Here is a 72,089-nt window from a genome sequence, read left to right as displayed (position 1 = left end):
ATCCCCCTTGTAGTGACAACAATACAATACCGGGAGTGGAGGGCCAAAGGGAGATGTTTAAAGACCAGCTCAGACTAAATCCCCAATCTACGTATACAAAACAAACAAGAATTTTATGCCTCCTGTTAGTTTTAGTTCACATCAGCACATTTTTGCTTTAGTTTGCACTGCACTCATCACTCACATTTAATAACAATAGCTCTTCACTCTGGGTTTTAGGAACCCTTAGCTAGGAATATTACACTTGTAAACATCCCTATGCTCCTCCCTCATAGTGAGGGGGTTGTAGCACTCGACTGTACTAGGATTTACAGCCGGGACGAGGTCCCAGATGATGAAGCATGTCACCTCGGTGAGTGATGGTATTCTGTCCCTTAAGGTAGGACTTCCTGTGTGGAGCTAGTTCTTTTGGTGTACTCATAGGCACGTTAGTCATCATAGTTTTAGGTGGCTTTCTTAGATCCCCCTTGTAGTGTCCAAACTCATAGCACTATTAGGACTTGATGGGCTTGGGTTGCTGACCTTTGTCAGGGTAAGTTTTCTTCTGGTGGCCAGATTGGGAATCTGAACCAGATCCTTTCCCCTGTGAGTTGCTTTGGGGACCTTTAGAGAACTCAGTCTTTTAATCTCCCCCCTCCTCCTTCTTCTGGGAACACTGACCAAACTTTTGGGTGTACCTCCAGATACATTTCTGGAAACTCTGGTGCTAACTTAGAGGTACGCCTCCTCAGCAAGTTTCCTAGAGACAGTAAGCTTGCTATCAACCAGATGTTAGCACAGCTCATGAAAACAAGTATCAACAATGTGTGCTTTAAAAACAAGTTGTACAACCCTTCATAATCATTAGCTTTGCTTCCCTCTTAACCAGCCCTTCAGTGCCTTACCAGCATAGTCTAAGAAATCCATCCATGCTTGTGTAGAGAGTTTGTGACTGGCTGTGAACCGTTGCCTGTACTTAAATTTCTGATTAGAATGGTATTCATGGCAGTGTAGTTGGTTTGGTCCTCGCCCTCTAGTGTAAGGAGTGTGTCCATCCTCATTGTGAGCATGTACTGCCATAAGCTGTCTCCCACTGATCTCCTCTGGGGCCCTGTGCACTTTCAAAGCCACTTCATAGGCTGCCAACTATTTATCTACGTCATCGCCCACATTATAAATAGGTACCACGTCTTTTGGATATGAAATCTGGACTCATGTCAATACACTGAAGGTATGCTGCCAACATTATTGCTGTTGCTGGACCCCACTTAGAGGGCTTAATATCCAGATCTCTGAGGCTAAGCCATGGGCTATCATCCTTTCCTTCATGGCCAGCCTCTTCTTTTCTAGAGCTTGCTCTTTCTCCAATCTAACAAGGGCCTGCTCCTTATCCAGCTTGGCAAGGGTCTTCACCTGTTGAATCTTGGCAAGTGCCTGCTCCCTGTCAATCTTTGCAAGCTCCAGTCTCAGCTTTCTCTCCTCCCTTCTGTCTGCCTGCCCCTCTGGGGACTGGTTCTTTGAGAACACACTGCTGCCTGCTCTAGAGTGGACTTCCAGTCCTGGGAGGAAATTGTTCCCTCCTCTGTAGGCTGCATGACAAGAAACCCCTGTCAGGTCCTGCTCTGATCCTTCCAGACACAGATCCCTCCTCCTCCTTCACTTCTCCTTCTGGGTGGGTGGCTTCCCATGCTCTTCAAAGGCTTTATGAAGCTCTGCCTGCTTGCTAATTGCCTTATGGAACACCCTTCTCTCCGGGCAGAACCCCTTGAGCTGGGCCACTGTGCATGCCTCTAGGAAGGCCAGTTTGAATTCCATACTACCAGGTAGGAACTCAGTCACTGCAGAGAAAAATGGGACTTGGGCAAAAGTACTTTGGAAAATCAAAAGATGTCAGAACAGGGAGAAGTGAAAAAGGCTCAAATTGATCTCCGTATAGAGTTGTAGTGAACAATGAATACTATGTGCTATTGTACAAACACAAGTCATATCCCACCGCTGATCACCAATTTTAGAAATTGGATTCCTGGTTGGATTAGGTATGGACACAGGCCAGGCAGGAACCAGCACTCTAGTCAGGGTAAGCTAGATACACACTAAAGGATTACCTGTACTCAACCTCCAGGAGCTTGACACGGAGCAGCCACGCTTATCTATAGAGGCTATGTGTAAATTATTTTTGCAAGGTGACAATGCATCGGGTTTGTAGCAAAACAGCTGCAGCACCCACATCTGAGGCCCAGAACTTGGAGGGGGCACCTCAGGGAAGGGTAGTACTCAGAGAAGCCAGCATCCAGCAGCACCAGCAGAAATGGAGGAAGGCATTTTTGTCCCTGAGACTTCTAAAAACAGGAGGCAAGCCAGCAGGCCCTTGGAGAGAAGGCAGAGTCCAGTGCTCTTTTAGCAGAGTCATGGAGCAGCAGTCAGCATGGCAACTGTTGCTGGTTTATCCCCAATTTTTTTGCTTTCCTCCCGTAATTGTTCTGACCTGTTTTTGTTGGCTTTAGGACTCTGGACATTTTCCCCACAGCCATTCAGTGCTAAAGCGCATGTGCTCTCTCCTATAAACATGGTATGATTGGTCTGCACCTGTTTGTCATATTTAATTTACTTGTAAGTCCCTTGTACAGTGGTAGCCCATATAACCAGGGCCTGTAAATAAAATGCTATGAGTGGGTCTGCAGTGCTGCTCACGCCACCCACAGAAGTAACTTTTCAAACCTGTCTATGGCCTTTATCACTGAAGGGCCTGCATGCGCAGTTTACTGCCAGAGTGAATTGGTATTTGAAGTTATTTACCAGGCCTGAAACTCCCCTTTGACTACATTTAGGTCACCCCTAAGGTAGGCTGTAGGTAGCCCTTGGGCAAGGTGCTGTGTAGGTAAAAGGTAGGACATGTGCCTTGGTTGTGTGTCCTGTCCCGGTAGTGACAAACAGCCTATTTGGTTTCTCACTGCTGTGAATGTCACTCCTCTCATAGGTTTGCTTTGGGAATTCCCTGATATGTTTTTCAGTGATAATTCCTGGTCTTGAAGGAGTAGCATTGTCATGTTTGATATGTTTGGTATAGTGGTGATAAATCCTGCTTATTGGTGTAAGTGGCTTTTTTATTACTATTGTAGGAATGCTACTTTTAGAAAGTGGGCATTTCTATGTGCCTATGACTCTTTGTGCTTTGCAGCCTGATTCCAAAACACATCAACGGTAGAGTGACAGCTGGGCTTGTGCATACTTTCTAGACCGCCATCACACAGGAAGGATTGGGTGCAACAGGGTTGCATTTTCATTCATCTGAATACTGTATGGTCTTCCAGGGGTGTGAGAGAGGTAGGTGGGGCACACTTACATTTGTATAGGATGGGCCCTGCCCTCAACACAAAGGGCCGTTAACCCCCTAATGATGTCTGGAGCTTGGGCTGGGATTAAAAACTGGTGTTGTGCACTTCTAAAAGTTCTTTTGAAGTTACCTCCACATCAAAAGACATTTTGAGCATTAGTACAGGGCCTCTAACCCCATGATTTTAGACACTGCATGGGACTTGTAACCAGACGCTGATGACTCTACATACTGCACCAGAGGATTGGTGTGCTGCTAGGAAAACCACCACTTGGACTTTGCTTTGTTGTGCTGGCCTGCTGTCTGCCTCCCTGGTTTTGTGCCCTTCAGTTTTTCTCCTGGGTCTGCCCAGAATTGCCCTTGGCACTCTGAATCCGGCCTCCTAAGTCACCTGCAATTAGCATTTGGAAGCGCTCCATTTGGGATTTGATTAGGCCCTAAAGAGAAGCGCTGGGTGAGCTCTTTATTCCTTGGTTTCCTTATCTCTTATAGCGAATGAGGAGTGCTTTATTTTTATTCCCAAGCTGAGGGAGTGCTGAAATCAGTGTGTGACAAGAGATTCCAATTTCCTCGAAGAGAGGTGACTTGTGCTGTCCCCAGAACGGTCCCCAGACAAGGAGACCACGACGTGAAGAACAAAGGACTAGGCCCTCAATCAGAGCCATCACCACCACCCCGAGGGAATTTCCCTTGCGAGGCCCCACCAGCGAAAAGCTTCCTAGCTGAAGGGAGGAAACATTGCATTGTCTGGTCAGCTGAGGGATGATTCGTGAGATGTGGGCCCCAATCCTTGAACCTGTCACCCCAACTGATCTCAGGACCGAGGTACTGTGGTAAGCAGGACCGAGCAGAAGTTACCCAGCCACCCCACCCATCCTAAGCAGGTGGCTACATTTTGCAATTCTCTGCAAGTGGTCCGAGAGGTCCTTAAGGGCCCCGGGCATGCTGCCCTTCAGAGCGGCTTTTTGTTTCTGGGGAAAAAGTCACATTGAGCAGTGGCTACACCGCACTTTCATGGGCAGCCACCTTTTTCATTCTACAAGTGGTGGGGTCTCTCCACAGTATTGCAGTGCCATTGCCATTGTTCCTTGTGCTGGGGGGGCATTGCGGCTGCTTTCCACGAGTGGAGAGACCTGGAGGGTGGCGCAGGGCCATTTGAGAAAATCTGAGAAAATCCACTCATACCGCGTGAGCTACTTGGTTGACTTTTGTCATTGTTACCTTATACAGTGCAGGACAACAAGGGTTATCCTGATATTCTGTAATAACTAAAAGCATTACTGTACCACTTGTAGTAGGTGTGCAGGTGCTCCTGCAGCCTACGTGTAAACCAGCAAACCTTTTTCTTACTAGGGCTCTGTTAGAACTGGGGGTCTCTAGTTGGCTGAGGTAGGAACCTTAGTCCAAATAGGGACCCTTGCTTTTAGTCAGGTAAAGGAGGGACACACTCTTAGATAACCCCTGCTCACCCTCCGGTAGCTTGGCACAAGCAGCCAGGCTTATCTACAAGGCAATGTGTAAAGTACTTGCAACCACACTCCCAGTAACACAGTGATAACACCACAAATGGACACCACACTGATTTTATAAAAATAGCAGTATCTTTATCAAAAGAAATACGATGAGACCAAACGATAGAAATCCAACATATGCGTATTCATAATATTTCACTTTGCTGGTTATTAGGCCAACAATCACTTGTAGATTCTTGTGGTATTAATGAGCAGTTCACGATGACCTAATGCAGTGCTGATGCAATGTTATGCAGTTCGTAATGTAGTTCGTAATGTAGCAATAAGACAGTCCTTGATGCAAGTACTAATGCAGTTCGTAACGCAGGAATAATGCAGTTCGTAATGCAATAATAATGCGGTTCGTAATGCAAGAATAATGCAGTTCTTAATGCAAGCATAAAGCAGTTCTTAATGCAAGCATAAGGCAGTACTTAGTGCAAGAATAAGGCAGTTTGTAATGCAAGCATAAAGCAGTTCTTAATGCAAGCATAAGGCAGTACTTAGTGCAAGAATAAGGCAGTTTGTAATGCAAGGAATAATGCAATAGGCCAATCTGCGGGGTCAGCTCGGGCACCACTAGGCCCCAACAACAGAGACAACGGTTGTAAACTTAAAGGGGCGGCCCCGGTACTGCTGGGCAGGTACGGGCCGCTCAGGAGAGACATCGGAGCACTCCCGTACTCCTCCTGCATGCCTCCCCAGGCCACACATGCTTGCGGCTCCCGACCGGAGTCCAAGCCTTACTTGGGGGGTACGCTGTCTCGCTACTGTAGCCGGATGGGTTACGGACTGCCTTCTCCTTCGTTGATGATCTTGGGCAGATTCCTCTTGACGAACAACGATCATGATCCCTTTCACCTTGCAGCTTCCTTAGCTACAAGAAATCCTATAGCACGTTGCGGCTCGGGCCGTGGGCGGCGATCCTTAATCACAGCCTCAGTTACGATGACAGCTCGGGCCACAAACAGCAATGCAGCAGCGTGGACGTTGTTTCACGCTGCAGGGGCAATGCTGTCATGCACCACAGCACCACAGACCACACAGCAGTCTCAGGCATGTAAAAGCAAACGCACTAAGTGTCGCTGAGACACGGTTGGAAACTTTGATGTTCCTGAGTTTCCACAACAGGGGACCAGTTCTCCTCAGGCCCTTGGAGACAAGTTACTTTAGGACACAGCACACAGCAAAGTCCTTTCAAGCCGGGGGGCACAGCACACAGCAAAGTCCCTTGTCCTCTCCTTAGTCAAATCAGCAAACTGCAGGCCAGCCCCAGAACACACAGCAAGGGCAGTCCTTCTCTTCAGTCTCTTTAGCTGTTCTTCTTTGGCAGAGGTTCCTCTTGATCACAAAGTAGTTTCAATCCTTTTTCAGTCTTGAGTTCAGTCTTGAGTTCAGGGGTTTCAGCTCTCACATTTATACCCCTAAATGCCTTTGAAGTCTTTGTGTTCAAAGGGCTCTGAGCCCGGTCCAAACCAGTTCTGGTTGTCTTCCTGCCAGTGCACACCCTCTTCCTTTGATAGTGAAGGTCTGGGCCTCAGACGCTCCGCAGGAGGTGTAGCCATCCTTTTGTGGCAGCAGCACAGCCCTCTTCACATCCAGGGGGCTACTCCTCCCACCACACCAAATGCAGGCCAGCCTGTTGCTGTCTCACCTTCTCCTCCCTGGTGTCAGGACACCTCCCCCAGACCCTGTCACATCCAAACCCAGACAGTCAATACACAACCAGGCAGAGGCACGTAGGATGGCTAGGACAAGAAACCAGCCACTTCTAAAAGCGTGGTTTCTAAACACACAATTTAAAAACCATCTTCAAAAAGATGTGTTATTAAATTCTGAGTTCAGGTACACTAAACTCCATCCCTCCATCTTATGCCGATGGGAAGATATGCTGGAAACATGTTAGTATGTTTAGTCCATGCGCGGTACCAAACAGTTGCCACGCTACTCGCTTAAAAGCACGTAGCTATTTTCAGCAACGCTGCATCCCTTGTCTCAGCTATGCCGGCCTTAGACTTTGTGACAGCCATTTTTATAACCGGCTATATGCTTTTCACACTGTCTTCCATCACGACATCCTGCCGAATTAATTCTGTCTAAAAGTGGCTTATGATAATTTTGATTGCTCATTGTCACCTGCTGTACAGTTCTAAATGCAATTCACGACACCTTTGAATCAGCCGTGCCGGTCTAATACTTTTTGACGGTCATTGATATAACCAGCTATATGTTATGCGCACTGTTTTCCATCACGACATCCTGCTGTATTATTTCTCTCTAAACGTGGCTTATGATACTGATTGCTCCTTGTCACTTGCTGTATAGTTCTAATTGTTATTAATGGCACCCCCTTACCACCATGCTCAGTGGTCGTTATGTGCACTTCTCGATGCAGTGTTTCACTCACCCCGTTTTGGTTGACTCACACTGCTTACCTTTTAATCTTTTTTTCTAAAAGAGATTGCCATCTGACAGATATCCTTGTTTTAATCGCATTCATTGTTGATTTAATACATGTACCCTTTTTTCTCCCTCTTCCTTCCTATTTTTTACAATTGTCGTTTCGTTGTCACATATGTAATTCGGCCATTTGTGTACGGGCAATTTTATTTCATTAGTCCTGATGATGATCCGATATCCTCTTGATAAGGATCGAAACGCCGTCGACATAGTTGTCTACCTTACACACTCTATTTATTGTATATAAATTACTGTGAAGGTGACCTTGTATGTATCAGATGTTTCACTATCTGAAGTATTTACTGATTGAAACACCCATGTAAATTGCCTAAGTAGTTTTCACACTTTGCTCTCCTTGCGATATGTAGTAGGATACAGGCTTGTATCCCACTGAGATTTAACTTACATTCCTTTGATTATTGTTATTACATTCTGTATATTAAAGGTGCCTTTGTCCGGCTGGACACTGGCTGTAATATAGAACCGATTGAGGCTATATTCATTGTATTACTAACCTTTTTGCTTTCAGGGACCATTGTTTCCTGTAACATATTAGTTCCCGAGGTCCCTGACCAATCCCTTTGGGTGCCCTTGTTTCTCTTTACATAGTTAGCGCAATCGCTGGATTGCAAGGGCTTTTTGCTCTTATTACCCTTTTTTTCTAAAAAGTGGGTTATTCTCCCTGTTCCCCTGCTATTTCCATATTGTCTTTTCCCCTGCCTGTCCATCCTTTCCTGATATGTCAGATCACGCACCCCTCTACACAGACGAATACATTAAAAATATTTTAGAAGGTCCATCTCTCTTCACTGACCCCTCCAATGTTCCGCAAGAAACTAGTTCCACACTCCCAGAACAACTTGAGAAAACAAAAAAGAAGTCAGTCAGATTACAGCTCATGATCCGTATGCTGACGGAATACTTGAAAGCAGATATTATCCCGACAGGCCTTCAGGTCAGGAACGTACCTGGGATCTTCACCGATATTCCCAAATATATTACCAACTTTAGTTACATTAGTACCACTTGCTCTAGGCATTGGATGGTTTTAGGTATTGATATAGCGACAGAAGAATTGAAGAAACTATTGGATGAAATAACTGACATTGAAAAACAAATTAACGACAGTGGCCCGCTATCTGACAGTACAAAAAACCGTTGATGAATTCTACAGAATAGAACAAAACAAAAAATCTAATAAAGTAAAGAAAGATGTTAAATCCTATTCTATTGAAAGAACATACCCTTATTTGACCAAAGACTTTTATGCCAATAGATCATACAATAACCCACGGAATACCCGTCCGTGGGGTAGATTTAACAGAAGAAACAACCTAGTGGGATTCTCAGACACCTCGGCTGATTCATCTGATAACTCAGACCCTGGTGAAGGGACCAGCACACCCGGCAGAGTACCAAACAATCCTTCTTCTTCCTCTACTTTTTTAGGACGTGGCCAACAAGAACCACAAAAAAGAGGTGGTTTGAAACGCACCCACTGGCAAAATCCTCCAGGGGAACGGCAAACACGTCGCAATCACTACCGATGGTAGATAATCCTGAAACTATGGATAACGTTAGTCTTACCCATAATCCATCCTTAAGCACGACACCGCTCAATCTTTTACTCCCCATCTTTAATCTTACTAAACACCGACTCAATGACTCAGAGCTATCCATACTTAATAAAGGACTCTCATTTGTACCTACCACTCACACCAACTTCCTTGATCTCCAGACTGAAGCTCTCAGATTTTTCCGTAAAATAAGACTGCACAGCTATTTTTTACTGAATCCCCTACCGCCCAAACCCTGCAACACCTCTCTAAGACCCGCATCTACATTCTCTCCTTCCTCCAATATGGTTCCACCGGAAATTTCCACATTTGAGAAACTTGTATTAAACGACCTTTCACAATTGGCTAAGGAACGTCACTTTATTCCATATAACATCTCACTGGCCGAAAAAGCGGCACTTGATACCCTCAAGACCAATTATGACATTGTCATCAAACCTGCAGACAAAGGGGGTGGGATAGTCTTACAAGAAATCACCAACTACAAGAATGAAATATTGAGACAACTGGAGAATACAGACCACTACTGTAAACTTCTCACCAACCCCACTTCCGAACTACAGAAGCTCATCCTACAAGTGACCACATTCGGTCTAGACCAAGGTTTTCTATCCAAACTAGAATATCAGTTCCTTAATGCCAAGGCACCACGCACGCCTGTCATCTACACACTCCCCAAGATTCACAAGGATCAACTCAATCCACCCGGACGTCCTATCGTCTCAGGTTGTGGTTCTATTCTTGAGCCCCTAGTGCTATATGTAGACTTTTTTATAAAAGATGTCGTATCTTCCACCCCTTGCTATGTGAGAGATAGCATGCAAATGATTACGTTAGTGGAAAACCACACCTTCGACCCCTGCACTGATACTCTGTGCACTCTCGATGTCGAATCACTATACACAAACATTCCCCAAATAGACTCATTACGTGTTATGGAGGGTATCCTGGACACACGCGTTAGACCGCACGCAGTCCCTACCATCTTCATTTTACAACTACTTGAGATTTGTCTAACAATTTTTTTTTTCTTATTCGATGGCCAGTTCTACCAACAAACGAAAGGCACATCAATGGGAGCTGTTTTTGCCCCAAATTTGGCCATTTTGTACATGAACGCTCTTGAAACCAACCATAAACTGGTACAACTGAGCCCTTTTTCTCTGCAATCTCTCTGTGGAAGCGTTACATAGATGACATTTTTATGATTTGGCATGACACCCAGACTACGCTTGAACATTTCTTACATTGGCTTAATAACAACTGCGGAGGGCTCAAATTCACGCTTACACACAACAAAACATCTATTGCATTTTTAGACCTGAATATAGTACACAGAGAGGGTCATCTTATCACCAGTCTATTCAGAAAGCCTACTGAACGCAATACTCTGCTTAAGTACAGCAGTCACCACCCTCGAGCACTGAGAGACTCTTTACCCTATTCCCAATTTTTACATATATGACGTAACTGCACTCTTAAAGAAGACTATTTTACAGAAGCCAAAACACTAAGCAACAAATTGACAACCAGGGGATACCCCAAAAGACTGATACGTATTGCTCTCAAGAGAGCATGGTACTGTCCCAGGGACTGCCTTTTAATGCCCAAACCTAAGAAAACGCAAAAACGCATTGTATGCGTCACTACTTGTTCTCCGTCCTCGAACAAATTCCGAAGAAGTGTACTCAAACATTGGAATGTGATAAACGCTGGTGTACTTAATCTTGATAGGCCTCTTTTCGCATTCAAAAAGAGCAATAACATCTAAGATCACCTAGTAAGAGCTGCACTTCCCAGTCTGCCCAATACTGGCACTCTCCGTGCTCAATGGGGTCTCCCACCCCTAACAGGACACACTAAGTGTAGAAATTGTACAGCATGTAGATTCACTTCAGATTGTAAGGAATTTGTATTTGGCAATGTTAGACATGTACGTAAGGACTTCAGTAACTATAACACGAGCAATGTTATCTATGCTATTTTTTGTCCCTGTGATAAAATCTACATTGGTCAAACTACACAAAAATTCCGAATCAGAATTTGCCAGCACAGGAGCAGACTCCGATGCAAGACACCAAACGCACCATTGGTCGAACACTTTGAAGCTGTAGGCCATACTGAAGATGACATACGCTGGACAGTGATTACTGTTGTCAAAATGCCACCTAGAGGAGCTGACCTCTCCCAATTGCTCAATAAAGAGGAACTAAAATGGATCCTGAAGACTGGCAGCATTCACACAGGAGACCTGAATTGGATTGCTTACTCATTTTCCAACTTTCTCTCAGGTTACGTTCCCTGATAATTGTTTATTGTGTATCTTGCATTATTTAAACATTTCAATCCGTTCTGTGCTTTTCCTTGCTTCTATGATACTGCTGTTGTATGGCTCACTCTTTTAGTTCTGCATCTTTGGAGACCGTAAGTTGATCGTTTACTCATTCTCCAACTTTCACTCAGATTACGTTCCTTTATTATGTACCTTGCATTATTTATACAATTCAATTCATTCTGTGCCCCCCTTTGCCTTTATGGTACTGCTATGTACCCCACCACTCTAAGATGGCGCCTGCACTGAACCATTCACTCGTATCGCCTTCTATTCGAACAGGCTGTCATCCCCTATTGGCCACACGTTCGTCTTTCCTTATGGCTGCACGTCCTTCCTGCTGATCACATGACCCTCCATTCACGTCATATGCTCACATTTTCACATCCCGAGCACTTCCTACCTTCCTGATCGGATGCGGCCAACGGAACACTCTCCTCTATAATGCACGAGGTAAGCACCCGCGATGTGGTTTAACCCTTCCATCGCTTCGACTACTTTTTGAGCTTGCTCAAGCCCTAATGCCACCTGTCTTTTCAGAAGGATTCCCTACTGTGGGCCATGTTCACCCCCGGATATTAATCCCCGTAAGTAAGCTTCCTCCATTATGACCGCACTTTCTCACCCGCTCTCACCTCCTCCTCACGGGCCTTTTCATTCTTCACAGGCCGCATATTTTCCCTCGAGCCCAACTCGCGACACCTGGGACATTCCTGGAAATCCTTCCTTGCCCTCGACGTCGTTCATTCATATACTTTAATACTCGAGGTAACCATTGTTTTCTCACACTTCTGGTTGGTAGCGTTTTTCACCCGCTCGTGTGCCTTAGTATGTTTAGTCCATGCGCGGTACCAAACAGTTGCCACGCTACTCGCTTAAAAGCACGTAGCTATTTTCAGCAACGCTGCATCCCTTGTCTCAGCTATGCCGGCCTTAGACTTTGTGACAGCCATTTTTATAACCGGCTATATGCTTTTCACACTGTCTTCCATCACGACATCCTGCCGAATTAATTCTGTCTAAAAGTGGCTTATGATAATTTTGATTGCTCATTGTCACCTGCTGAACAGTTCTAAATGCAATTCACGACACCTTTGAATCAGCCGTGCCGGTCTAATACTTTTTGACGGTCATTGATATAACCAGCTATATGTTATGCACACTGTTTTCCATCACGACATCCTGCTGTATTATTTCTCTCTAAACGTGGCTTATGATACTGATTGCTCCTTGTCACTTGCTGTATAGTTCTAATTATTATTAATGGCACCCCCTTACCACCATGCTCAGTGGTCGTTATGTGCAATTCTCGATGCAGTGTTTCACTCACCCCGTTTTGGTTGACTCACACTGCTTACCTTTTAATCTTTTTTTCTAAAAGAGATTGCCATCTGACAGATATCCTTGTTTTAATCGCATTCATTGTTGATTTAATACATGTACCCTTCTTTCTCCCTCTTCCTTCCTATTTTTTTCAATTGTCGTTTCGTTGTCACATATGTAATTCCGCCATTTGTGTACGGGCAATTTTATTTAATTAGTCCTGATGAGGATCCGATATCCTCTTGATAAGGATCGAAACGCCGTCGACATAGTTGTCTACCTTACACACTCTATTTATTGTATATAAATTACTGTGAAGGTGACCTTGTATGTAACAGATGTTTCACTATCTGAAGTATTTACTGATTGAAACACCCATGTAAATTGCCTAAGTAGTTTTCACACTTTGCTCTCCTTGCGATATGTAAGTTGTAGGATACAGGCTTGTATTCCACTGAGATTTAACTTACATTCCTTTGATTATTGTTATTAAATTCTGTATATTAAAGGTGCCTTTGTCCGGCTGGGCACTGGCTGTAATATAGAACCGATTGAGGCTATATTTATTGTATTACTAACCTTTTTGCTTTCAGGGACCATTGTTTCCTGTAACATATTAGTTCCCGAGGTCCCTGACCGATCCCTTTGGGTGCCCTTGTTTCTCTTTACACGGAAACATGTTACACAGCATTCCCCAATTTGTCCTATGGGCAAGATGGCCTTGCAACAGTGAAAAACGAAATTGGCAGTATTTCACTGTCAGGACATGGTACACACCTCAGTATATGTCCTACCTTTCACATAAACGGCACCCTGCCCAGGCGGGTAGTTTGGGCCTATTATAGAGGTGCCTGATGTGCATAAAAAAAGGGAAGGGTAAGGCCTGGCAGGTGGGTGCACTTGTGAGGACAACAAGGCAACAAGGCAGTTAACAAACTGGCCGCAAGCACTGCAGTGGCAGGCCTGAGATCTCTCTTTAGGGCAACTTATGTGGGTGGCACAATTAGTGCTGCAGGCCCACTAGTAGCTTTTGCATTACCAGCCCTGGCACACATAGTGCACTTCACAAGTAAGACAAACATACCAATTATGGACAACCAATTACCATAACACTTTATGCAGGGAGCACTTGCACTTTGACACTGATCAGCAGTGGCAATGTGCCCAGAGTCCTAAAACCAACAAAAATAGGTCAGAAACATACAGGAGGAAGGCAAAAAGTTCAGGGATTACCCTGCAAAAAGTCCAACAGACTCATACAGATTGCCTTAACCCCGCTGATAGGGCCGCAGGAGTACATTTGCATCAGTGGGCTTACTACTGTGGGTGTGCTTTAGGGTGATATTTTGTGATTCCTGCAGAACTGGTGATATGTGGTGATTTATGAATGATGCTTACAACCTAACTGCTGCATTGTTATGCCCTGATGTTTGCTATAATGTATGTCATTTGGATCTTTGCACTGCCAGGATAACAAGTACTATCGCAGAAATTATATAGTATGCACAGAATTTATAGTTCATGTCATCTTAGTCTATGATTTATGTACAATACATGCTATATTTTTATATAATCCTGTGTGGAGTCTCTTTTGTGGTGTATGTATTGTGTCACTGGTGTGAGTGTGTTGCACAGACACTTTACATATTGCCTCTGGGAAAAGCCTCTATGCTCTGGCCAAGCTACCAAGGGGGTGGGCGGGGGTTATCTTGGGTGTGTAACTCGCTCACCCTGACTAGAGTGGTGGGTTCTACCTGGGTTTAGGTTCATACCCCAAGTCAACCAGAAACCCCATTTCTAACAGCAACAAGCAGAAAAGGAGTCCTTCCAGAAAAGCAGTCCAGTTGAGTCCTTTAAGCAGCTATGCAGTCCTTCTGAAAGAGGTTCAGTTCAAGATCCAGAAAGGGTTTGATTTTAGGGGGTCAGTGACCCAGTACTTATACCCAAAAGTGCCTTTGATGTAGAGGATAACTTCTTTGAAGTACACAAGGATCCCTTTCAACCCAGTCCTGTCTGCCAGGCAATCTCGTGGGGTAAATCAGTGCTTTGTGTGTGGACAGGACACTATCTATTGAAGTGTTTCAGCCACTCCCATTCCTCCTTGCCTGGGAAGACCCATCAGAATGCAGATGGATCCAAATGATTTCTCAGAATGTAGATGAGCCTCTCCTTCCTATGTTTGTGGCTGTCTAGAGGGAATGCACAAAGTGTATCTGTCACCCAACCCAGATGTGTATTGTAAGGCATAAAGGGTAGTAAGTGCAGATGAATGCCCACTTTCAAAAAGTGGGATTTCTAAAAGAGTAATGTTATATCCAACTTCACCAGTATGGAGGATTTATCATTACGATTCCAAAGATATGAAACATGAAAAAGATGCTCCTCTATGATCAGACATTACAGCTTAAAAAATTATTAAGGAATCCCCAATGCCAGCCTATGGGAGGAGTAGGCCTCACAGTAGTGACAAACAAAATTTGTCACTAGCAAGACATGAAAAACATTAAAGTACATGCCCTACCTTTTATTTACATAGCACCCGACCCTTAGAGTTACTTAGTGCCTTATTTAGGGATGACTTATATGTAACGAAAGTGGAGATTGAAGCTTGGCAAGTGGTATGAAATGCCAAGTCAAAGTGGCAGTAAATTGCACACATAGGCACTGCAGTAGAAAGCCTGAGACAGGTTTGAAAGACTTCCTCTGTGGGTGGCACCATCGGTGCTGCAGCCCACTAGTAGCATTTGAAATACAGGCCCTGGGTATCTGTTTTACCACTTTACAAGGGACTTACCCATATAATAAATATGCAATCAGGTATAGACCAATGCCATCATGTTTAGGGGAGAAGCACATGCACTTTAGCACTGGTTAGCAGTGGTAAAGTGCTCAGAGTCCAAAGGCTAACAAAAAGGATCAATAAAATGAGAGGCAAAAGGCATAATGTTTGGGGAAAGACCACCCAAAGGATGACAGGTCTACAATAACCCTTCCACTAGTGATTACATTTAGTTCCGATTAATTTAATATGCCACAAAGAAACTGGAGTAAATGCATTGAATTGTTTCCTTAAGAGCACCAGAGTAATGCCAATAACTACTGGAATTAAACACTCTTGGGTTACAGATCAGCTTACCGCCTGGAGTAAATCACTTCAATGCCTCTTCATAGGTAGTAAGAGCTCTGTAAAACCAATTACAATACAACATATAACACTGGGACACACTAATACCAATACCAGAGCACTCAGCTGTAGGTCAGTTAACAGTATATAATACATGTTGAATAATTGTCATGTCCATTACCCAGTACTGCACCAGTCCACAGCAATAAACCACCAATCACCTACTGAATAACAGAGAAGTCTGTCACTTGCTGCCTGCCAACAGAAGACTTTAACTTAGTCCACCACTGCACAACCCATCAAGCTAGATTCTGTGACTACTTCTTGCGATCTCACAATAACAATCAGATATGGGATGATATTAGCAAAGTCCATCCCAGCAAATCTCTCTACCAAGCCTTCCTCCAACCTATGCTTGCTCAGGACCATAAACTTTAAACAAAATGGAAATACCATAAACAGACCTGCCGAGCTGTCAGATTACTGAAAACTATAAACTGTGCATATCTCTCTCTCACACTTCTTCATCCATCACACTGGTAAGAGCTCTGTCTCATAACACAATAACCACAACACGATGGATATTACTCATGACATGGAAACACTGCCCACAAAGTGTCAAAACAAAGATAACACCTCTCCAACCACACTTCCACTTCAAACTGATTCTTTGATTCTTCAGGTCAACATTAGGTTGTATTTCTGGTCTGATTGTTTGAAGAATATGTGATATGCTGTTTCTCATCTTTTGAATACTTTAGTGTTCTTTGGTGGAAGCTTTTAGCTAAGGCTTCAATGCATAACCTTCATCTCCTGTCAAAAAGTAGATAAATATTAACTTTGCCCTGATATCATGTCACATATCTCAACACAGCTGTTTTGTAAATCTTTCTGAATTGACATACATTTGGGTGATTTGTCCACATTTTGTAGTGTGATGTGGGTGTGTATACATTTTAAAGGATTTCTTGTATGTATAAAACAATTATTGGTCTTGGATCATTTCTTGTTCACCATTTACTAGACTGTATTTTTGAAATTACTGGACGGGCTCTGTGCATGCACCTTTTCTCACAGGTTTAGGTATTAAGATCAATGAAAATGAACAGTATCACGCCTCAATTATTAATAATTATCTATTTTAGCCCAGGGTGGGCTATGACCATGATTATGGGTAAACAATTCGATATTATCACGAGACAAGGAAATTGGTAAACACATTTAATTATGAATTGAGTATTTCATTCCAATTTATAATGTGACCTTCATTCCAGATATCAAATATGTTCTCTCTAGTTTTAAAAAGCGTCAGTGGAACATGTTGGCAGTCTGTACAGGCAAACATCTTAGAAAAACTATCAATATCTATAAACTCGTCTGTAATTCTTTGAGACCAGCAGAAGTGTCTGGAGATGAAGTACATGAATTCTGTACTTGCTGAATGTCTCCCAGGAGATACCGAATGAAATGTGAAAACCTAGGTACCATCAGATCATGGACCATACCAACTGTGAATAAGAATGGCCCATTTGTACAGAAGCATAGGAGAATTGGGAAGTATAGTGTTAGTTTTATGCCATTCTAGATCATGATAGCCTGAGAGATGAGATTAAAAGGCCTGACATCTAACACTTAAATAAGGGCCCCAAACCCTTCAAACATACTAGTCTCTGTTTCTCCACATCTTCAAGCTCTCAGGATAATGCAAACAGTATTGTATTAGCTCTACTTTCTTCCAATTCTGTCTGGACTGTGCAGGTAAATATATCAAACAAGGACATGAAGAAGGACGGTCCTCAGTGACCGTGTAGCTGACCTTGGCAGAGTTATGGCACCACCCACATTTTGGGATAAGGAAGAGACAGGCACTAGCACAGAGATAGATGTAAAAGAACAGACATGAAGTAGACGGCAACATCTCCTTTGAAATTGCTGGGGACCATTATTCACTTGTATGAAAGTGTGATCATGCGATAAGGTTTGGCTATAGAATGTGATTCACATGCGCATTGCAAAGAGATTCTAACAAAATACATCCCTCACTGGATCACATTTGCATGGAGCAGCCACTCTTCGATGGGGCCATGGAAGAGAATAAAGAATAGATAACCACCTCATCCAGTTGGGACAAACGGTAAGAAGATCAAAAATTGTTTAAACAGGAGTATCAATAGGCAAACATATGTAGAGGCTGACTGTAATGAGACCTACTCTTCCAGGGCAGTAACCACTAGTTTGGGCTAACCCACCACCACGTTTATAAATATAAACCAGTGCCTTTGGCAAAATAGAAAATGACAGCTCACTCACTGAGAAAGATCAGAGTATGATAGAGCATAACATCAATATGCCCTGTCAACCTTGTCATTTGCCACCACTAGGCCTCTAGCTCACAGTAATAGTCGCCCCAAGTGCCACTGGATTTTCATACTATAGACTGCCAAGTGAGGTGTGTTGGTCACAAGCACCACAAATAATAATGTTCTTGATGTACAGAGAAAACGTTCCCACCACATCAGGACCATTGGTTCACTCAGTTGGGGGAACATGCAACATTTGTGACATCTGATAGGTAAACTGCTCTCACTTTAGTGTATCCGGTATACTGGCAAATGCACTGAAGGGGAAGCATTAACCATGAGGGCTATGCCGCGCATGCTGTGACCATGCACGCGGAACACCTCTTGCCTTAACAACGCATATGCCTTAAACATGCATATGCCCGAACCGCGCATATGCGTGGTTAAGGCAGTCAGCAGTCTAGTTCCAGAGACCGGATAGGCGGGGTGAGGAACAGGAAGGATTCTGAGTGGAAGGACTGGGACGCAGCTTGGTAAGTAGGGCTTGGGCATGAGGGGGGAGTTTTCCAGGGGGAGGGGGGAGTTTTAGGGCTCAGAGAGGGGGAAGGGACAGTTTTCAGGCTGGTGGCCGCTTTAGGACTCAGGGTGGGGGATGGGGTAGTTTTTTGTCCTGGGGCTGTTGTAGGGTTCAGAGCAGGGGCCTGGGGCCATTGTCGTTTTTTGGCCTAGGGGCTGTTTTAGGGTTCAGTGTGGGGGCAGGCTTCAGGGAAGTTTTTTGGACTGGGGTCGTTTTAGGGCTCAAGGCACTGGGCATAAGTCGGGGTAGCTTTTTGTCATGGGTGCCGTTCTAGAGCTCAGGGTGGGTCGGGTAGGTTTTGGTCTGGGAGCCATCTTAGAGCTCAGGGTGGGGGGGCAGGGTCCAGGGCAGTGTTTTGGCCTGGGGTTGTTTTAGGGCTCAGAGTGGTGGGCAACAGTCGGGCTAGTTTTTTGGGCTGGGGGCCGTTTTAGAGCTCAGGGCGGAGGGGGAAGAGTCTGGGGCAGTTTTTTGGCCTGGGTTGGTTTTAGGGATCAGAGCAGGGAAAGGGGTAGGGGTCGTTTTTTTTGGCTCGGCTGGGGTGATTTGCAGAGCTAAGGGACTTTTTTTAGGGCTCAGGGTGGGGAGTCTGGGTAGTGTTTAGGGCTGGGGCAGGGGGTTCGCAGTGCTGGTGGCAGGTTTGTAGGGCTCAGGGCAGGGTAACTGAGGGGTGATCTTCACCACGTATGCCTTTACCAATCATGCCTTTACAATAAAGTTTGTTGTAAACTCATGCGTGGTAAAGGCATGCATGGTAAAGACGAGGTCGTGGTTGAGACCGCGTCTGTTTGGCCAGACTAAGACACCCGGCCAAACGAACATCTGTACTTCTAAGTACCACCACTCTTCCTTTCATGGCCCGGCCTGGCACTGCACAGGCATGCTAGCCAGTCACAGGAAAATAAAATGTTATTGTTTTATCATTTTATTTTCCTGTGACTGACTGACGAGTGGGGTGATGCTCCTTCGCCATTTCTGAGGAGCCGCCCCTGGTCAACAAGTGATCTATTCATGAGGTCAGAATGTGAACATTAGAGACACTCACGTGAGGTGAGGTTAAGGAAGAAGGGATATCATTTAGAATTGGCGGGGATGAGGCTTCTGCCACAAAGTGGTTGTTTCCCTATTCACCTACCTTTCTTCTATGCTGCCACCTCCACCGTTGTGAAAACCATTGTGTAGGGCTATGCTAGTGAGAATGCTTCAGAGGGGCTGCTCTAACTTGATAGTTCTGAACTGCAAAAATATGTGACTGTCCCTAATGAGTTTGGGAGACAAAACTCAGCATTTAAGAGACATGTCTGTTTTTTATTTTCTAAAGACAAACCCTTGCTTCTGGAGTGTGTCTTTCGAAACTGGAAAAAATTCTCATCTATTCACCATGCTGCCACTGGATCTACATCTTTCATCATGTTAGCAGGTGCACTTCTAGCAGAAATACCTGCTCATTCGGAAGGAAGCTTTGAATATGGTGGAGAGCTTTAAATATGGTGGGGTGCATGGAACTGGATCTGGGAAGGTAATGTCTCTGCCTATGCAGCTGTCTGACACAGAGCCAGCCATACTTAAATGGAGTGCATAGTAATCGTAGTCATGGAAATGCAAACATGATGATAAATGCAATGCCTCAAACTTGAATTTCACAGTAGATTTCGTTACTAATACATCTGAGATCAGGCTCTGCCTCATTTATACTGCTTGAGATTTTGGCAGGGTGGCAACTGTTGTCTGGGTTTTAGTCTAATATCTATATGACAAATAATTTTCCTAACGGAAGCAAAATGCTGTGGGGCTAACTTAGTTTGACGGTGTTTTTTCATTTTTCAGCTGTTGCTCCAGTTTAGCTACCCACCTTCACCTGGGACTAAGAGTGTGCGATGGTAAAAGTTAATTTTTGAAACCTTTCCGAAGGCCTATTGAACATTTTGCAACACTTCTTTGGGGAAATTGTCATGAAACTCATGATTGTTGCAACAATTTAAGGATGTGAAGTGTTATCAGGGGGAAAGGTATTTGCATGATAAAACTACACGCTGAGTTGACTCTAGGACTGCATGTGGATACATGGAGGAGATATATCTCATTTCAGAAGCAGATTAAGAACTCTGAAAGTCCGCTAAATCTGTTCAAGCTTCTTATGCCATGTGTTTCCTGCATGGCCATTGTAGTTAGCCTAATTCTGCACGTCCTAGGACTCATTTTCTTTTGCACATGTTGCTATATAAACACATTTGTTTTGTGCCACATTGTACTTTCACAGAGAACTTGTATATGTTTCTGTGTTCTGTTTTTTTCCTGGGATTTAGTCTGAACACCACAGACAAGGTCAAACAACAATGCCCCTTGTTATTCTCTCTGCTCAGGCACTAGCACCTTGGCATAACACAAGTATGCAGATGCTGTTTATGAGTACACATCTTGTCATGTAACTGAGCACAGACGTTTAAGTGAGCACACTGGGCGAGGGTTCTCGAACAAGATTGCTACATCAGCTGAGATGTCGAACATCCATCTGTGGATGCTAAGGGACAGGATCTGCCACAAATCCCAGAGATCTTTGATAAATAATCATCTAGCTTCAGTAGAAGGGAGGGTTTTAGCATATTCTGTTTTATAACATGACAGGGCTTTTTATGATATATGGTTTATTGACCATGCTAACAGTATTTTTAGTATGCATTTGTTTTCTTATTGTGGCATGAATACTGCATTTTAGGTCAAAATAGTTTGAATAAATATTCTAAACTTCCTTAGGGTCTCTTGTTTATATTATTGTGGACGAGCGCAAAGGAGGAAGCGAAAGGTGTGTCCTGTTACCGCGATCGCTGAGAGGATTTAGAGTGTTGTGTTCTAGGGTGCCAATTCACTTGTTACTCTGGTAAGGTTAGGAGAGCCAAGTGAGGCACTATAGCTATTCGGACTCGGGCTCATAGAAAATGAGGTGGTATGCTGATGGCCTATAATCCCAAGCATAGTCCTGTTCCTGAGCCGAATCCCTGCAACACTCACATTGAGTCCTGCTCTAGCTGTAGCATTTACACTGTTATAAAGTGTAGATTCAGACAGCAAGATAGTTCACCATTGAGATCCAAACAAGGACATCCATTTAATTGTCCTTTAATAACAACTTGGCAGGATTATAGGGATTACTAACGGTCTGCTTTAGATTAAAATGTGTGCTCTAAAGGGGAAAGCCCATAAAATTGAGGCAATGAATTAAGGGCCCTATTTACAGTTTGGCAGAAGGATACACAGTCACAAATGTAGCGGATGCCCTGTCCACCGTATTACAAGCACTTTACAACCTATGTTGCTTGTAATATGGCAAACAGCATATCCTCTATGTTTTGAGGAGTATGCCACCCACCAAGGTCTACATCAGTTGCTACGTTATCTTGTTCCTTGAGAAGAGCGTGACTGAGATATGCACTGATATATTTACATATTCTTGTGGCATCAGCACCACTTTCCTATTTTCGCAATCTCTTTTTAGTTGTGCAAATAAATCATTTATGATGGTGCTATGCTTTTTTTTTTAATTGAATAACTGTATTTCATTTTCAAAATTGTGTAGTTCCAAAAAAGAAGGGAAATGCTAAGTATTTGTCAATAATTAATTTGTAATCCGTCGGAACAGAATCAGTAAATTAAAATAGTAATCATTGAACTGGCAAGAAATATAAAAAAGTTAAAAATGAACATAAAATGTACACATTACATTTGTGAATACATGTGTTTGCATGTGCTAGCACAATATACCCAGACCTATTAGTGCTGCCAATGCTTGTTATTGAATGGTGGGATAGATTTAGGCGCAGATGCGAGCCTAGGGACACATTTTCCTTATCACCAGTCAGTGACTGACTCATCATGTGGGATCTGAAGGACAACAATGAGCAAGAGTCAAATGCAAATCCTCTCTGTTCACTATTAACTCGTTCCCTTGTTTGAGCAGACAAATCTCATTTTGTATCTACCCTCCCTAGAGCAAAACAGCTGGCATGCTGAATGTGTGATGACCCAGCAGCAGTCATCTGAATGGCAGCTTCAGAAATACAGAAGCCTTTTTATTCATAAAGCGCTTCCAAAAAGAGAGCTGTGAGCTGTGGCACACAGAAGTTGCATAACTAAGCATTTTTTTATTGTTAAACCGCAGTTAACCGTGCAATATGTTTTGAGAATGTACAGATATGTCTGTGGTGGAATGAAGGTACATATCTATTGTGCCTGGTTTTCAAGAGGAACTTTTTTCAGGTTTTTGTGTCTTATGCCGCTTTGACTTGTCTCCTTTGAGCAACTGCACAGTGAATTCTATACAGTGTTTCCACAGACAGTATGATTACCCGTATCCAATCCAATAGAAAACAAATTATTGACCTTAGAAGGATGAAACTTCAACCTTGCCCTTCGAGGGGGCTCGCTCATCATATCAACAGAGAACACTTCAACTGAGGCATATGGTAAGCAGAGAGGAAATAGTGCACAATGTTAGCAGCGTGTCTTGGTAGATTTACGGAAAGGGCAATGTTCCAAGTCCATAGATGATAAAGTCAGCATCGAAAGTGATATTGTTTAATATTCATATATTAAAAGATGTACACAAAATACCGTTACTGATGATATGCTTAGATAAGAAGTATAGACATAAAGATTTATAGATGGGTAACAGTGAATAACAGGGCGGTGTTACCCATAGGGGTCCCGAATTACATCAAACAGACACCGAATGTGAAGTATGAGTTGTCTATGATTACACTGAGAACCCCAATGTGAAAAGCACCTCTGTTATTTACTTTAAACACATTTATAATTTATGTTTCGTCCCCAAAATTATCTGCTTCTGCTTGCAACTTCTACTCAGTGGTGGAGGAGTAATGGCAGAGCCACACATAACGTGGCCTCTCCTCCCTGTCCCAAATGTAAACCTCCACCCCCAGAAAACTGGCCCTGAGCCACTCACCCCACCGCCCTCGTTGTCTTCTCTCCGCCACCCACAAAGATGTGCTCTCTGCTCGCCATCGAATCCGAGAGCCAGCGCCACTGGCAGGCTCGCATCAGGCCTGACAGAGCAGTCTGGAATTCCTTTATGAGGTACCAACAGGACATCTTTTGTTAGCCACTGTTTCTAGGTCGTAGCAGTGAATAACCAGTTTCGGAATCTGGTGTTCGATGTAGTGGGGCTCAATGAGAGCCATACACCACACATAGATCGATTCAAATTCCAGGAGTAGCATTCGTGAAATTACATAACCCCAATAATATGACAGGGCTGGACCCTCGTTCCCGCATGAGCTCTTCAACAGCCTTAACAGTGCCTGTGGGAAGGGCAAGGACTAGACTACTTTTGAGTAACTTTTTTTGATGCCGAATTCATGCAGTTCCCATTTATGTGTGTGCACAGAAACTTAAATAGTGCAAACCTAGCAGTCGATCAAGTGGAGTGCTATGCAGTGTGGGGCGGTTCATGGAAAATGATACAACACTGTATGCATCAAATGTGGAGCAACCTCTTGGAACTACACAACTAAATTATGTTTCACACATTTACAATTACCTTTGACATAGTTATATTTTTAGACACAGGGAGACTATCAGTCACTTGTGAAAAACTGAATTGAACCTGAGTGTCCCAGGTTCCAAATTCATCGATGTGGCCACTAGATCACATCTCTTCATTTGAGGATAACATCCTAGATAAGCAATCCTACAGAGATGGAGAAAAGACAACTGAGAGGGACCAAGCCTATTAGACAGTGAGTCCTCAAACGTATACACCATACCTTTCCACCTACAAATCCAACCAGAATTAGCTCCCCCAGAACAAGTAGACACCACCCTGCACCTCAACACTATTCCCTCCACAAGGAACCCAACAGAAAGGCATCCACCCTGCCCGATGCCCAACAAGAGGCCCCCAGAAAAAAGACACCCCCTCAACCCTATGCCCTAAACGAGACAGCCAGCAGGCAGACATCAGTCCATACCTTCTCATCCCACGAACAAACACCCTTCCCAGTCCCACTGGTAGGTGCATGAGACCAGGTTAGAAAGAGCAGTATCGGGAAGGCCAAAGTTAAAATCACAGGACTCAATTCAATATGATTCTATTTTGAGTAGGTATGACTTATTCTCATAGTCCTTCCGTCTTACTCGGGGAATTAAGTAGCCCTTGACCCCTGGTCCTGGGGGCCACACCACCCGCTGCTGCTACCTAGCTCAATGAGCAAACGCACCGCCCTAGCCCTCGAGGCCTCCTGTTCAGTCCCACTTTCGGGTGACCGCCTGCCACTGGGAATCTTTTGGCCCAGTCTATTTAAACCGCTAGTGTTGGGACAGACTTTTGCTTGTTTTGTTTTGGTAATTTTGACTTTGATTTTCTTGGTTCACTCTGTAATTGTTACAGTATTACTAGTAACTCCCCCCACCCGCTTCAGCCGTTTTTTCTGCTCCCACCGTTTCCTGCCCTCCCACCTGCCTGACAGCCCCTCTCACCTCCCAGGATTACTTATGGCGGTTGTTGCACGGCTCCAGTGAATAGTCCTTGACCTCTAGTCCTATGTGCCACTAACTCCACTGCTGCTGCATAGATCCACAAGTCAGAGCACCACCGCCAACCCTCGAGGCCCCCTGTTTGGTCTCACTGTCAGGTGATCCCTGCCACTAGGAATCCTTTGGCCAGCCTGTTTCAGCCTCTAGTGTTGGGACAGACTTTTTCTTGTTTCTTTTTGGTAATTTTGTAATTTTTACTATTATTTTCTTGTTTCACTCTGTAATTATTATTGCATTACTAGTAACACTTCCTGCTCCCTGACTGCCCCTCCCACCTCCCAGGACTACTTATGGAGGTCGTTGCGTGGCTCCAGTGAATAGCCCTTGACTGCTGGTCCTGTGCGCTGCTCCATCCACTGCTGCTGCCTAGCTCCACGAGTCAACGCACCGTCCCCCAGGACTCGAGGGCTCCTGTTCGGTCCCGCTGTCAGGTGACCGCCTGCCACTGGGAATCCTTTTGCCCAGTCTATTTCAGCCCCTAGTGTTGGGACAGACTTCATCTTGTTTAGTTTTGGTAATTTCGTAGTTTTTACTCTCATTTTTTTGGTTCACTCTGTAATTGTTATTGCTTAATGTCCCCTGCCCGCTCCTGCAGTTTTTCTCTCTCCCACCGTTTCCCGCTCCCAGCCCTCCCGTCCCCCTATTTATTTATTTATTTATTTTGAGATTTATAGAGCGCCTGGTGCAGCCCCTCCCACCTCCCGTCTACTTATGGAGGTTGCTGCATGGCTGCATTGAAGGGGCGCTGAAGACGTGCCAAAGGCAAGCCCATCTGCATTTATCCATACCTGGACCTCGCCCAGCACCAGGAACCCTGGCCCTTCGCACTCCCACAGACACTCCGCCACAGATCTCCATGCCCAGGACCCCGGACCCAACAACAACTCATCACCTCACTCTACAGCTGGACCGCTCTCCTGCATGCACTGCTGGTTCACTGCCACCTAGGACCAACTGCTATCGCAGCAACCGGCTCATCCCCACATCCACCCCAGACATTGCCACTGCAACACCCATGGATTACAAGATGAAACACCACGACTGTGCCATCAGACATGGAGATGGCATCGCTATCGTACACAAAGAATTGATCGTCTGCAGCACCACCACCAATGACGAGACCAAGCCAATCATGGAACACATGAACATCCAGCTCTGCACCAACGACAAAACCACCATCAAAGGTACCCTCACCTACAGACCCCCAGGACCACGAACTGGCCTCAGCGACCCCATCAAGGGCATTCATCATCCCACTCACCATCGAATCCGAACACTTCATATTCCTGGAAGACCTCCATTTGCACCTGGACGACCCCACTGACACCACAACCACCACACTCTCCACTTGCTCCACAAAGTCTTCAAATGGGTAACCATGAGCACCAGGAAAACTGTGATGCAGGCCCTCATTACTCTATGCAGGCACCACCACCGAACTCATGAGAAGACTCCAGGCAATCCAGAACACAGCAGCCAAACTGATCCTCAACCTGCCACAGAGTACCCACATCACCCAGCACCTGAAAGACCTCCATTGGCTACCCATCTAGAAAAGATGCCAATTCAAGATTCTGACCTATGCCTACAAAGCCCTCTATGACCATGGACCCGCCTACATGAACCATCACCTGAATTTCCACCTACCTCCCAGGAAGCTCTCACGACTCACCTCATCCTCACACAGATACCACGCATCCTCCGCTGCTGCACTGGAGGACTCTCTTTCTCCCACCTCGCCCCCAAGTCCTGAAACAACCGTCCAGGACTTCCAAAGTACTGATTGCTGGATTGATTGATTAGTAGTGAGCTAGAAGTCCTAGAAGAATATGTCACAGCAAAGGCTTTGTGTGTCGGGCTCACAGTCTTCAAAATTGTCAGTCCATCAAAAAAGCATACATGCCAGCCATTGCCTGCATGAGTGTCAACACACTTCAAGGACGTTTCACTCTAAAGTGTCCAAAACAAGTTGTAAACAAGTTGCTGCATTTTCTTTCACAGTCATTTTACACTAAATGTTATTCATTTATAAAACTACCTGGCCAGGAAAAGCTTGCAACACATTATCTGTTTAAAGGGAATCATTTTTTCTGCTCCGTCTGTGAGGTATTTTGGAGTCTTAACATTAAAGAAGTCCCCTGGCATTTGCGTGAGCAGACTGGATCAATGCCACCAAGCTGGGATTAGCATATTCACACGGATAGGTTCAAGGCGGCATGAAGCAAAGGTTGGTGTCTTGCTTGTCCATTCTCCGTGAAACCAAAAAGATGAAAAACAGGCGCCAACTTGACATTTTCTGAAGTTACAGCGCAGTCTTTCTTAGAGAGAAAATGAGGCTGACATTTCAAAGCATGTGATGAATGGCATTTAAGGAATGTCATATCATGGGTTTACTATGCAATAAAACATTGCAGTCTGTCTTCTTTGCAAACAGCTCTGGAAATGTAGTCTGCTTCGTGCAAAATGACAACATGGCCTGCATACCAGAACTCTGTGGTGAAAAGGACAGAGGTTCGATTGTGCGGGTTAGTCGATTGCTCCTCCGATTTTTGTAACATATTCACAAATCTTATGCTGTGCTACCAAATGAACCTCCGCACTAACAAAATGTCAGGATATATAGGTAAGTATGGATCTACTATACTTAACTCCACATATATGAATCATGACAATATCTATCTTCAGGTTACATAGACGTGAAGCTACGAATATACTATACTCACCCTCCTATATTTTCCTTCACAATGTTTAGGTAATCCAAAATTGGCCTACAATAATTTGGTGTTAACAGTATTTTTGTGCTCGATATTTTGACCTCTTCAAGAGAGGAATATAATATTTCTGGAATTCCATAGTTATAAACATTTTCTTTGCTTTTAACCACAGCAGTGGATGGAAAGAACACTCACAAATACAGCACAGTAATTCATCAATACGCAAAATATAGTGCATATTTACTTGACAGCAGGGCTTAATTTGAAAACAAATAAGTGCCAGGGCCCTCGTCTGCGTGACATGGCAGTTTGCACCACCCATTGCCCCTGCCAGCTCTGCCAGCGACAGAACCAACACAACTTCTTACCATCACACCATACAAGTGTGACAATTCAGACTATTCCAGGCCCCCAAAGCTAATTATAATAGTGGCATGGGCGGAAAGGTGTTAGTAATTTTTAATGTCAATCAATCAATCGGGTTTATATAGCGCACTACTCACCCTTGAGGGTCTCAAGGCTCTGGGGGGCAGCTCCGGATCAGTTGAAGTGCCAGGTCTTGAGGTTCTTCCTGAAGGTGTGCTGGGTCAGGGAGCGTCTGATGTTCACGGGGAGCTCGCTCCAGGTCTTGGCTGCAATGTAGGAGAAGGCTCTCCCGCCTGTTCTGTTTCTGCGGATGCGGGGGACCTCTGCCAGGGCGAGGTCGGCGGAGCGGAGGTTCCTCTTGGATACGTGGAAGGATACTCTCTCATTGAGGTATTTGGGTCCGATGTTGTTGAGGGATTTGTAGGTGTGGGTGAGGAGTTTGAAGTTGACCCTCTTCTCGACGGGGAGCCAGAGGAGGTCTCGTAGGTGTTGGGTCATGTGTTCATGACGCGGAGTCCCGAGAACGAGTCTGGCAGCGGCGTTCTGGGATGGTCTGGAGTCTGTGTAGTAGAGTTCTGTTTAGTAGATGTATATCGAACGTATAAACAACTGTTGTTGTATTAACATCTGATTTTAGTCAAGCAGCGACACCATGTGGCAGACTGGCATAGGTGCTGGTTTTGACAATTAAGTGTGGAAGTCGAGCACCGGAACCCACTGGCTCAAATTAAGCACTGTTTGACAGATTTCTTATGCCCCGTTATCCTAAACCATGCTAGTGATTTGTGCCCTTTCGACAGATACATCAGCATGTGTGAATAATCAAGGTTATGTGTGTCCCACACGAAAAAGTTAAATAATCATGAGTAAAAATCATGGGTATTCAGCAAATTGCTGCCTTTAATTGGTTCAATTCCGTTAACACCTTAAGTGCCCCCAAATCTGCCCCCCTGGGGAGTAGAGAGCCCACTAGACACCAGGGATTTTGCATTTGGGTGTGCTGGCGTTGAGCTCTGATATTTGGCCATATTTCCACTCCAAAAGGAACAAACCAGTATTTTGGCCTCTAATGAGGGCAGAGAGGGAGTTTGCCCCCAATTTGCCCCTGGGTCGGGCTGAAAGCCCACTGGATGGCAGGACTATTTTTAAAATAAAATAATGGGTTGAATCTGACCCATCCTGTTATCAGGTACCACCATCAACCCAAAGCCCCAACAGTCTTTATACTACTCTAAGAGCTGAAGCATCCCATTCCAATGGCAAGCGAGAGGACATTTGATTCTTTTGGCTGTTGTTTTTACATACAGGTCTGGAGAGCGGGCTAAATCCCAATATCGTCACACTTACCATGGTGAATGGCTACAATTTTTGGGTTTGAGTAGGTCACCACCTGGGGAAAACTACCAGACCTAGACATTGTAGAAAACTAGAGATCGAGGGGAGTCCAGGGCAGTATGCCTTGCGTGGATCTCATGACGTTTTCTTACACACAATGCTCTGTGTACCTCAAGTTTCAGTGAAGTAAACTTCCGAAATACACAAGAATCCACGAAATTCCTACCGGCCAGCATACCCCCACTTGTTCAGATAAAACAATGCCCTTCTTGAATGGGTGTGCCTAGAGTCCACAACAAGAAAATACCCAAAACCTAATGTACAGACATCAACATATCCAGTCAAAAAACTAACTTGATTTGGCAATGGGGGTAGATGCATTAACGGGGCCTGGGTGCGATCGTCACTTAGGAAAAACTACCAAAACCCACACATTTCCAAAACTTAAACAACCAGGAGAGTCCAGAGTAGTGATCTTCATGTAGATTGCATGACGCTTTCTTACCAACAATGCCCGACAAACATCAAACTTTGTCTAAAATCACACATTTTCCTTGCATGTCTATGATGTAATCATCCGGAATCCACAGGGATCCAGAACATTCCTACCACCCATTGTTCCCCCAATTGTCCCTATTAAAACTCTACCCCACGTGTGTGGCTGGTCTTAGTGACCACAATGGGAGTCCCACAGTGGAACTGGAACTCCCACTGAGCTTTGTTTGATCTGTTCCCGTCACAGGCACTAGATCCAGCAACACAAGTGGCACAGCATTTCTATTGGGAAAACAGGAGGAATGCTGGGTCGCAGGAACTTTGTGGATTCATCCTGATGCTGAAAGTTTCCAAAGAGAAACTTAAGGAAAATGCATGATTGTAGCCAAAGTGTGAAGTTTTCGGGGCATTGTGGGTAAAAAAAACCTTGTGAGTTTCAAGCAAGGCACACCAATGTGGAATCCCTTGAGTGACTGGTTTTAATAAATGTCTGTAGTAGATCGTTTTCCTTGGGTGACGGCCCTGCATGGCCCTAAATACTGCAGCTAAAGATTTCACTTATCTTGCCACAAAGCGCTTCAGGGCCTTTTGTGTGGCTGTGTCTTGGCCCACCCACACACGTTGGGTACTGCTGTTATCAGGAGATGTATTGGAACTCAAGGTTTGTTGGAAATGGCCCTTTTTGCAGGGTTATCCCCAAACTTTTTGATTTTCCCTCCTATTTTTTCCTGACCTGTTTGTGTTAGTTTTAGGACTCTGGGCACTTTACCCCTGCTAATCAGTGCTAAAGTGCATATCCTCCCTGTGTAAATTGTGGTATTGATTAGTGTGTCTATGTTTGGACATTTGATTTACCTTATAGCCCCTAGTAAAGTGCACTGCGTGTGCCAGGGCTGGTGAATCAAATACTACTCAGGGGCCCGCAGCACTGGTTGTGCCACCCCCATGAGTAGCCCTAAAAACGGTAATTCAGACCTGCCATTGCAGAGTCTGCATGCAGTTTGTAACTGCCATGTCGACTTTGCCAGTGCACACACTTGCCAGTCCCTAATCTTCCCTTTTCTTACATGTCAGGGACCCCTAAGGTAGGCCCAAGGTACGCCGGTGGGCAGGGTGCAGTTTTCTGTGAAAGGTAGGACATGCCCTGGTGTGTGTGGCATGTCCTAATAGTGAATTAAAGCCAATTTCGTTTTTCACTATTGCACGGCTTACAGTTCCCCATAGGACAGAATGGGAGGTTTGTTTATACCATCTTATAAACATAATTGGCCCAGGGAATTCGGTAAGAAAATAAAATTTAGAATGCCTGAACTCAGAATCTAAAGATGCATCTTTTAGTGAAGGTGATTTTTACATTCTGCTTTGGAAAATACCACTTTTAGAAAGCGGGTATTTTCTTGCTTAGTCATCCCGTGTGTCTCTGCTGGAATGTTGATTGCCAGTCTGGGTTTTGGATGACAGAAGTCTGGGGGGCCAGAGGGGCTCCAGATAGTCTTCAGTAGGTCTGGAAAGGGCTGAATAGACCTGGGCTATGATGGGGCACGGGGAGGAGATTTCCTTGCACCTCAAAGGGCCTGGTCTGCCTCTGACAAATGCCGTCTCCACCTCCTGCCAGGAATTCACACCAGAGAAGGCCCAACTGTTTCTGGCTGGGCACCGACACCCTCTGACTGAAAGGTCAAAGGATTTTTGGACATAAATACTGGTTCCCAGACCCCTGAACTTTAGAACTCATCTGGAACAAGAAGAAGAGCGAAGAAGTGCGAAAAGGAACGACTGCTTTGCTGGGTTCTTTGCTGGGCTGACCTGCAGTGGCGGCTTCTGTCTTGGGCAGTGAAAGGCCTGGACTGGACTTTCTGCAACCCTATTTGTGAGTCTCTCCAAGGGCTTGAGGTAGAGCTTGCCCCCTGTTCACGAAGTCTCAGGAACAACAAAGACTTCAAGCTCTTCTGCCCGCAGCACTGGGGACTGTGTGTTTTGTGCTGCAAACAGAGGAAAAGCAACTTGACGACATCTACGATGCCACTGCCGACTCCGTGTTCTGAAGGCACGGTGGAGGGCACCGCCGCAACGCCGCACCGCAACCTTGGTCTCACCGACAACGCCTGTAGATGCCACCACCGAGCCGCTGCTTGCACCGCAACCTGTGGGCACTGCACTCCGCACTGCCTCGCTTCAGGGCGAAGCTTTGGGCACCGCAGAGAGCAAAGCCGCAATGCTGCACTGTGACCTTGGTCTCACCGACGACACCTGTTGATGCCGCCAACGAGCCACTGCTCACACCGTGACCTATGGCCACCGCACTCAGCACCACCTCGCTTCACGCTGAAGCTTTGGCACTGCGGAGAGCACTGCTGCAACGCCGCACCCTGACCTTGGTCTCACCAACGACGCCTGTTGATGCCCCCACCGAGCCTCTACTCGCACCGCGACCTGTGGGCACAGCACCGCCTCATGCTGAAGCTTTGGCACCGCAGAGGGCACCACCGCAACGCCGCACCACGACCTTGGTCTCACCAACGACGTCTGTTGACATCGCCACCGAGCCGCTGCTCGCACCGTGACCTGTGGGCGCTGCACTCGGCACCACCTTCCTTCACGAGGATGCCTTGGCCTCCCTGACACCCCCGCTCCATGCCGAAATCAATGCCGCTGCTTGCACCGTGGTTCGAGGGCACCGCTCGTAAGTTACATGACGCATTGCCCTCATCCCGCAAAGCAGCCTTGGCCTACCGACGCCGGTGCCATTGACTCCAGTTCTTCAGCCGACAACAGCGCTTCAGCAACGACACCGCCACTGCTTGCACCGTGACCTGCCAGCACCGTGGCGAGCACCGCCTTCATCTCGCACCATGACCCTGGTCTCATCGACGATGCCATCTGACGCTGTCACCGAGCCGCTGCTCCCACCGCGACCTGGGGGCACCGCATGCCGCACCACTGCACTTCGCACTGCAGCACCCAACGCCTGCCAGTGCTCCTGATTCCATCAGAGAGGAGCTCGACCTGCAACGCAAGTGACTTCAAGGGTCTCAACGCCCTGCATTTCTCACAGGTACTGTTTGCGGGTCTTCCCGACACCATAGCTGTCCCACGACCCCGCGACCAGCCAGAACTGTTGGATTTGTTGTTCACGATACCATGACAGCCCCGGACGGAGCTATCGACATCAAGGAACTCTTTTTAACGCATATTTTGATAAGTGAAGATTTTGAAGTATTGTATTGTGGATTTTTATCGTATTTGGTATTGTCTTAAGTATATAAAAATTGGATATTTGTTTAATCTGGTGTGGTGTCCTTTTGTAGTGCGTACACTGTTTTACTTTTGGTTATGTGCAAATGCTTTACACACTGCCTCTAAGACAAGCCTGGCTACTCGTGCCAAGCTACCAAGGGGGTGAACAGGGGTTATTTCAGAACTGTAACTCCCTTATCCTGAATAGAGTGGTGGTTTCTGCCTCGTTTTGGCACGTCTCAGCTAGCCAGAAATCCCATTTCTGACAAGGTTGTACTAAATGTATGGCCCCTCACAGATTATGGTACTTTCCTTCACTGATATGTGAGTAAAATCTAACTTTAACTCCAATGGAACCCCCGCAAGTTGCCCACATTCAGCTTCTCTGTTCATTTTGCTGAGTTTGGAATAAAGAGTTCTTTTTGTGGTCATGACTCTTCTCTCTGCCATGCTCCTCACAGATTGTCTTCTCCCTGTTGCTGACTACTCACACGCTGCTTACTATCACCAGTTGCCACTCACAGGATGTAAACTGAGATAAGGAGATGCAAGACACAAGAAAAAAAGGAGACGCAAGACACAAGAAAGCAGACATAAGACACAAGAGGCCAGAGAGGTCAGAGGAGGAGACACAAGATGCGAGGAGATGCACACTGAGGACATGGCATGAAGGAGAAGCTGAGCACACTGTGGAGCACTGTGGCACTGGAGAGATGGAGAGCATCGGGGAGGAGATTCCGAGAAATTGAGAGCCCCCAGGGGTGAAGGGCGAAGCTATCAAGTAGGGGTGAGACCGCAGAGACCGCAGGATCCAGTAGAATCAGCCAAGGCCACTTGTGCTAGTGCCTGCTTGCTTGTCTCGCTGACCATTACCTGTTCTGATGCTATTTGCTCTGCTCTATGCTGAAGCAAGTCCCTACTACCCACCACTGTTCGCCGCATAACTCATCTTATAGCCTTGCACCCTCATAAGCTCTGAGCCCTGAGTGGCCAGGCTGCTAAATCATCTGATCTCTTAGGTGGCTAGTGGGAGCTAACAGGTGAATGAGAGATGGAACAAGAAGAATGGATGGTGATGTGCACCTGTGAGCCCTTTATGTGAGTTAAGCTCTACTGCATGAGTAGTTGTAAAGCAAGCAGACCTTCCCAGGGGTCTCTTACATAGTTAGACTACTGTCATTTGCCGTCATGCTGCTGGTGTTGCTACGCGTGATGTGCCCGTGAAGAGGTGAAGTTCGTGAAGGGGTAGAGGGCCAGAGTTAGCACAGGAGTGCACAAGGCCTGATTATTTAGTAACTTTCAGTTTCTTCAACATAGTTGAGAGCTCTTTAGGCCTGTGGGCGGATGGGCTGCTGGGGGACGGGCACCCAAGCAGGGTGAGAGGTAGCGGTGGTGGCGCTTGGTGCAGCTTGCGAGGGGAACGAGTTACATGCTGACCCAAAGGGAATTGACTGTTGACAAACAGCAACTGCTAGCTGAGAGCTGCAGATTGGAATAACCTGGAGACCAAAGGCTGGACACCAGCCTCTGTGACTGAGTTGACATCTCTTCTCTATGACCTCCCCTCCCTAACACTGATCGACGCATTGATGTAAATCTTGCATTGATTGATTTACTGGTGCCTCACTCTACTCCACACCACTGTTTTGTGCCTTTATGTTTTTTTTTCAATCAGTTAGGCTCTATCCAGTGATAAAGCAAGAGGTAAGACAATGACTGTTTGAAAGAGGCAGCAGAACATGAGGCAGGTAGTGCCAAGGCATTCACAGAGAGTCTCATCACAACCCACCAAAAATGAAAAGGTACCATAGAAAGGCCCATAGCGACACTGACATCCATGCCACTGCCACTAAAATTAAATGAGTCCACCTTTACGACAAACACAGAGTCTACCCCAATAGCAAAACAAATGTCCAGATTAATTATGAACTTTTTCCTGAAAGCTAAGGGGAAGTGGGGATCCACCTGAGCCGACCATTCAGGATGCACCTTCTGTACAATCTATTGAGACTGGAACTAGTGCTAAAGCAATCTGAGTAGACACTGCAGAGGCCGCAGGACACAGCATGCCACTGGAGTGTAAAGCTGCTACTGGATTCAATCAGAGAGATCAGATAGGACAGGACTGTCTAAATAAATTAGAGGAGCTGCCCTAAATGAGAGGCCAATTAAGGATGAATGTGTAGTAAGACGAGATAAGCCTAGCAGCTGTGGAATTGGGAGTAGAGGATCGTATGAAGGATCTATGATTGATGGAGAACCCCTGATGGTTATTGATGCAGCCAAAGCTAAGAGAAATAAAGAGGTAGCGTATATATGCAAGGCTCACCAGAGGATATATTCCTGCGAGTCAGCTCTCCAATTGGCTATAATTATACCCTCCCAGATGTAACTATTACACTAGCTCCGAGAGAAGAGCTGAGAAAGAAGGGCCCAAATATCAGAGCAGGAAAAATCGTTAGAGCACAAGTGCATAAGGAGCTCGATGACTCAGTTAAGTGTTGCGAGGTGCATAGTATTACCAGCAGCGAGGGCTGCAATTAAAGAATTCTGGGGGATATGTACAAGGAAGTGGCAGTGTGGAGTTAGCCTCCTTGGCTTAACGCAGCGCTCCGCCACTTCTGGAACACAAGGCTGCACCATATTTACAAGAATGTGGTGCAGCCTTGCCTTTCCCCCTGCGATGGTGCTAAGTTTAGCAACTTAGAGCAAACGCAGGCACCCTTGCACCATAGTGCAAGGGTGTCTGTGTGCAGGGGAGGATTGTTTATGTGGAGGAAGGTATCCCTTTCTGCACGTAAACAATCCTAAAATGCCTTTTTGTCACTTTCATGGTGCTGCTTCATGCAGCACACATGAAAGTGACAAAATGGCATTTTTTTTAAAAGGTTTGTTTATGTACAGGAAAGGACACCTTCCTGTACATAAACAAACTATGGAATTTTGCTTTTTTAATTGTGTGCTGCATAAGGCAGCACACATGGAAAAAAGCAAAAACAAGGAGAAATAATGCATTTCTCCTCGTTTCGCCAACTCAAAACCAGGATTTACCTGGTCATAATTTTTGCGCTGCCTCCTATTTATGCCACCCTTGTACATAGGGGGCAGTGTCAAAATGAATGGGTGTTGCTGTGGAACACCCATCACAACATCCACTGCCCACCCCTTCCACGCTAACCACAGCGTGAAAGGGGGCCTTAGATACAAGGCAGCTTTAAGCTACATTAAGTGGCTTAATGCTGCCTTGTACAGAAGGCACAGACCCTATCGCCACCACAACATCGGTAAAAGTGACGTTGTGGAGGCGATAGGGGCTTGTACATATGCCCCTCTGTTTTTTTTTTTTAAATGCCTGTTTGTAATCCAGAGGCTGCAAGCATCCAAATACATGACAATCACCAAGAAACATACTATCTCAGAAGCCTTGAATGCATTTCATCCAGTGCTTAATTTGAGCAGGTGAATTCTGGTGCTCAACACTGACACATATCATCAACACCAGTGCTTTTCATGAGCACCAATGAAGGACACATTCACATTTATTTACCGCAGGGAGATTAAGTGATTTGCGCAGAATCACAGGATGTTGAGCAAACGCCGAGAGTCAAACCAAGTTCCCCATCTTTAAAGTCGACAGCTCTGGCCATTATGCCACATCCTCTCCCCACTTTCAATGTTAGTAGTTTATTCTGTTTTAGGCCGCGCTAACAGGAGAAATGGGTTGGTGGAAGCTGCCTCCTGACGAGAGCCCCGCCACTTATTTTTTTTTACAAAGTAACCACTGACTCTATATAGTCCTGACTTTAATACTTCCACTGCTGGGGAAATCACTGGGAGGGATTCATCATGTAAGAGCTATATTGACCACGATTCTCCAAACCCTAGTTAATTCTAAGTCTCGAAGGGAAGAAACCACAGTAAGGAAAAAGAAGTGCTAATTAACAAAGCTATTTAAAATACCTCAGTAAGGCATGAAGGAATCATCAAACATAGTGTTAACATGCATACCAACAAGCCTGGCAGTAAGGGCACAGAAAAGCTGAGGAAATCCCCCATTCAATCTAGCAAAAGTGGTGCTGAAAAGAAAAAGGTTGCTGGTAAATGCTTACAGGGTTAGGCTGAGGTTGCTGTTGTGAATAGGAAAAGAGGGAAGAAGAAACATCCCAAATCTAAGGTGAAGGAAATAGCCCAGAAGGTTCCACCAACATACTCATTGAGGTGGCTATATTCCCAAATACTTCAGGATGAATCAGGAAATGTAACTACCAATATGAGAGGAACAACAAACAAAATAGACCAGCTGATGATGATCAATCGGACACACCAACTTATCCCATTTTGAATGCTAAAGAGATGCAGACAAAGATGAATAGAAACACTGTTGGGCAAGACAGTGGAAAGTATATGGGGAAGATCCAATTAAATGTGAAAAAAATGCGGATAAAAGCGGGCAAAAGGCACAGAGAAAGAAGCAGCTTTATTAAAGGGAGAAAAGTAAGGAGTGAACCTTAGGCCAAAATTAAAGCAGTGAACTTAAGCTCTAAAGAAAATCCATTTAACATAGAACAATATATAGATACATCAGCAGAGAAAGGCTTGATGTAAGGCTTTGGCCATTGCTTAAAGATATGAAGGTCGCAACTCGCATTGATAGCAATCTGTAGTATCTTCATGTTATGTTAATAGTGTTCCCCTTTACCTTGTAACTAGCTGCTCAGTCAGTGTGAGTGTTCTGTGTGGAATGTTGACATGAGTGGAATGAATTCTTGGGTGCCTGGTGTGAGTGAGACAGTTGGAAGATGGGCTGAGCAGCTAGCAGGCTGCTCCTGGTGGGGCTGCTATCTCTGATGTTATGTCCTTAATAAAGAACTTGAAAGACACTACCTGGCTATGTCTGCTGTGTCCCATTTACGTTTGGAACCAGCTTATTACACAATCATAACCTGTTGGTTAAATCGTTAACTGGGACGCCCTTATAAGAGCCTCAGCCACATTCCCATACGCTGGTTCTGGAGCATATTTTGGCCAACAACTACAGGAGAGTCTCCTGGCCTCGAGTGAAATCAAATCACAGGCTGAGAGCTGAGATCTGCCAGTGGTTTGTGCTTTTCCCATCGGATTATGAGGAAACTTATTTCTCTACAGTCCCAATCTTAGTTATCCATGAAAGCCTTTTTAATAAACTGCAGTGAATTTTCTATAAAAGTTTTTTTTAAACTTAGGCCATCCATGTGAGGGACCTCGAATGGGAAAATCCAGAGAGCAAACTGGCCTAAGCAATGCTGAAAGAGGCAGTCAAAAGGTGCAGGTGTGTAAACATTAGTGAAGCATGATCCAGGTATAAAATAGCACTTGCTAAAGTCTAATGCAACTGGAAGGAAAGGAACAGGCTATTAAAATAAACGACAGCAGATCCTTCTGACACATATTCTCACGCGGTAGCCTAGAAAGCACGATTACCCACCGCTATCATATTGAGCCGGAGAAGTGGGTAAACCACTTCTCTGTATTGCATGCCCATGCAATCTCAAATACCCGACCTCCCTATACGAAACCTGGAGGCCTTGCCAAAGTTGCATTAAATCTAGCCCACTGGAATGCTACTGAGGAATCTTTCTTCAGTTCAGAAGACATCCTCTCTGCCATTAATAGACTTAAATCATCAAAAGCTCCTGGGCCAGATCGAATACCAGGTGACAACAGATATGGGCTAGCTATGTTATCCTTCTGTCAAATGCAATAGCTGCTGGGGGATAAATACCTGACACCAGGAGGGGGGTGGAATAATTCCAGTTTTTAAGAAGGGTCAACGCCTGCAGTAAGTCAAACTACATTTATACTTGACAAGGGGAAACCCGTGAGGTAGGAAGGACCTAGGGTACTTACTAATTTGAAAAACAGTAGGTCCTTCAAAAGCAATTCAACATAGGAGAAATATAGACCAGAATCGGCTCTACATAATTATGCAATGCCCAGCCGGACATTGAAGTTTAATGATCAAAAAAATGGATAATATAGACATACGTGTGAATATCGAGTGGGACACAGTCCTGCATCCTTCAACACTAATTAACAAGCCTGAGAGTACAATTCCTCGGTTGGAGGCGAACAGAATCGTTGCTAACAATTGGGAGGAACTCAGATGGGGTTGTTGTTCGGAGGACAAACGGCCATGAAGCGGATAACAATTGGAGGCAACCGCTGGAACACTTGTTCGTGACGGCGTGCAGAAGAAAAGGGTGAACGGAGCTGCAAGGATAATTGGCTTCCGTGTGGGGCGGGTTGGAAATCCAAGATACGCCAGAGATCTAGTGTACTGCACGATTGCAGTACACTGGATCTCTGGCGTATCTTGGAACAACAACCCCATCTGGGTTCCTCCCAATTGTTAGCAACGATTCTGTTCGCCTCCAACCGAGGAATTGTACTCTCAGGCTTGTTAATTACTAGTCCTGATGATGATCTATGTATTGCGTAAATAGATCGAAACGTCGTCGACCCTATGTACAAACATGCATGTTAAACACATATGTTAAAAATTGTGCATGTCATTGTACCGTCTTGAAAGCTTGCCCTTGTATTTCCTATCGGCAATAAGCTTCTCTCTTTAGCCTGATAAATGTCTTTTATGTGTCACTGTATGTAATTGTGTTAAGTGTTGAAGGGCGCAGGACTGTGTCCCACTCGATATTCACACGTATGTCTATATTATCCGTTTTTTTGATCATTAAACTTCAATGTCCGGCTGGGCATTACATAATTATATAGAGCCGATTCTGGTCTATATTTCTCCTATGTTGAATTGCTTTTGAAGGACCTACTGTTTTTCAAGTAAGTCAAACTACAGGCCCATACGCCTAATAGACAACTTGCAGAAAGTTTTTCCAAGACATATCCATGACAAACTGCAAAGCTGGATAGATAATAAACAGGTCCTGTACCCACACCAAGCAGGTTTTCATGCTCAAACAAGCACCTCTGACCAAGTGTTTAGGTTTGCTCTCATATATTGGATATATGTGTTGCTCAGCAGCCAAAGATTATATGTGCCATTTACTGATTTGCAGGCTGCATTTGATCTTGTACCCTGTGAGAATCTTTGGAGAGTTCTCTTAGAAATGGGGCCCCTGGTAGCCTGGTCAGTCTTATCTCTAGATGACACAAAACAAACTATGCCCAGGTCCTTTGAGGTAGCAGAGGCGAACTGACTACTCATATTCCCATTCTTTGCGGGATTCATCGGGGGGGTGTCCTTGCCCTTGTCCTATTATATTATATTAATATTATTATTAATTAATGACGTGATTAGGGAACTGATGGCATGCACAAATTCCTGCTTAATTTCACCAGTCCTTGAGGCATATTGTGCTAAAGCTCTAAGTGCAGCACTCTTTGGAGCAGAAGACCCAGTAGCTGGCTATAGCAGAGAATACTTTTATAAAATCACTAATCTCAGTCCCAACCAGTACTCCCCTTATAGCTCTTTGTCTTGATCTAGACATAAAACATATTTTGGATGTGGCACAGTTGAAACCATTACCATACTGGATCCGCATCTTGTCAACCCCTGAGCTACTAGACTACAGGGACTCCTTAGGGGGTCTGATGAAAATGGGTAATGCCATGAAGGTTCCTTGGCTGTGCTTTGTTTCCAGCTGGTTGGAGAAGCTAGGCTTACTCAAATTATGTGAGGATCCTGGAAAAAATGCAAGCCACAGATTGCCCTCTTTAAATCAACATACTGGGCTTACGTGTCTGACCAACACACTACGAGGGGGACCTACGGGCAGCTAGTCAAACAGTTTCTTGATTTTAAAACAAGCCCGTATTTTTAAATATTCATGGACACTATTATAGCACCCCTTGCCATAAGCCTATATATGAGGTTTCATCTAGGCAACTTGCCCCGAAGGCATTTAGTAGCAAGTGAAAACAAGATCAGGCCTCCAATATGTGTCCAGTCTGTCATTTGGCCTCTGAAACAAAGGAACATATTTTGTTCTTCTGTCCAGGGTATCCCAGATTGCACTGAAAGAGGATACGCCCGCTGTACCTGAACTTGGGGATCATCCGTTATTCAGTTGGTAAGCAAATCTTAGAAACTGATACTTCCGGTCCAATTGTATTCTAGGTCAGCTGCTTCCTATTAAACCTTGTGGTGTAAATTGGTGAAACTCCTGACCTAACTATATTTTTAACTAGTGCTATTTTAAAGTTAGAGCTGCCCTACCTAATCATGAACCTCTTAGCCCCATTTGCTGACAGCAGCCTGCTCCTACTCCATATTGCTGTGGTGTTAGATTTGCTGGCCCAGTCGGCCCATCTGAAAAATACGTTTGTAATGGTTGTTCCAGTCATTTTAAATGTACAAAATTAGGTTTTAAAAAATGTCATTGGTACCTGCATCTATCAATATTTGTACTACAAGGAGTGCCACAGGGCTCACCTATGAGCCTGACCTTATTCAATCTTCATATAATATCATCAAGCATCATGGTTTTCATTTCGAATGGCGCGCAGTTGATTGTCACCTTATCACAGAATGCTGTCAGCATGTCGGCCTCTCTGAGGGCCTGTCTGTCAGAGGTGGCCCAATGGATGGACCTCAACTGCCTGAAATTAAATGCAGGCAAGACTGAGGTCCTTATCCTGGGGAACAGTCTTCAATTTGGTCCCCTCACTGGTGACCAACTCCACTTAGCCCCCTTTCCTCTCCAAATCCTAGGGTTAAAAACCTAGGCATTTGAATGAAAACCTCATATTTCATAGCCAGATCCCGGCCTTGGCAGTGAAATTCATTGGGATTTTAAAATCCCTTACGAACATTATTAGACTCTTGCCTGAATCTGCCCAGAAAACAGTGATCCCAAGCACTCATAATCTCTTGGCCAGATTGCTGTAACATTCTTTACCTGGGAGTTACCCAGTCAAAACTCATGTGACTCCAGACTGTTCAGAACTCTGCAGCCCGGCTTCTGCTGAATCTTCCTAAGTGGGCTTCTATGGGTTTGGCATTGTGCAAATTGCACTAGCTCCTGCTGAAGAAATGTCTCTCTTTTAAATCCCTCTGTTATTGTTACAGGGCTTTTAGGAATACAGGTGCCAGCCTTATTGCATCTGCACATTAGGCCCCACTCTCCTTCGAGATGCCTTAGGTCCTCTGGGGCCTTCCTAGCTCAGGTTTGTAGAGTATGGAAAGTCCGCACTGGGGGCAGCTCTTTTAGCTTTCGTGCACCCAAGTTGTGGAATTCTCTTTTGCTTTATCTCAGGCACTCAAAGACAGAGATTTTGTTCCGCAAAAATCTGAAAACGTGGCTCTTTAGATGGGCTGTCTTTTATCTTTGGCCTTTTGTAATCCTTTTTAGACTTATACCGATTAGCGCTGGGACACTTCTGTCGAAGTAACTACCGCGCCCCATAAGCTTTTTTATTATTATTAGTACTATTATTAGTGAGTTGTGTTGCATTGTCCCCCTAGTTTGTACTTTTGGGCCCTGACGATTCCTTGATATTTCTACACTTTCTGCACTGTATGAATTCTGGATTTGCCACTCTATATTTGTAATTAGCTGAATAAATCTGATTTTATATTCTTTGAGGATCACTTGGTACATATGCAACAGATGTAGTACTTTCTTGTTTTGTGATACTCTGTGACTATTCTCTGCAAATTCCTGTGTGGTGTTTAATGTAACATAAATCTAATTTTATGGTTGTATGTTTTATATTTATATAAACATATTTTATTTTTTTTCTTTGATGTTTTATTGTACAATGTAATGGTTATGGCAACCGAATAAAGTATTTTGATGATGATGATGGCTATTCATGTTTAACTGTTGTCTCTCATACCCAGCGTGCACACTCTCCTCAGTATTCTGTGAACTTCCATGGAATATACAAAGGCATCCTCTGGGCCAATACCCTCTTTTAGCACTACCTTGCCTACTGAATCTAGGCTGTTTTTGTTTTTCAGACAATACATTCAGATCCCTTATAGTAACAAAGGGACTGTGAGGTGTTGACACTCCACGTCTAGGCTATGCATTATCAATCCAGAGTTGTTTGTAATGGAGATACATCAAGTGTCATAGTGTCACTACAGTTCACCTATTTATGTCATACCAAATTGTGTAGCACCTCTATGATCACCCAAAGTCAAGAGGCGTATGGCCATCCTGCCACAATGAAGGCACTACTTTAGAACAGTAGTCTGTCTGACTGGCCAAAGCTCTCATGTGCCATACATGTGCAGCTTTGAAAGGCACGTGTGTATCTGACATGTAGTATGGTGATCACTGTCTTCACCAATGGTACCTGCACAACCTAACTGACTGCATTTCCCTTGATTGACACGAATATCACATTTTGCCAGAGGTCACAAGTGCCGCACAGCCCTACTTAACACCAGGGCTGATTTTTCAAATACTGAGCACTGTCCTGGTTTGTGCCATGGCGCACCATTAACTGGGTGTGCCGGGGGCAGAGTGGGACTATGTACCTTATTACACTGAATGTGCTGTTCCTAGTGCAGGTGCGTAAGCCCGTGGCGCCCCTGGGGCCTCATTTACAAGGTTTTGGCACAGGGCAGTGCCGCATGGAATCTTGCTGTAGTGTCCTGCATCAAAAGAAAAGTGTGGGAATGCACCTAATCTATGAGATACAACGCATTCCTGTCCTTTTTTCCCTGCACTGGCGCACAATGGGCTGCCATGGCCCAACACAGGCACTCATGCGCAATGGTGCATGGGTGTCTGAATTGTGAGGGTGATTGTTTTGTGCAGGAAGGGACACCTTCCTGTCCAGAAACAATCACAAGAGGTGTTTTCCTCTTTCTGTGTGTGCTGCAGAATACAAGACATGGGGGCATATTCACAAGGACTTATCTCCGATTTATCTCCACCTTAACACATCAAAAGTGCAGATAGACCTAACATCCCCCAACAAGCTGGTGCAAACTGCAGACATTGCCAATATTCCCGCGATAACTGTCCCAAAATTTATCTCCACGGTGGACACCACCAACTAACCCTAACGAGATGCAGAGTAGGCGTTCCCGTGCAAAAACACACGAAAAAACCACAACACCACTTTCACAACGAACTGCCAGATCCACAAAGCGAACCAAAAACAGGCGATAAGCCGCGGTAGCCGCAGATATTTAACACCTGCCTCAAGCAGGTGTAAAGATGGACGACTACCAGCAGTAGGCAACGGAGCCCCACACGCAGCCACACCCGAAGAACAAACTACACCATGGAGCTACTCATCATGCAGCTTGGAGAACCAAAAGGGCCACAACACCCACCGCCACCACTCCCAGGACCGCCACCACTCCCAGGACCCATACCCGCCCCCAAACCACCACAGAGGCAGTGCAGAGTGCGATAGCGGACCTACCGAAAACGCACCACTCTCACAGACCTAACGCCCGAAGAAGTCATTGCCCACTACAGGCTCAAAAGGACAACCATCTTCCGCATCATGACCCACATCGCCCACAGGCTGACGGTCCCAACACAGCAGAGAACCAACATCCATCCGCAGACAAAGCTTCTAGCTGTGCTGCACCTGTTGGCCTCTGGGACCTTCCAACCAGCAACTGCCAGAGTCGAAGGGGTCTAACAGCCAGCCCTATCAAAGTTCATCACACCTGTCCTGGATGCCATCCTCAGCTTCATACCCCAGCACCTTCACTTCCCTAACACTGCGCAGGACCAGCTGGAGACAAAGCAATGCTTCTACGCCATAGCCAGATTCCCGGCCGTGTTGGGGGCAATCGAATGCACACATGTCCCACTTGTGCCCCCTGCGGATACTGCACACCACTACCCCAAGAGAAAGCACACGCATTCCATCAATGTGCAGGCAATAGTGGACCACCGGGGACTCTTCATCATTGTTGTCGCCAACTACCCAGGCAGTGTGAATGATTTCTTCATCTTCCGACAGTCCATCATCAACCAGTGCTTCCAGGATGGCACATATGGAACTGGACTGCTCGTTGGTAAGTGCCAAATCAACACATCACACACCCCAAACCCACCACCACACAACGCACAACTGTGGGAATGCACACGGGACCAAACGACATACAACATGTCAAACTACATGACCACCTACCAGACTCGACAACACCACTCCATGGTCATCCTGGGCTACCCCAGCACCCAATACAGACATATCATGGCACCACAGCCACACAACAGCTGAACGTGTGTAGATGCGGAATGCAGCCATGTGCGAGGATGCAAGTGACCCGTGAATGGGAATGTACACAACGAGAAGTGAGGTGTGGATGTGCAGGACAGACATGGGTATGCAAACCACAGACATGTCAATGCAGACCACAACTGCTGGTGACTGGAGGGTAGTGAGCAGTGGATGCAACCATGCCACCCCAGGCCGTGGGTCAGATAGCAAAAGTGTTGCACGCTGCATCCCCCCCCTGTGTGCGTGAGTGTAGTGGGTTGGCCCTGAGTATGCCAGGGCTGCGCAGGGTGTGGTCAAAAACCCTGTTGCGCAGAGCGTGGTTCACTGCTGGGAAGGCCAACGACACTGACAGTGTGCCGCCGCGCAGCCTGCCACGAGGCCGACACCGTGAACAGCGTGGCCTGTGACCTTGTGCGCCTGCTGCACCCCAGGACGCCGATGCACAGACCAGGCCTGCCCACCCCAGCGCACCAGGGCCACACTGCTCAACTGCCGACACCGTTGTGTGTCAAAGAGGGCTCACCACGTGCTGGTGCAGGCTCCAAGTCCCAGTCCCATGACCTCTGCAGCCTCCGCAGACCATTGCTGGCCCTCCCCCAATGCTGGCCTACATCACTCCTAACTTATTGACATGCTTCACCTGCGTCCTCTTTAGCCCAGTATGTCCCACATGTGGAACAGTGTGCTGAGTCCTGAATGGCAGTGACCCCAAGTCCGTGGCAGCGGCCACAGCACCAGACTCCCTTCGATCAGTGAGGCATAATTCCATATCGCTGGCCTGCGACACGTGGTGCCACTAACCCTGTGCGCCATGGGTGACCGTCATCCTCCAGAGGAACATCGTTGGTGTCTGAGCCTGTGGCCTGGGGGTTGTCATCAGCACCGGGCAGGCATGGACTTGGTGTCTGGCATGGGTCTGTGGCATTCAAATCCACCATGTTGCCGGACACAGCTGACATGTGCCCTCTGCATCATACCCTGGGGGTAAACCTCCAATTCTCCCCCGTGACACTCCACGGAAGGCACCTATGACACATGCGAGGTCCTGCTCTGCCCTCATGACCCTACCCCTGTCTCCCGCAGGTCAGCGTCCTGTGGCGGTGGGTCCGTGTCGACCGCTGTGCATCCGGGCCACGACTCGAGCCCTGCGCGACTCGAGTCATTCCACCTTGTTGTTCTGACATTGCATTTCTGAGTGCCTGATGACTGTTGGAGTTGTTGCCAGCACCAGCTACTCCCTGAGGGCTGTCTTACACTCACCCCACAAACAGCCAGCACAGGAGTCACTGGATTAGTGGGCCTCCCATCACATCCTGCCGAACCAAGTATTGACTCTTTTCACCCTGCACTGTCACAGGTGATCAAGTATATGCACTCTGACCTTGGATGATGACACCCCTCCGAGAACCGGACACACCCGCCCAGAGGCAGTACAATGCAGCCCACATACGCACCAGGGGCATCGTTGAACACACATTTGGCGTGTTAAAGTCACGCTTCAGGTGCCTGGATGGCACAGGTAGAAAGCTCCTGTACCGCCCGGACATTGTATACAAGATGATCGTTGTATGTTGTGTGTTGCGCAACATCGGTGTTCGCACCAATGCCCCATGGATCCCAGTTTCAGAGGTACCGGACGATGATGGTGACGATGAGGCAGGTGGCCCACATCCCACTGCAGCTGCGGCAGGAATGGCCCATAGGAACTTCATCATTGACACTTACTTCTCATGAGCACGTCACATTGTGGCCGTCCATGGCAATCATGGGTCAATACAAGATGTCCAAATGCACTGCATGTGTGATTAAAACATATTTGCAGGTTACAGGTTATACTTGTACATTGTCATGTTACATTTTCCTGTGGTTTCAGATGTGATTTGCCATGTTGTGCACATTTGCTGAACCAGTTGTGTCCTGTGTTCTGTTGTGGAGGTGTTGCTGTTTGTACCGGGATGTTGTCAATGTCGAGGTGCACTTATGCCTATGTGCGTATGCTGCACAGTGGGCAAGTCGCTCCTGCGGCTCTGATTTGTCTGCCACTGGTCTCTTTCATGCCGTGTGCCTGTTGGTTCTGTTCTTCCACATGCTTGGATGTTGTGGGGTACATGTTGTCCTCTGCAGTCGGTCAGGGTGCATCCGTGGCACTCCGCAGTTGATGTATTTTTTCTGTGGCATTTTCCATATGCTGTTCTTGTGCTTTTTCCCGCATTACGCGTGAGTATTGCTGCCCTCGCGCTGGTTGTCACTGTTTTCTTATCGCGCTTTGGCCCATTGCAGGTTTTTTTGTGTTGTGGTTTGGGTTTTTATCTCCATCAAGGTGGTTGTATCGCGGACATTGTCAGCGGTTTCGCCAGACTATCGCATGGTACAGCCTTGTTGTGAATTCCACGTTGACACAGGTTTATTTCCCCGCAATAGGCTACGATGTGTAAAGTTGAGTTAACATTTTTTGGTGATGTTTAGCACATGTTCTTGTGAATATATCCCACGGTGTGAGTTTTCCAAGACCCCAGTTATGGCAGCCGTAGAGCAGCTAATCTGCAGTACATGCAGAAGGGCACTGAAGGGCCACAAACTAGGGAATGTAATTGGCACTTGTGACACTATCTTTTGGTTTATACGCAAACGGTACAAGAGCCGCCCCAACATGTGATTGCATGATTGACAGTTCAATGGTAACCTGAACTATACTTAAAGGTTATCAAGACATGTTGTTTCACACCGTGATTTATATGTAACATAAAACGAATAAGTTCTCCTTTCTTGGAACACCGCGTAGCTTGGTAACTGAGCAGCTGAGAGAGAATGCCACAGAAGCGGTCCAATTTCCTTTTATTTTTAGTTGTACAGTTTTATATGCGGATGTGATCCTTGGATAACAATCCATGCATTAAGTCGTACGAACCCTACGGAAGAGGAAGTAAGGGTGTGGAATTCAGGGTCCTGGCACGCTGGGCTGTAGTCTTCCCCCTTGCAGGCAGCTAACAAGAGGAGTTATTGTGCAAAACCAGAAAATCAAGGCCTGAAAACTAGTTGTGTAGCAAACAAATGTTCACCATTTACAGGACACCCTTATCCAATTGCCAAGCATATTGTGCAAAGTGCCCGTATTGAAAATATCAAATATCATCTTGCAGCCCTGGGAAACAGACACTCCCCATGAACGGCTGTGAAATTAATTCAGGAGCTGTGTACCATTGTTCTTACACTAATTCAAAACACACCTGCAAGGGCTTCCTCCATGCCTCTGACTCACACAACTTCCTTTAAATAAACAAAATGTAATAATGGGATAATTACCCTTTCTTCCTTTTAAAAGAGGGGACCGTGTATACAAAGCTTGCTGCAGTGTCCCAGGGAAAGATTAGCAGGAAAGATGCATACATACAAAGGAATGTAGTTGGAAGGCGGTCACAGCCAGGCGTGCATTACTTAGCAGTGGGTTGGATTTTCCGTGTAAATATCACAAGTAGAGCTGAACAGAACAGATTGTTTTGCGATGTTGTTTTCTGAAATCACCTATTCACCTCGGTAAGAATGCATGAACTGTGAAGCACGGATCCTGGCTGAGAACAGGGAATTTAAAAGAAGGACCCCTTCTTCTTGGCAAAACAATTTCTTTTTTGTGCTCTAATTGTAAGAGTCTTTCAATTGCACCAATCATCCATGTCTTACAAGGAAGCTCCCCTCATTTGTGTTATTTAGCTGACAAGCAGTCATACTAGAAGCAACATCTATGGGAAGATAAGCAATGCCAGGGAGTTTACACTGTAATCCCCAGCCTTTAATAAAAAGAGAGGCTTTTGTAATTCACCTATTATTCTAGTAGCTGACAACAAACCCCTGGCGCCTCTTTCAGGGTAATGGGAAGGAGAAAAAGACTAGAATGGTTGTTTAGAAGTGGTACACATCTAAACACCGGGGAGGGGAGGGGGAGCCAATCGTGGCATTTCAGAAGCTTTGATTTTGCATAAGGAGTATTTACTGCCACTTTCGCCTCTGAGTAAATGATGTTCGCCATGAGTGCCACATGCTGCAGGCTCGGCGCTAGATCATTTAACAAAATTCCATTTTATCTGCCCTACTCTAAAGGGACATTGGGACTTAAAAGATGGAGTGTTCATTTCACTTCGAGGTTTTACGGCAGGAGCAGCTCAGCCATAAAAGGGGCCTGCTTGATGTTTGCCACGTAAACGTGATATGTAAATGAATTTAGCAAAGCCAATGAATGTACTCTCTTTATACGCTTGTGAAATACAGAAAACTATGTTGCTCCTCTCCCTAGCCTATTACAGCATACTACTGCTCACCCTTTACAAGATTAAGCGGGACAATAGCTTGACACACTGCAATATTTATGCAGGCAATTTTCTCGATAATGGCCGTCCTGTGCATTGTTGTGTTTCGCTCCCGCCTGTTACTTGGGAGAAGAAACTGTATTTCTTATTTTCTGTGTGAAATGTTTATTTGAAGTCAGACTGGCACACTCTTAGGGCCATATTAGACTAAGTGCGCGCGGTGTGGTTTTCCTCAACCATCCGGTCGAGTGTGACTGGAAGGAAGCTGTGCAGCGCAGCCAATTATAAAATATGCCGCCTCAGTGCGTGCACTCAATCTGCCTGTTGCATGCTGAGTCAGAGGTGTAGCAAGTGTAGTGACACCGGGTGCCAGAGCCCTGAGAGACCAATTGAGCCGTGGCAATTGCTTCATTTGGCGACCCGAATAGCAGTGAACTGTTCCATTTTCCTTGCTTACACCAGGGGTCATGGCATCTTTACTATGCTACTGGGTGATGTACCAGTGTGCTCATTACGAGTGACCCTGTAATTGGTGTGCTATCTTTTGCACATGATAAAATCAGTCTCAGTTGAGTTAGAATGTATGGGGTGCGGTAAACCCCACTAAATTCCGATTTTTTGAGGAATCAATGGATTATCATTTTGGTGCTTACCACAACAAAATCCTCATGTTCCACAGAATACCAGCCATTTCTCACAGATAATTTTTGGCAAGTTTAACCTGCTAATATTTTTTATTTATTACAAAACTTATAATTGCAATATGTGGGGTAACAGTAGATACCGCACATGTTGTATTTTACCAGGCTGCTAGTAGTGAGACCCTAACAGCAGAAGTTACCTACACAAGAGAAAGAGGTTTGTTTGGAAGGTGTCCATCCCGCACAAATGTCCTTCGGTCAGCACAGCATATACAAAAGCACCATACAATAACTGGTGCACGAAGTAGATCAGTGACTGGTATCACAGAAGTGGTCTCTTTTCCCTGTTACGTCATCAAGAGTGTTACTGGTGCACGTAATATGCAGTCCATTAGAGCGTAGGCTGTTACATGCCGGTGACACCGTAAATATCTAATTTTTGACGAATCTCAATTGTATAGACAACACAACAGTCACATTGTGTCTTGTTTATGATTTATCTGAAATTCAATTATTCATATATTTTAGGCATTTTTACCAACACTCAGTGTTGCATTGTTCATAAACCAATACTCGTTTCCCCTATAGAGGCATGAGTTGCCAAAGGCTTTCTCTAGGCTGTGAATAGACTCAAGTATACAATTAGAAAACAAAATCATAGTACTAACCTTAGGTGAGGGAAGTACTTTTCCTCACATAAGTCCATATTAGTTCACTCGCGTTTTTAGGTCAACGAAATCGTGTTTTATTTGTACACATGGTCAGTTACTTTTAAAATTTTGGACATTTCATGAAACTTCGGTTGTCAGTTGTCTGTAAGCTTCATTATATCCACTGACAGGTGGGACTTCAAGTTTTGTGAAACATCTGTTGCACTTCTGACTGTGTAAAAGCTACAAAGTGTTCTGTTTGATAGTTCATCAGCATCAATCACTGGTCTAATAGGTAAATAGAGGGAGATTGCGGGGCATATTTACTAGCGGGCGATAAAAAATTATCGCAGCTTTTGCGGCCGTTTATGGCCGCAAAGCGGCGATAATTTTATCGCCTAATTAGCAAGGCCACGCTAACGCGTGAAACCTTGCTTTAGCGTGGGGATTCCTAATGCCCAGCTTTGCATCTCTAATGAGATGCAAAGTGGGCGTTTCTGACCTAACATGATAGGAGAAATGTCGCTAAGCGACATTTCTCCTATCATCAAGCCCCACGCTATGAAGCATAGCATCAGGAAAAGTAGCGATAACCTCTGTTATCGCTACTTTCCTTACGCCTGCTTCAGGACTGACTTAGCCATGATATCCTATGGTAGGTGGATATCATGGCTAAGTTTGAGAGTCCCTATTAACAAGCTAACGCCACATTGCATGAGATTATCGCTGGGTTTCCAGCGATAATCTCACGTTAGGCAGTTAGCGTGAGGATTTTTATCGCTGAGGAGATAAGCGTTGCTAATAGCACGCTATCTCAGCGATAAAAATCCACGTTACCCGCCGATAATTATCCTCACGCTAAGAGTGCTGAGTGATAATTATCGCCGGGTGTTGCTGATATGCCCCTAAATTTGGCTGTGATGAGCAACGGACCTCAGGATAAATAATAAACCATATTTGTAATGCACAAACATATCACCCCTTAAGGTTTCAAGGCACTGGGCGCTGTCAGGGAGATTAACTGAGCTATTGCCCAGAGTCACATGATGCGGAGCCAAGCTGCCGCCAGCGCCAGGAAATCGAGCCATGATCCCTGCTCTCCGGAGTCAGCCTCTCTGGCCGCTGTGCCACACCCACCTAGAATAGGTTCATGGACTGGTGTAGCAGAATGGCAGATTGGACAAGTACTTATTGATTCCTTCTGTAGGGGAATGTCATAGAGCAGTCTTTATACATCCATGTAGGTCATCCCAAGTGAATATAGGCAATTTGAAGATGACATCAAATTTACTATGTGCATTTTGGCATTCACTAGAACAGAAATATTGCATTCCTTGTGGTGTCTGTGCTAACACACGCAAAACTTTTACCTGGCTTGTGAAATCAGAGGCACAACTCCAAACCCACTGAGTAATGATTAATTTACATGTACAAGCCTGATAGACCTAGTCTCCTAAGTGAATACTGGAGGGATGACAAATAAAAGATAATTAGAATGATGAGCAAATTTCATAGGGGCAATATTATTTATGTAAAGTGTTACAGAAGAGCTAGAGTTTTACCCAGATTAAGCAAGAATTTACATGTATGTTGGCAGCAAATCCATTAGTGGCTTTCCAGAAGGCTTTCAATCTGAGAAATATTCTACGTACATGAGAGTTTGAGGACTCGCGAAAAAAGAAACCATCACATTTGAAAGGCTGAAGGATTTTTTATCTTCTCAAAAAATCACATACAGTGATAAGATTCATGATTATGTGCCCTTACTAGCAGATATGCATTGACCAGCAGTGGAACAATCAATTACCTAATTTCAATACATGACAACCCCATAGTTGTAGAAAATACCTGTAAACCAACGCTACGAGGTGCTGGGAAAATACTAAGGTGCATGGTAATTACCAGATGCTGCATTGCCACCCCATTATAGGCTTTGACATGAGGAATTACCAAATAAATCAGTGTTTGCGTCGCAATATATAGATATGTTCCCCCAAAGGCAGGTAGACTGGGAGGACTAATTCTGAAAGCAAGTTTTTAAATCCAGTTATTGATTTTGGCAAATATGAGGGAGCAAATGAGGGATGGCGCAGTGTATGAGGGCCACCCCACCACCAGGCTTGTGCCCTCTGTCTTGTCTGAGTATGCTATACCCAGGGCAGATGGCAGCTGCCATGTCAGAGGTAGAGGTAAATTGAGATGGGTTTCCGTAAGGAATAGCATATCAGGGGGGCAAATCATATCACTTACTTTCCTGGGCATGTTTAGCTGAGAGCATCTATTTAGAAAAAGACATACGAGACTGGCCAAGCTCAAATCTTTGGCATCCAAGTGGATTCCAGATGTATTAGAGTCAGGGGGTAACTAAATGAGGAAAAAGAGACCTCTCTTTGTTAGAAGGGGGTGATGGATAAGGGGAAATTACAAGAGAAGCATCAGTTAGGGCAAGTGAAAGTACAATTCACAAAGTAGCAGGAGGTGCTGGTCCATCACAGAGATGGTGGTCCCTGGTTCTGGTTGTGGAGGAAAGTGGCAAAGTATCTGAGTGTCTTACCTTACTCTGCGATGTGGGCGCATCCCTGGTGCAGACTGGCATGGACAGATGCAGCAGGGCTTACCTTTGGCATTCCTGATGAGCGAGCCACTCTTTTAAGAGCCCCAGAGGAGGAAGACTTACGCAATGTATTGGAGAGGGTGACAGTAGCAGAAACCAGGCTCTTTGAGGTGGAGGATGTGATACATGACTTCAATAAAAAAGGGGTGGACGAGCTGCACAAGACCAACACAGACATTGTGTGACACCTGGAGGATGCAGAAAATCAAGCAGCCAGAATTATTCTCAGCTTTGTTGCATTTCCGGAGGGGTCGAGGTTACCAACACCAATGAGTTCTTGACCAAGTGCTGCTGAAAACCTTCCTTTCAGACAAGTTCTCCAGGTGCTTTTCAGTCGACTGGCACTCAGGTGCCTAGACTCAAAACCTCCTTCAGGGGTCTTGCCTCGACCCATAATAGTTTCTTAACTTTTTGAATAGAGACACATCCTTTGCGAGGCCCGTCACAAGGGTAGCTTACACCACAGCAATTCCAAAATTATAGTGTCCCCCAACTATAGTCGAGAGGTCCAGCATCAGCACCGCACATTTGACTCAGTAAAAACAAAATTACAAAAAGGTGTTGGAGAGTTTGCGAAGCATCCCAGACAGAATAACTGGATTGTCCCCTCATTAAATAATTATGGGAAGGGCTATGAGGTAGCCTACGTCCCAGCAAATCAGCTTGTGGATATTACTGGTGACTTGGTACTCGATTATTGTAAAGGATTGGCTGATGTGGTGTGTCCTGTGTCTCACCAGGTTGGAGAAGCCGCAACTACAGTACAACAGGAACAGTACCACGACCTGTGTGATTAGGTGACTGGGTACTGGTAAAGAATTATGTGCGAAAATCCTGCCTGCAACATCGTTGGTGTGAGCCTTATCAAATGATCCTTGTAACCACAACTGCAGTGAAATGTGGTGGTCTGCCTAACTAGGTGCATGCCGCCCACACTCGTTGAGTCCCAAGTCCCCTTGAATGAGTAGGATCTGTAATAGGCAAACCGGTGGTGACAGAGAGACGTCCTATTCAGATCAATCACAAAGTAGAGGGGGCGATCGCTAATGGGTCTCGAAACACTGGTTCAGACGACAGTCAAGGAGAGTTGGTCCGGGTTGGTAAAGAGGCTCAGACAGTAGGGGTTCTAACTAAGCGAAGTATTGACCCAAATAATGTGAACATTGTATCAGAAAAACGAGTGAGAAAGGGAGATCGTTGGCCCAGAAAATCTGAAAGTTTGAGACACATTCTGACCGCAGGAATAATACCTTCAACTATGATTGAAGTCTCGAGTCAATCTGAGCAAAGTGACACAGACGGAGAGGAAACTGCAGTGCGCAGATCAAAAAGAGTGAGCATACCAAGTCACACATATACTGCTCTAGAGTGGACTTATTTGGCAGCTGCAAACGACTAGGAAAAATAATATTACGCTTTCTGCTTCAAAGATTGCAACTCACAAAAACCACCTTGAAGGAACTGTTGTAAAGGTGCTAGAGAAGTATCGGTCGAAAAGAACATTGAAGGGACAAGGAAAAAAAGTGTGTGACTGTACACTGAAAAAAATACTCCTGTCAACCCTTACTATACAAAGCATAGTATAAAAAGCAAATGAGTACCTCTAGGTTTGAGTTGGGAGATCCTAATCCGTTTTCACTAAAGCATAGACGTATATGTGCTTGCTTCTTAAATGCTTTTATTGTAATATTTGTCTTGTTATTGATAATACTAAACCTACCTAATTATGTTTATCCTCATTCTAACCCTCACGTTACTGCTAGTACTGAAACATTAAAGATTCAAGAAAAAGTCGATGTGACTAATGAATTAACACACACGGATTTACATCGCGATCAGTGTATTAATGATTTCTCACCAAACGTGTTTACTAAACTCCTCTATGAGTACATAGACACTATGGATGCGAGAGACTATTATGTGTGCATACAATAACCTTCTTCTGTGGCTGAGGGAGTGACCTATTAACACTTAGCTCTAACTTATCACATTTCTTGTAGTGCACTAACAAGTTTATTCTATTGTAAAGGGCAATTTCAATATTACTATTCTAATTATGATTTATTCTTTTCAAAAGTTCCAGTCAAGAAAAATCAAAATGTAGTACCAGACGCACGGAATGCTGAAATAATGGCAGAATATTTCCAACGTACCTTGACCATAGATACGGTATATGCGTATCAACATAAGCTGACATTGTGTAGAAAAGGATTTTATAAATTCAGTAGAAGATCGACTCGGGGAGATAAAAAGGAAATCTAAATCACAAATAAGGTTACCCCCATGGGCCCACAGGGAGGTTGCATTGAAAAGAGGGGGGACACATGCAGCTATGGCTATGGATTGGCAACATTGAGGTAAGTTGTGCATATTGAGATGCAAATAAATTATAACAATACATTTGTTGGTTCCAGTGAATGTGATCATACCTTCTTACTTGTAGGAGGTTGGGGAACATATTTAGCAGGAGCAGATCCTGTATTTTCAAGAGTCTATTGTGTTTGTGCAAGATTTGCTTATTACAGGTTATCAAAACAATGGTATATATTTTGTTATATGGGAATCATTTTTCCCTAACTTTATCATGTAAATTTAAACAGTGGAACCAATGAGGAAGGACACACACATTCAAGAAGAGGTATTAGTGCTGCTGAAATTTAACTGAGGGCAAACTTGGACCGCTCAGCTTTGCTTTGGTTTGTATGATTGATAACTGAACCTCAAAATGTATTCTGTTTCTCTCCACAAAGGATTTTCCAGCTGTCTATTAATGTTCTGTTTAGTGCTGTGAAGCAACCTGCAATAATAATCATTTTATTAAATCTAAATTGAAATGTTATTTTCTTGACTTGATCCATGCAAAAGGAGGTTTTAGGTAAATGTTTTTCATGAGTTATCTTTCTCGATTTTGTCTCTTTCTTTTGGTCATATTTCTTGTCTCAAGGCATTTGTATCTGTGTCTGAGAAAGTGTCTAGATTTGGTTTGAGGTAATTATTATTTTATTCCATGTCCTCATAGAATAATTGTTGAAGTCTTTTAGTATTCCAGTCCCTGTCAGCTGAACAAAAAGATCCATCGGAGGAAGATAGTTTATGAAAATCAGAGAAAATATTAAGTCTACTGAGTGACAGAGGGTTTGATAATGAGATGGGACTAGTGAGATAAAGTTGTTTATAGGGTAAAGATAAATATTTGACACACTTTGTACTGCATCACTAGAACACACCCCATGCTTAAAAAGAAGCTGATCTGAAAATTGGGCTTTCTCATACACCACTCCTAAAGTGTGGTAATTTCCACCACACATCAGAGCCTCTTCATTTTTTCTAGAGTTCCACAAGAATCTGAAGTTCTGGTTCTTTGGAAAGCCCCACTCTAGTCTTGGCTGGGCCAATACACGTGCTCAACTCCACAATACCCCTGGTGATAGTGCACTGTACAAATACATACAAAATAGCATAAGATTACAAAAAATATGATTGTTTTTATTGTCAATTCATATTTAAAGACAATACCCAGGTATGTCTACTTGTTTACAACTAGCAATTTTTCAGGGGTGCTGAGCCAAATGGTGTGGTGGCTCGGTGGGAGTCAACTTTCCATAGGCCTGTATTTAATTGTGTGGTCGCAGGTTTGTATCCCAGCTGGTCCACTTAGCCTTACCTTCTTCCACATTCCATAAAATGAGCACCGTTAATTTACATAATTATAAATATTTGCCACCAGTAGTAAGAGGCTCTGATTAAGTGAGGGTGTGCTTTACGCATGATTTTGTTACAACACATGATCACTTTGTTTTTACTGAATATCATCACTTGTCATTTTCCCGTTGACCATGAAATTATTCTTCATACAATAATTCACCAATGCATCTTGTTAACCATCCAGGCGAAGTCCAATCGCGAACAACCACACCAGAGGCGTAAATTAAAGAATCATTGCACTCCTGTGAGACATTGGCTGGAAATTCTTTCTCACCCTTTATAGATTATGGTAGACATGGCAGGTAGATATTAAACAGTCAAAGAATATCCCTCACCCTATAACATCTTCACTTCTTTTCTAAAAGTTACTTACATACAATGGCATGGTGGATTCAATAACCATATGAGTTCTGTATTTGCTCTAGCCAATGCAAACGTTATGAATGACTGGTATGTGGAGGACTTTGTGAGGAAGGCAACAGTTAAATATATTACTTCTAATATTACTTTATGATATAATTATAACATTATTTTAATCTGAAGTGAAGAGGAGTATTTTTTCATATAAGGCACTTTTATAATGCTTAAAGCTAGATAAAAGAAACAATTACATGGTACAGTAAATATATCTTAAGATGACAAATATTAGAAGGATAGAAAAGACAGGAAATTAGATTCAGCACATGACAATGATGGAAAGAGACCAAGAGCAAACTCATGTTTATAGTAATATACATGCAAAATCTATAATTTATTAAGTATTGTTAGAACTGGGGGTCTCTAGTTGGGAGAGGTAGGTACCTTTGACCAAATAGGGACCCTTGCTTCTAAGTCAGAGAAAGGGGATTACACTACTGGATAACCCCTGCTCACCCCCTTGGTAGCTTGGCACGAGCAGACAGGCTTATCTCAGAGGCAGTGTATTAAGCATTTGTGAACACATACAGTAATACAGTGAAACACTACAGATGGACACCACACAGGTTTTATAAAAATAAGTATTCTTTATATAGACTTAACACAAGACCACAAACGACAAAAATCCCCAATAATGTACTCAAAATTGACTTAAAGATGGTAGAATTAGCTTAGTTCAAGTTGTTGGTAAATGCGACACAGTTCTCACAAAAGTACCTGGATGCGTAACGAAAAATCAACAAAAGGCTCGCAGCGTTGGAGATGCGTCGGTTCCTTGCTTCGGAGGAGACGATGCGTCATGCCTCAATGCTTGTGCAGAGTAGGGGATGCGTCTTGATCCTTACTGGAGAGGAGGTGATGCGTAGATTCTCGTGCTGCAGCCTGGTTGCGATGCGGCAAGATGGTGCCTCGATGCGATGCGACAATCCGGTGCGATGCGATAAGATGGCGCCCTTGATGCAACGACGTTGAGACGATGCTACACGCCCTGGCAGCCTTGCGGCGACTCTTTACCTTGGAGCCACGACAGGCCCTGCAACACGCTTCTCCGTTGATGCGACGGCGACCCTCACAGTTGTGATGCGCTTCTCCGGTGATGCAACAGCAGACAGCTGCGACGAAGCCACGCTTGTGGGAGATGCGGCAGCTGCACGCATCTCCGGCGATGCGATGACTACAGCTGCGGCGGCGACACGCTTTTTCTCATTGCGTTGCGCTTCCAGCTCCCAGCGTCACGCAGGCTTCTGCAGATAGGATTTCCAGCAAGGAAATTCAGAGGGGAGCTGGTGGTGAAGTCTGTTGTCCCTGAGACTTCAGCAGGAGGCAAGCACAAGTTCAAGCCCTTGAAGAAATATTCTGCAAGATGATGAAGTACACACAAAGTTCCTTCTCCTCTCCTTGGCACTGAAGACACCACTGTAGACAAACCCAGCAAACAGCAGACTGGCAGGGGCACAGTCCACTCCTACAGCTTCCTTTGGTTCTTCTCCTTGGCATAGGTTTCTTCTTGTTGTTCCAGAAGTTATCTAAAGTCTTGGGGTCTGGGTCCCCATGTTTATACTACTTTTCTCTTTGATCTCTGAAGGCAGAGGCCTTTACCTAGTCCAAAGCAGTTCTGGTTAGTCCTGGAGCACTTTATTTACCTGACTCCTTCTTTCCTTTCAGAGTGCAGGGCAGAGACATCAGACACACCACAGGAGGTGGAGCCAGCATTGTGGAGGGATGGCACAGCCCAATTCAGGTCCCAGGTGCAACTCCTCCCACCGATCTGCATACAGATCTTCCTATTCAGCCCTGTGCTGACTCACCCTCACCCCTGGAATCCCCAGCCCCTGTCACTCACAGAACCAGACCCACAATACACAACCTAGCAGAGGCAGGCTTGGACAGGTAAGCAAGAAAATACCTACTTTCTAAAAGTGGTATTTTCAAACACAGAATGTAAAAACCAACTTTACTAAAAGATGTATTTTATCATTCTGAGTTCAGGCACACTAAATTCGAATTTCTACCATGTTCCCTGAGTCAGTTAGGATTATAAGATGTAATAATCAAACTGCCCATTCTGGCATATGGGGACCAGTTAGCCTTGCAATAGTGAAAAACGACGATGGCTGTAAATCGCTATCAGGACATGCCACACACACCAGGGCATGTCCTACCTTATACTTACAATGCACCCTGCCCTTGGGCCTACAATAGGGGTGTCTGACATGAAGAAAAGGGAAGGTTTAGGGACTGGCAAGTGGGAGCACATGGTCAGTCAGCATGGCAGTACCAGACAGCACATAGGCTCTGCAATGGCAGACCTGAGACACACTTTACAAGCTGCTTCTGTGGGTGGCACAACCAGTGCTGCAAGCCCACCAGCAGCATTTGATTTACGAGCCCTGGGCACACATGGTGTACTGTACTAGGGTCTGACAAGTAAATCAAATAACCCAATCATGGAGTCACTAATCAATACATCAATTTAAAATAGGGAGCACTTGCACTGTGGCACTGAATGGCAGTGGCACAGTGCCCAAAGCATCTAACCAGCAAAAACATATCAAAAACAGAGGAGGTAATCAGAAAAAATGGAAGGGAGACTCACGCCAATGGTACCAGGTCTAATACCTATATATTATAGGGCTACTGTCACTCTACTCCAGCTAGAAAAGGGATAGTAGGAAACAAGACCAAAAGTGTAAAATCCCATCTACTGCATCAACTCGAGAAACTCAAGGCAAATGGAACCAATTGGGATAGTGCAATCAGCTCACTGATAATACTGTAGTTGAACAACAGGTAACTAGGACTCTAAAGGTAAGAAAGTACCAGGACTGAAACACAACAAAGGGCAATAACACCAAACTCCACATGATAACACCAGTCCTTCTACTCCTCCTCACTATGCAAGATGTAACAAGTGAAAAGATGCTGAGATCTTACCAAAACGTGGTGATGTCCAGAATCACTGCCATCAGCCAAAAATACCTGCTTCTTGCCATAAACCCATGTTTCACCGTCCCTTTCACTGGGAACTGCATCCATAGCCAAGATAAAATCAACCAGCCACTCCAAGCTGACAAATAGCAGATGCTCTCTGGCCAATTCAGTCGTCATACACCGGCCGAGGAATAATTGTGAAAAACAAATGAAGGAGTCTACACTATAGGACTGGGAGAATCCTTCATTATTCTGAACCCCTGACTCTGACATGGCATTGACCTCGACTGCACCATCTTCATCCCCACTTGTTCACCAAATCATGGCGTACACCCCACCATGGGGACAAACCGGAAGTGGAGAGCGTAACTGACTAAACAGACATGCCCTTGCTGCTGTGTCCACTTTAACCCTATTTTCTGTTCACATTTAAAAGCAGTGAGCCAGAATTATAGAAGTCCTTACATTCAGTTGACTGACATACAGCAATTCTGAAAGAAACTACTCAAATTGGGGTGGCAAAGTGTAGGGCGTCTTATGTGAAAATTCCATACCCAAAATTATTTTTAACATCTCAGGATTGGAGTTAATATGCTAATAGCATAGCACAAGTCATTCCATTGCAAGGTGCCCAACTTTCACTCAATTTGTGCAACATTTTACCTGGAAAAACTCAGGAGGACAAAAATCCTAATGATGTGCAATTGCAACCGAGTGGAAAATTTGGAACAAACAGTAGTTTGTGCCTGACTCAAAATTTACTTATCACTAAGGCATGAAATATCGAAATTAGAGGAAGCATTACAGAAAGAACTGGAATTTATATACTCGGAGATTTCATCCCAACAAAATTATCAATGGCATGCAATATGTAGAGAAGATAAACCGCTGAAGATATTGTGCAGATAATAATATATTTCTACAAAAATGCATAGAAATGTGTCAGATTCTTAAAGCTGACTACAATAAAAAAAAATTGCATATAATGTTGATCAAGATGAAAAAATAGTAGAGAATATCTGTCGATCAACAAACAGTGGAATGGATACTAAGGGCCTCACTATGCTTCATGTGGTAATCTGTATGGGGCGCATAACTAGCCCCATTGCGATAAGGAGATTAATAGGCACTCCGCAGCCCCGGTATGCACCACCCACGCGCTTTGGTGCCGAAAGTAGAGGGAAACTCCTGGGCAAAATGGAGGTTAGTGGGGTTATTGGGTGCAGATTACCGGGTTCCCGCTGTAATTCCTCATTATTAACTGAGGGTGTTTTTGCAATCCCAGGTAATACATGTGGAATTACTGATGCCCGGGTATGGGTGATTCCGGGAGGCGGAGCCGCTTCTGTGGGATACCCTAGCAGTGCCTATACTGAGGCATTCATAATGGGGTGACGAGTCCGCAAGAGCTCTCTTGTGTTGTCACCCTCTGAAGTAAACAGCAAAACAGCAAGAAGTATAAAATGTGTCCCGAAGAGTCTCTGGCACATACTTATGTTGGATGAGGAGCTGAAACGTGCATGATTGTCCCGAAATGACATTGTCACGCGGTAAACATTTTAAATACCTACTCTGTTCGAGCTGCAGATACAAGTGCCAATAAGGGGTATACATTGGCTGCCGGTCAAACCAATTATTTCTTTTAAAAATATGGGCAGCTGTTGATCTGTGAATGTTGTGTAAATAAATGATGGTGAACAACTTGGCTATCGTGAACATAAGATGAGATACTTCAGTTAAAATGTTAATGCATCTAATTCTGTAATCTCTATATTACGATGAATAAAGCAATTAATTACTAAATTGTAGGTATAAGGGTGGTATCACTATTTTTCCACAATTGTTTATGTCACCTGAGTTCTGATGTCCCAGTGCCTGCTGCCAGTGCCAACAGACAGTGAAAAGCTGCTCACTGAGCAATGACCAAAATACCAGTTTAACCACTCAAATACATTTTTTACTTCATATAAACATTTGTTGTCACACAGTTCATTCGGTGACTGATAAGGAAACAATTGCGACCTTCTGTTTATTTAGTGCACTGATGGATGTCCAGAATAATAGAACAGCAATATCACGTCATACCCCATGAAACAACGCCTTGGATATACATGATGGGAACCGGGGATAATTCAGCCACTGTGCTATTTATTATATACGAAAAGAGGAGAAGAGATTAATATAAAAGAAGTGGTGTAAGAAATTGGGTTACTGGTTGCTCAAGCATGAATCACAATCCTTGTCAGAGTGAGGCACAAGCAAACCCTTAATTGTTCTGTGCTCAACCCTCTGGTAGCTTGGCACAGAGCAGTCAGGCTTAACTCAGAGGCAATATGTAAAGTATTTATGCAGCACTAAAGTGAAAACATCACATAAGAATATTCCCACACCAAGTTAGAAACATGGAGTCAATTTTAACAATTAAACCAAAACCAAAATGACAAAAATCTAATGAGTACAATTGGAGATATGCAAGTTTAAACATGTCAGTGAAAATAGCACCAAAAAAGACCAAAGAGCCAACTATGGATAGATATCTTGCTGCACCAGACTGGGACAAATTCAAATGTTCAGCCTGACCGCAATAGAGCCCAGGTCGGCTCAGGGACCCACCTAGACCCACTAAACAAGAGTATCTTAAATCCTGGTTGCGGAGGTTTGTGGAGTCCTGCGTTGAGGATGCATCGTGCAGCTGAAGTGGTGCATTGGTTCCAAGGAATTGTGAAGCTGCGGTACAAGGTCCTGAATCATCATCAAGGATTCTGTTGATAAGAGCTTGCCAGCAGTGAGGATGCACCAAGGAACCGAGGCAATGCGTTGGTTTCAAGGATTTGTGAGGATGTGATCGGAGGTCCTGACTCATCATTAGGGATCCTGTTAGCAAGAGGCTTGCGATAAATGGGCCTGCATTCGGGATGCATTGTGCAGTGGTGATATGGGGTCCCGCACTTATCCCAGAGATCATTAGTATAACACTGTGTTTTCATAGTAAGGGTAGACTTAGAATGATTTGTTATTCGCTATTGCAAGGCGTTTCATTGAGTACAGTTTATTAAGTGTGCTAATCACACTATTGACTTGCATATGTCTCCAAATTGCAGCACAGTTTCTTCATGATAGAGCACGCTGGTTTCAACAAATATTATAAGCTTTCTTCATGTCTCTTCCCTTTTATTGTGGGCCCCTTTGAATGAGAGAACGAAAGATGGTGACCTGTTACCTCAACTCCTGAGAGAGTTCAGAGTATTGTCTTCTGCAGTGCTAATTTATCTGTCTTTCTGGAAGGTCAGGTAGGCAGATAAAGGACTATGAGTTAGTCTGGATTTGGGCCCATAGGTACTGATGTGGTATGGCGACTGAGTCCATACATGCTGACATCCTGTGATCCCAGGCATTATGCTGTTTCTAAGCAGAATCCCTGCAGCAGGGCACCACCAATGTTTGGTCTGGTACATATTCACGGGCTTACTGAGTAGTGCTTGTGCATGTCCACAATACCCTAACACTACTTACCGGACTTCCATGGGGTTCGGGATTGCTCCTCCAAGGTGTCAAGGGACTATCTTATTCTGTTTGTTTTTCAATCTTGAAAGTTTAAAAGGACAGAACGCATTTTTGTGTTGCACTTTGTTTTCCGTGCTGGTATACAATGGCAGCACCACCACCTATTGCTATTCCGGTAAATTGCAGAACTATAGTCCTTTCACACGTAACGCAACATAGACTTACTAATGCGGATGGCCCTTTTATCTTTCTAGTGGAAGCGGATGCTGCTTATCGCTTCAAAGTCTTTTCCTCTTGGGTCGATTTTCTGGCTGTGGATGGTTAGTAAATACATTTCGTACATACACTACACCTCAACCAGAAGCACAATACAGACTGTATGCGCTCATGGAGATACCTTTGTCTTATTGGGTGCATCATACCTGGTTCCTAGGTGCCCTTCCACATGTAGTAATACCTGCTCACATTGGTCCCCTTAGCTGTATTCACACCATTTCCTGATATGGCTAATCAGAATCTTGTACAAACATGAGGCTTATACCATTGTTTAGTGGCTCTCTACAGATGCTTATATCAATATATTGTGTGTACCTTGTTGGAGCAATAAGCAAGAATTGTCCTTCAAGGGCAAGCCCAGGTGCCCACAGTGCCTTTAATTAGTCATGTCATTGTTCATTCATTTATAAACAAAAGCACATTAATTGTGAGGAAATTCCATTTTGGATAGCCCAAAAAGTCAACCAGATGGAATCTGTGTTTCCCCTCACTGGACCGCAAGACAAGCACAGATTCTTAACAATGGGCTTATCCCACAAATGGTTCATACCATAGGAGATTTATTTAAAGAGTTTTATATAGCGCTGGCTAGACTCGAAGGTATCCAAGCGCTTTACTTAAGGTTCCACATAGTTGCAAACTTACATCAGTTACAAGTTACCAATAATACCAGTAAAAACATTTAAGGAGCATAGAAGAAAAGGAAAGTGGAGTGAGAAGGGTAAGGGGGTAAGGGGAAAAGGGGTAGGGCATAGATACGATGGAGAGACGAAGGGAAAGTCTGCCCAAGGTCCGGCTGGAAAGGTGATAGCCGAGGGGGAATCCGCAGCCCATCTCCTCTTCAGCTACCAGAGAGCTCCACCGGACATCGGTCAGATAGCTAGGTCTCAACAGAAAAACATTAAAGGGATTGAAGGCAAGAAGAAGGGCGCGTAGAGGGGGAAGGGGGTACGTTGAAGGGGTAGGAGGGAGATAAGACAGAGAGATGAAGGAACGTTTGCCCAAAATCCGGCTGGGTAGGTGACGGCCGAGGGGGGATCCACAGCCCATCTCCTCTTCAGCTAACAGGTAGCTCCACCGGGCATCGGTCAAATGTCAGGGTCTCCACGGTCGAGGGAAAGTTCAAAGAGTAAATGTCCTAGCAGGAGTGCAGGATCAAGGTCAGGTGAGGGATGTGGATAAGATCAGGTCGATGACCAGTTCTAATTGTCCAGGAGTGGTGGAGCATCGTGGAGAGACCAACTGAGGCGGCCATCTTGAGGTCAGGCAGGGGGGTTTTGACCTTGGTGTTAAGTTAAGTCGATCCCCAAAAAGTCTCCATGACTCAAAAGCATAGGGGGTGCAATCAATGCAGTGAGGCGGCAGGAGGACAGGGCCAGTGTCCGCATGTCTTCAGAGGGGGTGAGTGATGCCTCCAGAGTCAAACTCGCATAGTCAGGGAGCAAATCTGGGTCCTAGTTATAGGTCTGGACAGTAGATACAATTTCCATTCTATTACATGGCATTTACGCCATAGATGCAAAACAGGGGGATTCCTTTATGGTGTTGCTAAGACCCCAGGCGCCAATCTACTGCAGGCGCCATTTTGGAACTAGGCGCATTTCTTAAGAGACACTTCAAACAAACATCTTTGCCCAAAAGATCTAGATGAGGGGATGGACAGGAGCCCCCAGCCTCCCAGGGTCACCCTCGGGACACCCGGTGCTCCCAGGGATGAGATGAACTGGGCACTACCATATTGCAGAATCAATCTAGAGCGTAGCCAAATGGAGATGATGTGACCCGACAGAAATTGGTCTTGCTATGAAGCGCTCCTCAGGAAAAGTAGGCACAGTATCTCAGGCTCTGCTCTCACGTCTGCAACACAGCGCTCGGCACCCCCAGAAGGCATAAACTGATTCACATTGTCATCGCATGGCTGCCATGTTAGAGTCAGGCACTCACATCAGAAAATTGTCCGGAGAACGGCCCCACTCCGAAATGCTTCAAAATACTCTAGGCAGTCTTCCCGATCAGCGGCCCCATTGAGCGTACCAGCTCCTCGCGTACGTAAACACATCAAAGAAGCCGGCAAGTCAGACCCCACAATACACACGTAGCTGCCATTTTAGGGTCAGGCCACAGAATTAGAAGTTCGACGCAAAGTCCATATTTTGGTTAAATACCTCATCGGATGGTGTAAGCTGATGAATCCTCATGGCTCCGGTGTGTAGTTAGGCAACCCGGATCTTAGAATAGACTGTAGGGATCTCCGAGTGCGAACTGCTCGGAATCCGCCATTTTTTGTCCATGGGTCTCCAATCATGGCAGAATTAACTACGATATTTCCGCACAAAATCGCTGACCATACTCAGCAATAATGACACCCTCAGGAGCAGCGCTCCAACAGGGAACGAATCCTGGTATTCTAACGAGCCGACGATTCCATAGTCTCCGAAATCCTTGCGTTTCTTCCCCGCCAGGAACGAGAGCACTGTTTTGTGTGTCTAGGGGGCTTGAAGCTCCGTCCCTCAGATGGAGATTGCAACACTTGGGGTTCACCAATGATTATATGATTAGCCACAGCACTCCACAGATGTCAGTCTTGCCAAATGTATTAAAACAAATACAGAACGAACACAGGGCAGATGCTGGCCTGGATTGGGGAATGAAACTAATGGGAAATGTTCCCGTAGTATCGGCAAAGATTCTGTCTAACATTAAAAGTGAAGCAGCATCTCTGGCTATACGCCAGTGGCTCGCAGCGGTTACACAAGCCAACCATAAACGTGAGCTGCCTATTATTATTACTAATGTTTACACATCCTTAGGATGCACCACACATAAAACCACTGTATGAATTAATTCATCTTGATTTTTCCACTTCACTTTGGACATCAGACCTCAGTGTCACACTCAGATCCTTACAATCTGACTTAATAGCCACATGTCACCTAAATACGTGTGTAAATAAAACAAAACTAGTCATCCGGGTTGTACCAGGAGCAATTGGATTTACCTATACCACTTTTAATGAAGGTGAAACAGTGCCAATGGCATACAAATTGCATCTATATTCCAGTGCAGAAATGCGTTTTGTTTGCACTGAAAAAATACTGACTGCTGTGCAAATTGCTATCCTTAAAGAACAGCCGCTTGCAAAAGGGAAACTCATTATTGTTGTCACTCCTTCCTCATAATTATAATTTGAATAACATAGGGTCGTCTGTTATTGATAACATGCAAAGTGGCATGTAGATGTTGTATCATGGGCAAAGTCAGCTTAGATCTATCATGCAGTTTAGCTGGATTCTACAAACCCTTAAAAATGGGCATGTACGCTGGCGTTACCTAAATTCCTGCCACCTGTTTTTGTTTTTTAATTCGACACGCCGGCTCCCATGAACATAGACCTGTTAATGGGTGCATTAGCTACCCATTTTCAAAGTTGTTCTAGTAACTATGGCTTCTTCAGAATGAGAGCTATGAGCCATTTCTCTCGGAGGACACGAGTGCAATGTCACATGGAATACTAACTACTGGCTCTAGTAACAAGGATGTGGGTTTCCCGGATAACTTTCTCATCAGCTAGGCTAGCTTGAATGCAGTATCGCACTGAGCACAGGAGCCACGTCTGGGCATACCCTTCCCACGTGAAACAAAAAAAGGAAAAAGAACAGATGATGGACAAACTGCTGGACAAATCAAACATTAACACCCAGTCACAGTGCTGGGTTTAATCCATCATTTATTTGCTTATCATACCACTCCAGTTTGGACTCAAATCAATCTTGAACCTGCTCCACATGGGAGCAGTCCAGCAGAAACTGCCAGGCCAGGTCCTCCGTGGACCAGAAGCAAGCATTGGGGACCGATTTCAGGGTATTACCCCTCATCATACAGGCTAGCTTGAATTCAGTGGCACAGTGAGCAGGGGACCTACCTCTGGGCATACCCTCCCCACATAGGGCAACAAAAAGAAAAGATGATGGACAGAATGCTGAACAAATCAAACATTTACCCCCAGTCACAGACATGGGTCCCATCCTCTTCATGCCACTGGAGCCAAGCAAGCCTGGCTGTAGATGGGTGATACCCCAAACCAGACCCAGCATGCTTGTTTCGGGCTGGACTGTTCCGTTGCCAAGTCAGGAGCCCCAAATTGAGTTTATGACAGCCTTTCCATGTCAGACAGGCTGACGCAGAAAGGCTGTTGGAAAGCGACATCTTAATCCTGTGGGCGGAAACGCTGTCCATAGGGGTGTAGATTACAGTTCAAAACCAACACGGATACTCAGTGAATTGCTTGGAACCGATTCAGAATGACCGCGTGGTTTACGTTCTGACCATGAACACAGTAATCTGGCAGTCGGAATGTAAACCGACCAAGTTGGTCGGAGGGATTTCGAATGTTGGGAGGAGGCTTTCCACCCCACATCATAGTAGGCCCTTTAAATCATCAAAGTAGTAAAACAATAAATCAGTATCCACACTGTGTCGTTAAATTCCATTATGTGAATTGAGAAAATAAGTTTATATAATGAGGATCATTTTTAAGATCAGTTAATAGATCCTGTTGACTTTTCACCGTGCTACTATGGTTTAGTACTTTAGAATTGCATGGTTCTAATCTGTTTTCCCAAGCACCAGATCACTTGCTTCATTTTTGACAATCCGCTTGTATCCTCTTTGTTCTTACATTTGTTTGCATACATTATTCCACATGACAACTCATAATTAATGATAACAAACTGAGTACCAAACTGTTTAGGAAGGCCACTTCCGGAAACAGTTTATTACATGCGAGTAGCTGTCACCCCAAGAATCTCATACGCAGCATTCCCTTTGGAGAACTATTAAGAGCTCGCAGGAATTGCAGCGATGAAGAAAAATATTTTACAGAAAAAACAGTTATGACCAAGAGATTTTTGGCTAGAGGATATGATAAAACTTTAGTTAAGGAAGCCTCAGAGAAAGTTGAGAAGTTGAACAGACAGGAGCTGTTATTCCCGGTTGACAATATAAAGAATAAGGATACTCAAGAACCTTTAAGGTACATTACCACTTTCAATAATCAGGCCTGGGAAGTGAGGAAAAGTCTCAAAAAGTTCTGGGAAATATTAAGAAACGATGTTGATTTGAAAGAGTATGTAGGAGAATATCCTTCACTTACCTTCAAGAAACCCAGATCACTAGGAGACATATTATGCAAAAGCATGTTGGTAGACAAGATAAAAAGTGACATTAAGGGATTTTTTACATGTAACAACTGTAAAGCTTGCAAATTCAGCAACAACTGCAAATCTATTAGACTTTCCAAAGATATATCACCCTTGGTCATACAAAAACATCTGAGTTGCAATACGGAGTGTGCAGTGTATGTGTTAAGATACCCCTGCAACAAATTTTATGTAGGAAGCACCATTCACAAATGCAAAATAAGAATACTAGAACACCGTAGGGCTATCACTAAGAATGATAAAACCTATCCGATTGCACGACACTTCAACAAGTTTCATGGCCAGAATCCAAATCTCCTTAGGTTCGTGGTTCTGGACCACATCCCTCCCAGGTGCAGAGGGGGTAACAGAACGAGGGAACTCAGGAGATTGGAATCAAAAACTATCATTAAATATAATACTATGGCCCCTGTAGGTTTAACTCTTGATGAGGAACTGTCTGTAAATTTGTGAAGTCATTAACATCTTATCTTGGTAATGTTCTCCTAAGTGTTTTTTAAACATTTTGTGTTAATTGTATGCGGTTTATGAACTGTTTATTGTTTTTGACAACAAGTCTCTTATCTATCTCTTTCAGGTGGCTTAATGGAACTAGGATAATTAACATGGAAAATTCTAAAAACCATTGAGTGCGTTGATGAGATTTGCTGACAAGGGTTGTACTCTGGTCATCTTTGTAGATTTTTTTGAATAAGGGGTCACAATATACTGCATTTTCAGTTTAACTTGTTTTCTTTTAAATTTCACTGGATATAAGACTATGCCCACTGGGGCTTGATTGTTGTTTCAGTATATACACAGAATTTTTTCAGCCGCAAGTTTTGTGGCTGCTGTGAGAACCTTCGCCAGAAAATAATTGCAGGTCTGTTGACCCTTACAACTGTAATTGGAATAATCATGATGTCTTAGAAACAGAACTCGCACTATGATTATGGCTTATGCACTTTAACCGAGTAAGGATTTCAACAGGTAAATGTATACCAGACTATGACGAACAGTGTTCAATTAGTACACAGGAGTGCAGTTCTCCACTTTTATATGCGTATAATGGATTTAGCCCACTGGGGCTCGAATTGTTTGTTGTTGCCTATGTAAAACAAGCGTGCCTAGCTGCACTCCAGTATCTGTTTGTTCATGCACAGGCGAGTTGATAAAGTTTCTTTTGTTTAAATCCAAACACGAAATACTACGAAATGGTGCAATAATGTAGCGCATTAACAATGATTAATTTTCCAAATTCTTTTGTTTATTTCAATCATACAATTAACCATCTGATTGTGAATTGATTTGTGAAAAATACGAGTTGTAGTATTTTTACTATGTCTATAGCATGTGACCGGCACTGGCACTTTAATAATGAGAAACAAACACAGTCTGTTGCCCGTGAGAAAGGAGTGCAAGTAAACTCCGAAACGCGTCGGACCTAGTGTTGAAATAAACACATTTTTGGATTGTGGCCACGGCTCCAGTGTCTGTTCTTTCGTCCCGTGAATGGGAAAGTGAGACGCAGTGGATTGATTGGTGTATTCGGGGGTGGCTACCCCTGCCGTGTGCCCGCCGTTCAAGTGGCTCGGGAACAGCCAACCTATTTTGGGATATATATGTATATATATATATCTTGCACCACACTCTTCGATTTGAAAAGTAACGCACGGACGCCTTGGAAAAATGCAGTTATGTAGGTTTATTGACTGCAAGAACGCAACGCGTTTCAGCTTTCGCCTTGGTCACGCTTGAAGCAAACTTCTGTGACAACTACATTTAAACTAGTGCTCACAACATAGAAAACAGACTACTCGTAACACCAATGGTGAATAGTTCAAGAGAAAAGAAAAGTGGTGGCCATCTTAGCACTATACATGATTCAATTGTAATGCCTAATAGCAATTACCACAATGCCACTGAAAGTGCATTCTGGAGTGGCAACATTTATATTAATGATTCTTAATGCAAAACTCTTTACAAAATTCACCAATAATACAAAAAAAATTGTGAATTAAATCATATTCACAAAATTAATAATATACTTACATAATGCCCTAGTGGACAAGTAGCATATACATGATTGTAGTCAAACTCCAGTTAACAATACACAAATGGCAAAATGCCCAAGTGTGCTAATAATTGGATGCAGTAACCTCATCCACTCTCTTGCATGCTTCAGTAATAGTTCTTTGATGATAACCCCTCTCTCTGAAGCGTTGCATCATTGTTTCCTTTTCCCTTAAATAGCTGCTTTCAGTACTACAATTACGCTTAGCGCATAATAGTACGCCATAATTATTGTACGTGCGTTTGTCAAGAAACTCAATGACAATGTGTACAATTTGGTCTTCACAGAACATATTAGTAGGACCACTGTTGAATTTCTGGATATTGTAGTGGAGATAAAAGATCACATCATACAT

At 44.6% G+C, this 72,089-nt stretch overlaps 1 long non-coding RNA gene across 1 annotated transcript; it reads left to right on the top strand.

Annotated features, from left to right (window-relative positions):
- The first annotated feature begins 11,566 nt into the window (after positions 1 to 11,566).
- On the top strand, positions 11,567 to 71,096 carry LOC146789625 (uncharacterized). The gene is made up of 4 exons (XR_014969837.1): positions 11,567 to 11,646; positions 11,734 to 11,780; positions 11,861 to 11,961; positions 70,259 to 71,096. It is a non-coding gene; the product is annotated as an uncharacterized LOC146789625 (long non-coding RNA).
- Positions 71,097 to 72,089: the final 993 nt, after the last annotated feature.

The sequence above is a fragment of the Triturus cristatus genome, chromosome 10, assembly GCF_964204655.1.
Source record: "Triturus cristatus chromosome 10, aTriCri1.1, whole genome shotgun sequence".
NCBI classification, from domain to species: Eukaryota; Metazoa; Chordata; class Amphibia; order Caudata; family Salamandridae; genus Triturus; species Triturus cristatus.
Note: the sequence above shows the minus strand (reverse complement) of the source record. Positions and strands in the feature narration are given on the sequence as shown.